This window comes from Hippocampus bargibanti, linkage group LG20, assembly GCF_051943395.1.
Source record: "Hippocampus bargibanti isolate YZ-2025 linkage group LG20, ASM5194339v1, whole genome shotgun sequence".
Taxonomy (NCBI): Eukaryota; Metazoa; Chordata; class Actinopteri; order Syngnathiformes; family Syngnathidae; genus Hippocampus; species Hippocampus bargibanti.
Window position 1 is genome coordinate 3021952 of NC_142753.1, and position 70935 is coordinate 3092886.

Genomic DNA, 70935 nt, shown 5'->3' on the forward strand with positions numbered 1-70935 from the left:
GTACCCAGAGCAAGGCTATTCTAAGCACATTTTGTTTTTTGCTAACAAGACCGCCATTTGTGCCACTCGCTGCTAATGTGCTTTTGTGGCACAGTAGTCCATTGGGGAGACATCATCGGGTGTGCTGTGGGAAATCATCCAATTTCTCTTCATTGCTCTGAAAATGACTTTTTGGACTTCACTATTGCTTTTTGAGCAGGACGGTCCAAAATTCAAAAAAATAAAATATATAGCCTTAGCCTTTTGACTAAAGCCAAGTTTCAAATGGAACAAACAGAAATTGAGATGAGATCATGACTTGAGTACTTTTTTTAGACATGTTTATTTGTGTGTGATGCCAACGGTAGGATCAAAAGCCAACTCGCATCCAAGCAATTATTTTTCTTCCCACCACACCTCACTTTTGGAATAATAATAATAATAATAATAATAATAATAATAATAATAATAATAATAACAAAACAGCTGTCATTACTTGCATTTGCATCGTTTGAAATGTATATGCAGGAGTCGTCCACTTCTCACAGAACCCAACCACCAATTTAAAACTGTTCGCCTGTGTATCACTTCATGTATTTGGCATTCTTCTTCTTCTTCTTCTTCTTCTTCTTGTTATTATTATTATTATTATTATTATTATTATTATTATTATTATTATTATTATTATTATTATTATTATATTTCACGGTAAGATCAGAGCATTGTCATCAAATGGTGAGTATAGTTCTTGCTTTTTTTGAATGTTGCTGTGCCAATGACCATTATGTGTTTGGGAGCATTTTACTGAGCGAGTTTCTTGTTCTGTAGCCACAAAGGGACATAAGTCTTCTTGTCCCGGATAAATACAGAGGGTTGTGTCAGGAAGGGCATCCGACGTAAAAGCTTGGCCAATACAAACATGCAGATCAAACCTCTAAAGATGGAGGACACTGATTTGCGACCCCTTGAAGGGAAAAGCCCAAAGGAAAATAATAATAATAATAATAATAATAATAATAATAATAATAATAATAATAATAATAATAATAATACTAACAATAATAATAATAATACAGTGATATCTCAGCTCACGAACTTAATTGGTTCCCAGAAAGTGTGTGTAAGGCGAAAAGTTCTTCTGCCAAACATTTATTTCCCATAAGAAACCATTAAAATGAGAATATTCCGTTCCCAGGTCCCCATAAAACATAATTTTCTACTAAATAAGCCTTAAACTACTCAAAATATACCTTATTTTTGTCACGGTTTGCAAGGTGGTGAAGGCAGGTGCGGATCCCAAAAAGAAGGCAGGAGTGAGTAGGAGGTTGTTTGACAAATTGTATAAAAATAAAGGTCAGCAGGAACAAAATGTAAAACATCAAAATCATCTGAATGGAAAAAATACAAAATATCAAAAGAAAATCAAGTGTAAAAGTCCGCCAAGGTTAAACAAACACATGCACAGCATACAATGCATGCAATTGAAGATAAAGCATGCAACAAACATGCAGCAAACAATGAACCGACACCGGATGGTCGTGCCGGGTGTCCTTTTAAGTGTCAGTGATTAAAACGACCAGCACAAGAATAAGAATAAGAATAAGAATAAGAATAAGAATAAGAATAAGAATAAGAATAAGAATAAGAATAAGAATAAGAATAAGAATAACAATAAGAATAAGAATAAGAATAAGAATAAGAATAAGAATAAAAGTAAAAATAAAAAAAAAATAAAAAAAAAAAAAAAAAAAAAAAAAAATAAGAATAAGAATAAGAATAAGAATAAGAATAAGAATAAGAATAAGAATAAGAATAAGAATAAGAATAAGAATAAGAATAAGAATATTAATTTAATTTGTAAGCTCCTTTCAAAACTCTCAAGGACACTTGGCGGTGAAGAAAGGAGCATCAACGCAGAACGCAAAAAAAAAAAAACAAATGTGGGGCTGTAACCACTATTTGACCATTTATTGTCACAGTTCTCCTCATCTAGATGTGGATAATGTGGAAAATATTTATGTATTTCAGGGAAATACATCAAACAAGAAAAAATTTGCCATGCAAACAACAAAAATCGGGACAGCGACACCAAAGTCAAAGCGCCTTAGTATCATCACGCTCTCTCGTGACACTGTCAACATGCCACCGCCGTCGTCATAATGATCAAGCAGACGTCCGGCGAGACGATACAGTGACGGGACACTGAATTAAACATGAACGCAAACGCCAGAAGGAAAAACGGGGGTATGTACCGCTTGGAGAATTTATAAGCACAGTTGTGGCCTCAGCTTCATTTCAGGCCTCATCTGTCACAAAATGGTGACACAGGTGACACATTTTCAAACAGGTCCATTTTGCTTGCTTTGTCAAGATTAAATCAAATAACATCTTCTGTGATCTTCATCATCTCATGAAGAAAGAAGAAGTGGATGTGAACAAGTTGTTGCAGGACTCCAACAATAGGTACGAAATAATTCCATGCATAGAACGGTAAAACACCGATACCTTCAATCAGTGGTTATTAGTTACTGTGGCCTATCCCACCCATACAATAATAATAATAATAATAATAATAATAATAATAATAATAATAATAATAATAATAATAATAATTTCATTCCTTTCATAACTTTGCTGCTGTGAAATGTACATTTCTCCACTGCGAGACTAATAAAGGCAAATCCAATCCAATCCAATAAAATAATAATAATAATAATAATAATAATAATAATAATAATAATAATAATAATAATAAGCGCCTTTCAAAACTCTCAAGGTCACTTTACAGTCACAGGATGAGTTTTTCTGTGGGTGAGCAGCAGCAGCCACACGCGCCAGCGTTCACTCAACCCGAAAGTAACTCAAACAGATAGAAAGCTATCTTGCTAGCTAATTGATAGCTAATAGCTGGCTGGATAGACAGCTAGTCAGCTAGATTGCAATATAGAAAACTAGCTAGATAGCTGGCTAGCTATTTATTAGCTATCTGGCCAGCTATCTATTAGCTATCTAGCAAACTACCTATTAGCTATCTGGCTAGCTATTTACCTAGTTAGCTATCTAGCTAGCTACATATTAGCTATCTAGCTAGCAATCAATTAGCTATCTAGCTATCTAGCTATCTATCTATTAGCTATCTAACTAACTAGCTATTAGCTATCTAGCTAACTAACTAACTAGCTATCTAGCTATCTATTTAGCAAGCTAGCTAGCTATCTATTTAGACTTTTTTTAGTATTATTATATAACATAGATAAATTCATTTTTTTAATTAAAACAGTATCAAATTTAGTCATGCGATGTGCCTTTTGTGGGACTCGTCGCCATCTTTTTTGTTCTAGTTGAAATGGGCTGATTTGTCCGTTGGGAATTTGTGTAAACTTACACCTTCTTATGCATGTTACCGCAATTGGCTGCGACATACAACAATTCACCATTGCGTTATTTATGTAGTTTTCCTTCTAATTTTGCTATCAACACGGTGTTTTCAGATGAAAAAAAGTACTCAAAATAGATGTTCCCGCTAAGCTGCGCACTGGTTGCACAAAATAAAATAAAACAGAAACGCACTACTTAACATGTAATTTTAGAACTGATATAATCTAGTTAATTAGACCAATTCTTTTTATATATATATATATATATAGCTATGATCAGTCACCTCCTCTACATGGATGACACAAAGCTGTATGCTAAGAGCGAAAGGGACATAGACTCCTTGATCCACAGAACCAGGATCTACAGCAGTGATATCGGAATGTCATTCGGGCTGGAGAAATGTAGTCAGATGGTGACTAAGAGAGGCAAGGTCGTCCACACTGAAGGGGTCTCACTCCCTGAAGGAACAATACTAGACATTGAAAACAGCTACAAGTACCTCGGTATACCACAGGCCAATGGCAACCTCGAATTAGCAACAAGGAAAGCGGCTACGACCAAATACCTCCAGCGAGTGAGGCAAGTCCTCAGAAGCCAGCTCAATGGCAAGAACAAGACCCGGGCAATAAACAGCTCTGCCCTGCCAGTGATCAGATACCCTGCAGGAATAATAAGGTGGCCAAAGGAAGAGATTCAGACCACGGATGTTAAGACCTGAAAACTCCTCACCATGCATGGAGGGTTCCATCCCAAGTCCAGCACCCTCAGACTGTACACAAGCCGTAAGGAATGAGGCCGGGGACTAGTGAGTGTGAGAGCCACTGTCCAGGATGAAACATCCGAGCTCCATGAATACATCAAAGAGAAGGCTCCAACGGATGATGTACTCAGAGAATTTCTCAGACAATGGGGAACAGAGGATGAGGTGCTGGAAGAGAGACAATCATGGGAGGAAAAGCCCCTACACGGGATGTACCACCGAACCATAACAGAAGTGGCTGATCTCAAGAAATCCTATCAGTGGCTAGAGAGGGCTGGCCTAAAGGACAGCACAGAGGCACTCATCCTGGCTGTTCAAGAGCAGGCCCTGAACACCAGAGCTCTCTCTCTCTTGGCAGTCCATCGAAGTCGAAGATGACGTCGCTTCCATTGCTTTGTGGGGTATTGGACAGTGGTTATCGGCGCTGGCGTCGATGCCACTGTAGGTGACTATGAAGCCCGATTCTGGAGCAACAAATCCTGCCAATTTCAGGACATGTGAGGCCAGGACCAGGCTGGCGAGGCGGTACTGAAGCAGCACAGAGGTGTCTTTGCTCGCGCCGCACGATCCTCCTCTGGGTGCGTTTGTTTTCAAGTTGTGTCACCCCTTCGTGGCATAAGGAACGCCACAGTGGCCTGTTAGCTGCAACAGACTCCAGATCGCTGGGCTTGATGTTGCATTTCTTTAGAGTCTGTTTAAGCTGGTCTTTGTATCGCAGCTTAGGACCACCAGGCTTCCTATTCGCTGACAGGAGTTGTCCATAAAGCACCTGCCGAGGCAAGCGGCAGCTAGGCATCCGGATGACATGTCCAACCCACCGGAGTTGCCTCTTTGCCAGTATAGCCTCGATACTGGTGGAGGCGGTGCGTGGAAGGATGTCGGTGTGTGGGACACGATCCTGCCAGGTGATGCAAAGGATTCGTTGGAGGCACCTGATGTGGAATGCATCGAGGCGTCTCACATGGCGTCGATAGATGGTCCAGGCTTCTGCGCCATATAGCAGCGTGGACACACACACCGCTTGGTAGACTGCGACTTTTGTTGGAGTTCTTACGTGGTTGTTTTCGAACACACGAGTACGCAATCTGCCAAAAGCTTTGGAGGCTTGATGGATGCGGGCCTGGACGTCGTCGTCAATTAGACAGGAGGGTGTTAGAATGCTGCCGAGGTAGCTGAATTGTTGGACAACCTTGAGGGGTGTGCCACTGAGGGTGAACGCTGGGGTAGGAGAACTCTCTTTTGCCATGACCTCCGTTTTGGTTACATTGATCACGAGACCGAGTGATCGGTAGACGGAGGACATGGTATCAAGGGCACGTTGCATAGCAGCTGGGCTGTGGGCCAACAGAGCACAATCATCTGCAGCTCGTGGATGTCGCTGATCAGGGTCTTGGTCTTGGCCTGTAGGCGTCTGATGTTGAACAGGCTACCATCCAGGCGGAATTGGATTTGTACGCCGCCACCTTCCTGGATGGACTTATGGAAGAGGAGCGTAGCTGCCATCAGGAACAGGTTGAATATAGCAGGGGCCAGTACACAGCCCTGCTTCACCCCGACTTCCACAGGGAACGGGGAAGATTGCTGGCCACCAACAAGTACAGTTGCTTGCATGCCGCTGTGGAACTGTTTTAGGATGCCGAGAAATTTGGAGGGGACGCCAAATTTCTGCAGTATGGTCCAGAGAATGTCACGGTTAACTGTGTCAAATGCCTTTGTAAGGTCGATAAAGGTGATATAGAGGTCCTTGTTTTGTTCCTTGCATTTCTCCTGAACTTGGCGCGCAGCGAAGATCATGTCCAGAGTGTTTCGATCCTTCCTGAAACCGCATTGTGTCTCTGGGAGGATGTCTTCGGTAATGTGCGATGTAAGACGGAACAGCATTACTTTTGCAAGAATCTTGCCAGCAACAGAAAGTAGGGAGATGCCACGGCTGTTGCCACAGACTGACTTGTCCCCCTTCCTTTTATAAATGGTAACAATGTTGCTGTCTTTCCATTCCTGAGGAAGTGTCCCGTTTTGCCAGATGTTGCAGATGAGGTGGTAAAGCTTCCGTGTCAGGAGGTAACCGCCGCACTTGAAGACCTCAGCTGGAAGTCCATCAGGGCCAGGGCTTTTGTTGTTTTTAAGGCTCCGGATTGCAGAGAGGACCTCTGTGAACTGAGGAGGTTCATCAAGGGAGGGAACTGATGGAAGCTCTGGGAGGGAGTCAAGGACAGATGTGTCTGAAGGGTTTACTTGGTTGAGCAGGGAGTCAAAGTGCTCTGCCCAGCGCTCAAGTATTAGCTGTTTGTCCTTCAGTAGTACAGAACCGTCTGCAGATTTAACCGGGACAATGTGTTGTCTTCGTGGGCCGTGCAGGGATTTTACAGCATCATAGAAGGCGTCGGTGTTGTTGTTGTCTGCATGCCTCTGGATTTCTTGGGCCTTGCTGAGCCACCACTTGTTCTCCATCATCCTCAGCTGTTTCTGTGTTTCACCACGGATGGCCTTGTAGTGAGAGAGGAGAAGTGGAGAATGAGGGTTGGAGAGAAGTGTGGTATGGGCTTTGCGCTTGGCTTCCAGAAGGTCCTGTATGGCAGCTGAGCTGTTATCGAACCAGTCTTGATGACGTTTCTGAGTGAAGCCGATGGTCTCAGAGGCAGCTTGATGAATTGTTGTCCTCAATTTTTTCCACCTGCTTTCAATATCAAGGTCACCGTGACTGGTGTCCTTGTCCAGGCTGGCAAGTCCCTCTGCCAGCTTGTTGCGGTAGCTGGCCGCACACTCGAGGGACTCCAGGGCCCTGGTGTTAAGACGCCTTTGGGGTTGCTGTTTCTTGTGAGGAGGTCGAATTCTCAGCTTGAGCCTGGACTTGATCAGTCGATGATCAGTCCAGCATTCAGCCCCACGCATGGCCCGTGTGATGCAGACGTCATTTTGGTCTCGTTGCCTTGTGATGATGTAGTCCAGTAAGTGCCAATGTTTGGACCTGGGGTGCATCCATGATGTGATATAATTCTTTTTCAGTTGAAAGATGGTGTTAGTTACAATCAACTGATGCTCAGAGCACAGAGTGAGGAGTCGGAGGCCATTGCTGTTTATTTTCCCCGTCCCGTGTCTTCCGATTACTTGTTTCCAGAGCCTGGCATCAGTACCTACTCGGGCATTGAAGTCACCCATCAGAACAAGTTTATCAGAGGCAGGGATTTTGGATATGGTAGCATCCAGGGACTCGTAGAAGGCATCTTTGGTGTTATCGTCAGCATCCAAGGTGGGAGCATAGGCGCTGATTAAAGTTGCGAAGCGACCTTTTACCAGGGGAATACGCCAGGTCATAAGCCGTTCACTGATGCCTTGGGGGGACTCAGGGATGTTACTGAGTAAGCTGCTTTTCACAGCAAAGCCAACTCCATGGAGTCTTCGCTCATTCTCTGGGAGACCCTTCCAGAAGAAGGTGTAGCCCTCACCAACTTCTGTGAGTGAATCCTCGCCTGAGAACCGAGTCTCACTGAGTGCGCCAATATCGATGTTGTACCTTCTGAGCTCATGTGCGATGAGGGCAGTTCATCTTCGAGGTCTCTCCATCCCATCTCAAGCATCGAGGAGGGTGCGAACATTCCAGGAAGCCAGGTTCATAGTAATTAATTTATTTATATTTCGTTTTCGACCGCAGAGGGGGGATGCCTTGGTGGCTGCGGTGAGCCACCCAGGTGTGGTGGAACAAGCAATGTTTAGGTCACCTTTTCTAGACCCTTCCCCTATAAGGGGTGAGCAGTGCGGACCCTGAATAGGGCTGCTCAGACGCACAGGATGCTGCCGAAGGATAACGTTGCTCCATCCCATCTTCGCAACGACCATCAATCCTGTACCGCCCCTGTGTAGGAATCAAGCTAGAAGCTTCCAGTCACATCCATGACCTGCCCCCGTCACTTTATCCTATCGCCAGTGGACTTATATGGTGGAAGCTGGAACCTGCGCTACTAGTGGATTTAGTGTGAGGGACGGGGCGCGCAATTCCTTCCCCCACATACTTGGCCGCACCCGCTGTATTCCAGTGGCAAGAGTGAGGACTCAAGACGACCTTCAGGTCAGTGCGGTTGCAAGGGGCTGCCGGTGGTCCGATCTGTTGGACTCCGCCTACGCCTACCCCCGGGTGCGGATTTGGGATCACTCTTTGTCTGGCCTCTACCCTCCGACCTGTTCGGCTTGGGTGACCCTGCCAGGAGTACAAGACTCCAGCCGACATAGCTCTCGGGGTCATGGAGACGCGCAAAGTGCCTCACCACGATAAGGTGGTGATCCCAGTCGAGGCACACACCAGAGCTATAGAGGCAGGGATATACCACACCAGGCAAGACCCAAGGTGTAGGTTGTGCAAAGAGGCACCCGAGACAATCCAACACATAACTGCAGGGCGTAAGATGCTGGCAGGGAAAGCCTACATGGAGCGCCATAACCAGGTGGCTGGCATAGTCTACCGAAACATCTGTGCGGAGTATGGACTGGAAACCCCAAGGTCAAAATGGGAAACACCTCCCAAGGTGGTAGAGAATGACCGAGCAAAGATCCTGTGGGACTTCCAGATACAGACTGACAAGATGGTAATGGCCAACCAACCAGATATCGTGGTCATAGATAGAGGGGAAAGGAAAGCCGTTGTCATGGATGTAGCGGTCCCGAGTGATGGAAAAATCAGAAAGAAGGAACATGAGAAAATCGAGAAATACCAAGGGCTCAGAGAGGAGCTGGAGAGAGCCTGGAAGGTAAAGGTGACAGTCGTGCCTGTGGTGGTCGGAGCACTCGGGGCAGTGACCCCCAAACTCGACGAGTGGTTGTAACAGATCCTGGGAACAACATCGGATATCTCGGTCCAGAAAAGCGCAGTGCTGGGAACAGCACGGATACTGCGCAGAACCCTCAAGCTTCCTGGCCTCTGGTAGAGGACCCGAGCTAAAAAATGGGGGACAGACACGAGCCATGAGGGGTGAGGCGAGGATTTTTACATATATAAATATATATATATATATATATATATATATATATATACAGTAAAGTCTCGTTATATCGATATCGGTTATATCGATAGTACCGCTTATTACGATACTATTTTCATTTCCCTTGCACATTTCTAGTCTTTTTATGTATAATTAGTACCGTTTAGTACGATACCCGGTTATTACGATAATCCGGTTATTACGGTGCTCCTTTTCATCCCCCGCCGGCCATTTTTGTTGTTTATATCGATATATCGGTCACGCCATTGGTCGACTTGGTCACCTGTCTTGGTTACGTGAGCAGCTCTCCCGAGCAGACGCCATTTTCAGACGGCAGCTCGTGTGTATCAGACGGCTGCTCGTGTGTCTTCAACAATGGACTGTTTTGGATGCCATCAGAGCAATTTCCAAAGCGTGGAGCACGGTGTCCGAAAACACCATCAAGAACTGCTTCCGTCACTGCAAATTTGAAAATCCAGGGTGCAGTGAGGAAACATCTGCAGCTAACGAAGAGGATGACGACAACATTCCTCTTGCAGTGTTAGCTGAAAAGCTAAAAGTCGCCGACATTGCATCGTATGTCGCAGTCGACAAAGACATTGCGACATTCCCAAGCTCATCAGATGCGGATATCGCAGCGGAGGTCAAAGCCAAGTTTGCCACAGGAGATTCCCGTGATGATGATGCTGATGACGATGAACAAGAAGCGACTGAATGCACACCTTTTGCAACTTCGACAAAAGCGTTGCAAGGGGTTGCGGACACGCGATCTTTCTTTGAATCCGTAGAAAATGCATCCGGTTTTTTAGAAACGTTAAACAAGATGGAAGTGTTCATATTAAAATATAAAAATGGGAAGCAGAAGAAGATTGATGACTTTTTTAAATAGCTTACATACATACTAATTGCAGTGTTATGTACATGTACTGTTACATGAATGCAAGCGTTTTTTGCAACAATGTTTGTTGTGTTGTCTGCTGAAGCGTCATGATTTTGAAAATGACTGTACATTCCATACTGTGCATTAAAGGGCAACCAACATCACTTTTTGTGTTTCTTGAGTCAGTCAAGAAGCTGTTGTAACGTCACAGCTGCGCACCGGCATTCTATTCAGGCACTCTCGAACGTCACGTAAGTTATGTAAACGTTGCAGTTTTGGTTTTTCATCCATGTACAGTATTTAATTGTGTTGCATCCAGATATCTTTATTGTTTGCAACAATCACTGTTTTTCATATGATTGTACATGCTGGCGTTCGTGGCTTCGTGTGAATAGAACTTGACGATTTAGCATTGGTTGGTTGCATTTTTGAAAGGAAATAGTCATTAAAAAGTGTAAAGACGTTTTTATTTTATGCACAACTTTATTTTTCACTTCACTACTGTAAAAAAACATGTTAGATACGCAATCCATGAACCCAATGATGAAATTACATGCCATAACAAAGATGCCGCATTTACGCACCCCCCCCCCACAGGATCAGATATATCGATAGTCCCGGTTATATCGATATTTTTTCGGATTCCCTTGCGTATCGATATAACGAGACTTTACTGTATATATATATATATCCATCCATTTTCCGTACCGCTTATTCCTCAGTTTGGGTCGCGGGGCTGCTGGAGCTTATCTCAGCTGTCTTCGGGCACGAGGCGGGGGACACCCTGAAATGGTTGCCAGCCAATCACAGGGCACACAAACACGTACAACAGTCACTCTCACACCGAGGGACAATTTAGAGTGTTGAATCTGCCTGCCATGCATGTGTTTGGAATGTGGGAGGAAACCGGAGGACGCGGAGAAAACCCACATGGGCCCGGGGAGAACATGCAAACTCCACACAGGGATATATATATATATATATATATATAGTACCATTTTGAAATGGAACTCAATCAGTGACAGGGGTGTCCAGCCAATAATGCCGTACAGTGAACGTAAGCTACGCACCCAATCGGAGCAGAACGGTGCGAATGTGCCCTGTCCATACGCGCCATCTGGTTGGCGACCAACGGGGGGCGCTGTCGGCCCCGCCTGCACCTGCACAGGTGCTGGTCGTCCCGATCAGATTGGTGACCAACGGGTAGCGACGTCAGCCCTGCCTGCAGCCTCGCAGGTGCTGGTCATTATAATCACTGACACTTAAAAGGACACCCGGCACGACCATCCGGTGTCGGTTCATTGTTTGCTGCTTGTTTGCTGCATGCATTGTGTATGTGTTTGTTTAACCTTGGCGGGCTTTTACTTTTGGTCTTCTTTTGCTACTTTTTATTTTTTCCATTCAGATGATTTTGATGTTTCATGTTTTGTTCCTGCTGACTTTATTTTAATACAATTTGTCAAACAACCTCCTGATCCCTCCTGCCTGCTTTTTGGGATCCGCACCCGCCATCACCACCTCGCAAACCGTGACAGCTAGCTAACAACAGTGCAGTGGAGTTAAGAGATGTAGATGCTAACCCCTTATCATGGTGAAACAAACGGGCAGCGACACATCCACTCATCAAGCCAAAGTAAAAAACAAATGTGGTTGTTTGTAGATGAATGGCTGTCGCAGTATGTGAAAATAGAAGAACAGGCGGTGAAACAGAGTGAGATTTTTTTCCTTTTCGAGTGAGAAAGCTTTACTCTGCAAAACATGTTGCTCCAACACATCTGATGTTGCTCACAGTGGTGAACATGAACATGAACTCATTCATGAACTTCATGAATATTTCATTTATATGAAGTTTTCAACAAAATGGCGCCCGAGTAGGCAGCCTCAGCAGGTGATCTCATGAGCCTTGCTTTTTTTGGTTGTTTTTGTCTTGTTTTGTGTTTTCTTTTGTCACTTTGTGTTGTTGTGCATCGTGTGGAACGGATACAGTTTGATTTTCAGCATTTTTGACCACGACATTCATCAAGGAGGAGACTGTGCTGAGCGGCTGCGCCTTTTCGGCAGCATGAATATGCCAGTACTGTTTTTGAATGGGAGGAATGTCGGAGCCATTCGACTGCCATCACTGGACACCAAAGGGGCCATTCTGCTTTTTGCGCCTGTAATGGGCAGCATCTTCACAGCCCCGCTTTGTTTAGCGGAAAGGTCAGTGCTGTTGGACAGTCTACGGCTGGATGGATGCATGGCTTGAGGAACCCGCGATAAGAAGAAAGGAGCGTCAGCGCAGAGCGCCGATGCGTATGTGGAACTGTTGCGGCTTGGAATTGAAGCAGATTTATGTGGAACAGGAGATGTGAGACAATCTCTTTTCGTCAATGGATGCTACAGCTGCGTGTTTGCTTTCAACATTTAGCTTGTAGTCGACGTGCACATTCCACCATGATGTCCCTGATCCACTGGTGGAAAGACGCTTTGATCCTCTCCTCTTTCATCTAGAACTGCTTCATGTCATCACAAAGAGGGTACAGCAAATCCTGAAGAACGAATGTCTCTCTGTGTCTTTGTTTTGTCATATTGTCTCTATGCTGTCATATTATTTGTTATTTCGTTTTTTTTTTTTGTTCTTTTGATTTCAAGACGGCGCCGCGAGAGTGGCTGCCTTTCCAGCAGCTCATGTATTTCGTTTTTCTACTTTCATTCCTTTCATCACTTTGCTGCTGTGAAATGTAAATTTCTCCACTGTGAGACTAATAAAGGCATATCCAATCCAATCCAATTCAGTGCGAGTCTTGAAACGTAAAATATAGCTATATGCCGTGGAATCTTTGTAAAATATGCTCAATAGAAGTCATTTGAAAAAATTATGGACGCAACTTGTCCGGAGCGGTCGGTTGTCCTTTAATAGTCCCACAATGGTGAAATTTTCAATCAACAACAGCAGCAAAATTGAAATTGAAAAGATTAAAAAAAACGTATTCTGTGCACAAAAGAAAATGTCAGGAGATGAAATGTACAGCAATGTATGCAAATACACATGCCCCTCATAGACCATAAAGAACAGTTTATATTTGAAGGTTCACGGTCCGTTCTGCCATCTAGTGGAAGAGCCTTTCATTGAAGTGGCTGTCGCAATATGTCACACTGGCTCGGAGAGATGAAAAAAAGATACATTTTCATGTCGTCAATGATAATGATGAGACCACTTTTACCTGATGATTTTTCTCAACACAGTAATGTGGCTTGGTATCACTTGACTATAATGATTTTATGTATAGATATATTTTTTTTTCGATGACGAATCTATTGTATTTATACAATGTGTCATTGTTATTATGGTAATGATGAAGGTTGGTGGTCATCTAATGTTTTTACATTTATTTTTATTTATCTTTTATTTACTGAAAAAACTTTAGCGCCGAAGAGATTGGAATTTTTAAGGAAAGACCACAAAGGTCTTATTTGATGGCAAAATAATATCTTGTTTTTCTGTTTCAAAAACAGAACATTTCACATATGCTAATGTGCCCTACTACATTTATACTGAGTCGTGCTATAGCTGTTACCAGATTCTTGCCGTGGTGGTGTTCTACTTTTATTCAGGCTGCTTTTGATAATGACTTTTAAGAAGACGTTACAAATATTTATGAGGAAAAAAATGATATATCTCATTCCATAAAATGTAACAAGCTACCATTGACGTATTTGTGTGGTGAATGTATTTGTTGAATAGATTCACTTTGCCTCCATTTATGAAGGTGCCATTTTTAGGCCCTTTTTTGACAAATGATTGTTTTTAAAGAATACGGTACTACTATATGCAAAAATAAAATCTTTATTAATCTTATACAGTGGGTATTGGTGATTTAATGAATTAATTACTGTCACTTCTTCTTTTCCTGACGGCTTTTCCCTTCAAGGGTTCACCACAGCGAATCAGTGTCCTCCATCTTCAGAGGTTTGATGCGCATGTTTGTTTTGGCCAAGCTTTTACGTCGGATGCCCTTCCTGACACAACCCTCTGTATTTATCCGGGCTGTACTGCTACTACTTAATGTAAAATTTCACAGGAAGATTAAGGTTCGAAGGTGTGACTCCAGTTTAACGTTTGGTCAATTGAACATCCTGTGAGGAAAAGGAATTCTAATCGTTTTTCTTTCTAGTAATGACAGTTGCGCTAATTGTAGTGCAGGACTTAAGCAAGCAAACGATAAGCACACACATAATTATTGTTTTTATGTTGGACAGCCCTTCAAGAAAAATCAGTGACAGTAGTTGCACGCACTGCAGCAAAAATTATAATACAGTACAATGCATGACAACTGCTGTGACTTGCGGAGAGTATTGGGTACAAAGGAAACTATGCATAATTATCTAGGGCTAGAATGTAAACAGAAATACTGTAGTATAATTATAATAATAAATTGAAATATTTTGAATGTAGAAGTTCGTTTATTCGCCGATCATAATCTCAAAACATGTATATGCAGTACATGTGAACGCGGTTTTGGTTTGGACCAATTACATGGTGAATGATAACTTCCGTATTTCTGGAACTGTGTTCTTGATGACCAATCACGACCCCTCTAGTTTGTGACGAACTTTGCATGCGCCTTTTCGCGTTGCGATCAAATAATAATAATAATAATAATAATAATAATAATAATAATAATAATAATAATAATAATAATAATAATAATAATAATAATAATAATAATTGTAATAATAATTATTGTATTTATAAGCGGCTTTCAAAACTCTAGAAGCTGAACAGCTAAATTCGCTGAAAACACTGAGATTTAGATCGTTTCAGAATCAGAATCAGAAAACCTTTATTTGTCCCACAATGGGGAAATATTGCCAATGATTAAATGATTTGAAAATATGTTTATTCGGCAATTATCATTTTGAAACAAGTCTATACATGTAAATTATGTTTTGTTTTTGACCATATACATGGTGAACGCTCAGTTCCGTATTTCCGGAACTGTGCGGACCAATCACTACCACCTTAGTTTGTGACGACTTCCGCATGCGCCTTGACGCTGGGCTATCGAATAGAAGCTGAACAGCTAAACTCGCTGGTAAACACTGTGAGATTTAGATTATTTCAATTATTATTCGATGCATAGTGTACTTTAACATGTTCTTAACTCACATGTAACTACCAATTTCGCTGTAGTACATGGCCCATCGCGCTAAATCGTGTTAAACGCGTTATGGTGTTGTCTTTGTCGCGTGCGAGCATGTTCTGGGAACTGTGCTAACGTATGTCTTTTCTATTTTAAAGGCACAAAATGGAGCCCCAACAGGACGTGCAACCACCAAGACAGCAGCCTATGTTTTATATCTGTGGCGGTAACTGTTACTTTTGCTCCATAAAAGTCTGACTTAATTGTGTAAAGTGACGTTACAGATTTTGAGATAAGAAGAGATAACCTTTATTTGCCTCTCACATTGGAGAAATGTATCTCATATTTGTAGATATAAATTTTTCAACAATACAATGATTGTTATTTCGTCAATTCAATTTGTGTTGTCCGTGTTTGCAGAGTGCCACACTGAAAACGAAATCAAGGCCCGCGATCCAATCCGGTGCAGAGACTGTGGCTACAGGATCATGTACAAAAAGAGGACAAATCGATGTATCCTTTTGATGTCAGCATAAAAAGTGAGCGTAGGCATGTTTGTTTGTATGTATGAATCAGATCAGTGCCGTGCCTTTCCTTAACTGGTGATTCATAGTGGTTGTGTTTGATGCCCGATGAAGTGGATCATTTTTTCCCCATTTGACTGAACGTGAATAAAAATGGCAAATTAAAAAGGGACTCAGATTAAAGCGTTTTTGTTCTCATTTTTCTCTTCTGGAAAACCGGTGGTACATTTTCCTCTTGTCCTACAATACTATGTTTATGAATGATATTTAATATATACAGTAAAGTCTCGTTATATCGATAGTACTGCTTATTATGATACTATTTCTATGAACGCAAGGAGAAAATTTACATGCCGCAGGATCAGATATATCGATAGTCCGGTTATATCGATATTTTTTCAGAGTCCCGAGAATATCGATATAACGAGACTTTACTGTATATATAGATATACAGTGATACCTTGGCTTACGAACTTAATTGGTTACCAGACGGAGTGTTTAAGTATGGATCCCAAAAATTAATTTCCAATAGGAAACCATTAAAATGAGAATAATCCGTTCCCAGGTCCCCATAAAACAATTTTCTACTTTCTAATTTTCTGAACCTTAAAACGACATAAAATACCATATTTTATGTATAATAAATATGCTATGGTATTATAATAAAATAATTAACTGCTGTATAATAAAGTGGTTTTATTTACCTTTGTGATGGTCCATGGCTTGATGGAAGCATTAAACACTTGACGAGGAACCTCACCTTCTTTCAACATCTCGAGGAATGATCCCTTGTAGGTGCTTTCTCTGATAATTTTATCTAGTTCCTCATTAATTGTGTTCTGTTCAGCTGGGTTGATAGCTTTTTGCATCAAGTGTGCAGATGGCTTGTGCGGGTTGTTTGTGGAGCCTGATTGATGGGATATTTTAACCTTGCAGTCTACACTCTGCACTGTCGTCTGCCTGTCTCTTTAATGTTTAAACCACCTCCCCTCACTGCTGCGTTCTTGACCAATCCCACTCGCTTGTTCGTGACCTCACGCCAGGACACTCCTTTACAAACTGCCTTGCTCCAGAATCAAAACAATGGTTTCAGAGAGTTCAGATTCGGAGAAGATGCTTTCTTGTTTCTCATCCAGTTATGAGTATGATTCAAATAGTTCTGAAGAGGAAAGCATAAATGTTTGCAATGGATTAAAGAAGTCCTTCTGGATCAATTCGAGCCGTCTTGACCCTAGTGTAGCGCACAGAAAATGCACAAGCTCTGTTGCAAATGGGCTGATATGTCTGCTGGGAATCTGTCAACTTTCACCTTCTTTATGTGTGTTACAGCAATTGGCTGCGACACAATGATTCACGTTCGAGTTTTTTTATGTAGTTTTCCTTCTAATCTTTCCTTTTGATCAACACGGTGTTTTCAGATGAAAAAAAATACCCAAAATGCATTGGGTGTCACTTTCTCGGTCAAGGGCGTTCCCTCCGTGACGTCACGTAGAGCAGTGGTCCCCAAACATTTTTGCGTCACGGACCGGTTTAATGTCAGACAATATTTTCACGGACCGGTGGATAAATACAACAAAATAAAATGATACAACAGGCATGTAAACTTATTTTCTTTCTTCTAAATATTATACTCACGTGACATAGACAAGCGTTTTGACATGCGTCAAGAGTAAATCATAGACGGATGTAATCTGGTAATTTTTCAAAATACAACATAGTTCGGACTCAGATAATGAATAAAACAGAAACTATGTAAATTATTCATTCTTTCTGCGCGGTCCTGTATCAAAATGACCCACGGACTGGTCTGCGGTCCGGGGGTTGGGGACCTCTGACTTGGGGCATCGTCATCAACTTGAAAACAAGACTTCCTCAATATTTAGCGCGGGTCTTAAAACGTAAAATATCTTTGAAAAATACGCTCAGTAGAAGTCATTTGAAGTGATTTTACAAATTATGGACACAACTCGTCCGGAGGCGTCGGTTGTCCTTTAAGAGATGTTAACCACCACCAAAAACTGTTCTGTCTTGCAGGTATCGGCGACCCTTATCCAAATGTATGCATTCTTTACTCCAACCGTGCCGCTTGCTATCTAAAGGATGGCAACTGCACTGATTGCATTGAGGACTGTAAAACAGTCCTGCAGATGGATACCGCCGTGCAGGTGGTGCACGAGAGCGTCCACAGGTCAGGTATCTACAGTGAAATAAAAAAATTATAATACAATATAAAAAAAGACACTTCATTTGAGAATTTTTATTTTTAAAGGATATGCATTTGAATGCACATTACAAAGCCGATAATTAGTAAATATATGCTTTCCCCCCAGAATGAAAAATAATACACTGTGAATAAACATAGCACTCTTCTGTTAGCATACAGAGAGTTAATTAAGGTATTTTGATGACAGTAAAGAGGAAAATCCTTTGACGTTTTTCCCAAAAGGCACTGGGGGACAAAGAAACGCTGTATTCATTAATTGTGAAAGGGCCTGGAATAGAAGTACAAAATGTGATTCATTCAAGGGAGAATTCAACTTAAAATACTTTAAAAGATTTTGTTGTACAACTGCTACACAACTAAAATAAGAACTTTGGTGAATTGAGAAGCAACCAAATGCTTTTTAGAGATTTTTTTGCATAGTTACCATGTGGTTTGTCAACAAATATGTTCATTTGAATTCGTGTAAAAAAAAAAGAAACCCGACACAGGGCTGCAATATTACAAAAAAAAACTTTCCAAAAATGGAAAATAAGCAAAAGTAAAGACACATTTGCACAAACAGTAATAAATGCCCCCCCCCCCAAAAAAAAAAAAAAAAAAAAAAAAAAGATTGACTTATAACTGTGCTACTAAATGGTCCCTCTCAGTAAGAATGGGTGGCACAGTGGTGGACATATTTGTTTTTCTTTATTTTTGTTGGTTTCGTCTCCACCTTTGCCTTTTACAGAGCGAGCACCTGACTTGCACACATACATTCAAATTGATTTTCGGCTTACCAATTTTAAAGGACAACCGACACCTCCAGACAACTTGCGTCCATAATTTGTAAAATGACTTCAAATGACTTCTACTGAGCGCATTTTACAGAGATTCCACCGCATATAGCTATATTTTTTGTTTTAAGACACGCGCTGAATATTCATGAAGTCTTGTTTTCGAGTTGATGACGATGCCCTAAGTGACGTCTCATTCGGAACGCCCCTGACCGAGAAAGCGACACAATGCATTTTGGGTACTTTTTTTCACCTGAAAACACACGTGAAATTAAGAAGAAAACTACATAAATAACGCAATGGTGGATCGTTGTGTGTCGCAGCCAATTGCGGTAACACGCATAAAGAAGGTGTAAATTGACATATTCCCAGCGGACAAATCAGCCCATTTTCAACAGAGCTTGTGCGCCATCTTTTGCATTTTCTGGGCGCTACATTGGAGTCCAGATGGCTGGAATTGATACGGAAGGACTTCTTTAATCGATTGCAAACATTTATGCTTTCCTCTTCAGAACTATTTGAGTCATATTCATAACTGGATGAGTAACAAGAATGCATCTTCTCTGAATCTGAACTCTCTGAAGCCATTGTTTTGATTCTGGAGCAAGGCAGTTTGTGAAGGAGTATCCTGGTGTGACGTCATGAACAAGGGGGCGGGACTTTCTGAATCTCACCAGTTCCGAGCTCATTTTGTGGCATTTTTTGGGTGTTTTGCATTTGACTAACAATATCAGCCTGCGTTTTTTTGAGTATTTTTGATGCTATAAAACATTTTTCTAATGTCAATTAGGAAAAAAAAAATGATGTCGGTTGTCCTTTAAATCCTCCCAAACTTCGCAATCAACGCTGACATTCCGCTTCCTGCTTTACATAACGCGACTTAGGACAGACAGTTTGTGAGTTTTTGTCATTTTTAGATGTCTGTTGTGGTGCAGTCACGAGTGTCTTCTGCAATATACAGAACCTCGTTTAGCGAAGACGCGGTGGCGCTGTAGCTGCGCTGAGGCGGCAGTTGCTCCAGGCGGTCGTGCTCCACCTCGGGCAGCGGCGTGACGAGCGGGCCGTGGCTCAGCTCTGCCGTTTTGAGCGCTTCCGTCTCGCTGAGCTCGGCGGACAGGCGGCTGCAGTGCGAGTCGGCCACGGATGGCAGGCTGCCGCTTAGCGACGGCGAATCCAACTCTGACGAGATGGTGCTGCGGCGCTCGGCGTCCGCGTGCGTGTGGTTGACTTTGGACTCCGCCTTGCCTCCGCTGCGTTTCCACATTTTCCCTTTGTTAGTTTTGCTTGCTGCCAAAGACGTGGACAACTCCCTGGGGTGGCTCCCGCCTGCGCTTTTACTGCTGCAGCTGGCTTCATCCAGGCTGCTGCTGGCACTGCAGTGTCGCAACTTCTCCTCTTTGGACTCCACCTCCACACTGTTGTCTCTGCGTGGTATACATGCACATCAACTCCTTTCAATCAGGTATCAAGGCAGTTTGTGCTCCCAAATGATGTGAATCTGGTTTGTTCATCCCGAGTAGCGTATTTTCCGGTGTATATGGCGCACCCAAAAGCCTTTATTTTCTTCAAAAGATGACCCCGCACCTTATATGCGGGTGCACCTTACATGTGAAGTCATATTGAACCACAACAGGTCTCGCAACTCCAACCACTGATTCCTTTTCCTCCCCGTACAACTAGTGCGTACCCCCAGACTTTACTGTAGCGCCTTATAATGTGGTGTGACTTATATTTAAAAAAATGATATGCAGTGATACCTTGGCTTACGAACTTAATTGGTTCCCAGACAGAGTGTGTAAGGTGAAAAGTGTGTATCCCAAAACTTAATTTCCCACAGGAAACCATTAAAATGAGAATGATCCATTTCCAGGTACCCATAAAACATAATTAATTTTCTACTTTCAAATTAGCCTTAAAACTACACAAAATACATCTTATTTTATGTATAATAAATGTGCCATGGTATTATAATTAAAGAAATAAACTGTACTGTATAATAAAGTGGTTTTATTGAACTTTGTGATGGTCGATGGCTTGATGGAATGGAGTGGCGGGTTTCATCAGCATTAAACACTTGATGAGGAACGTGGTCTTCTTTCACCATCTTGAGGAATGATCCCTTGTCGGTGCTTTTTCTGCGATAATTTTACCTTGTTCCTCATCAATTGTGTTCTGTTTAGCTGGGCTGATAGATTTTTGCATCAAGTGTAGAGATGGCATGTACGGGTTATTTGTGGAGCCTGATTGATGGGATATTTTAACCTTGCAGGCTACATCGTCTGTGTAAGCTCTCAGTCGTACAGGAGTGGTCCATCGATGAGAAGGTTTCTTCAGCCGTCATCTGTACATCTGTACTTGCAGGCTACACTCTGCCTTTGAACTATAAAAAGTTGAAACGAGTCCAAATGTCACTGTTTTCTATCCATGTTCTCACTCTCTGTCGTCTGCCTGTCTCTTTAATGTTTAAACCCCCCCCCCCCCCCCCCACTGCTGCGTTCTTGACCAATCACGTGGCTTTAACCGAAGACTGGCTGCGGGGAATGGAGGCCCCCCCAAAAAAGTCAGCTGCCATTTCCTTGTTTGGAGAACGGGCTCATTCACGAACGACACATCACTCATTGTGGCGCTCCGTGTGTATCCTAAAAAAATAGTTCGTATGCCAAGGTAAAACTTTCATAAATTTGATGTTCGTAAACCGAAAAGTTCGTAAGCCAAGGGGTTCGTAAACCGAGGTATCACTGTATATGATATCCATCTCCCTATTTTCTTGTACTGTTCAATATATTCTTTGTATCAGATCTTAAAAAAGCGAGTGCTATAAGTGGGACAAAAAAACAACATTTAGCTGTGCTGACCTTTCTAGAGGCATGTAGGCACTGAGGATGGAGCCCGCCATGGCCTTGGTGCTGGCGTTGTCGCTGATGGTCCCGAGGCTGACGGTGGCCGACTCTCCACTCAGACTGCAGCGCTCCTTTTGGACGTCTGCCTGCACTTCCATCCTAGAACACACACACAAATTAGACTGCATTGGGATCACAATTTCAATTAGTAACAGCCTCACTTTACATCAACTTTGTTCGACCTATATTTGAATGTTTTGTGTGGCTTTTTACATACAGGTAAAAATGACCCACAGCATAATCAACATCAGCTAGCAATAATAGATAGCTAAAGCTAGCTAGCTTGGCAGATGACTAAAAGCCAGCCAGCTGGATAGCTGCAAATGGCACCTATTATTTGACTGTTTTGTGTGGATTTTTAAATCCAGGTAAAAATGCTGGCTGTCTATCTAGCTATTAGCTATCAAACTAGCTCTCTATTTGCTATCTAGCTGGCTAGATATCTAGCTAGCTGGCTATCTATCTTTCTATTAGCTATCAAGCTATCTAGCTAGCTCTCTATTTGCTATCTAGCTATTAGCTATCGAGCTAGCTAGCTAGATCTCCATTTTAGCTAGCTTTTAGCTATTTGAGTTACTTCCGGATTGAGTGATTATTAGCTACCTCTTAGCTAGCTAGCTTTCTATCTATTTGACTTTTGAAAGGCGCTTAGAAATGAAATGTATTATTATTATACCTGCCTTTTGAAAAATGTCTCTATGGATCACATTAGGACATTACATTTTAGACCATTGAGTGAAATAATGGGTTTTAGAATATTATTGTTTTCAAATATTAGACAAAATTCGTAAAGGATCAGTGGCCATTTTGGGATGTCTTGAGTTTATTTAATTAGTGACATTCAGTGTATTAGCTAACTAGCTATCTATCTATTAGCTATATAGCTATCTATCTATTAACTGGCTATTAGCAATCTATTTGCTATTCATTTGCTATCTTAGATAGCTGGCTAGCTATGTAGCTGGCTATTTATTAGCTGTATGGCTATTTATCTATTTAGCTGACTGTCTAGCTGTCTATTTATCTGTTGGCTAGCTAGCTTTCTATCTATTTGAGTTACTTCTGGGTTGAGTGAGCGCTGGCGCATATGGCTACCGCTGCTCACCCGCAGAAAAACTGATCCTGTGGTTGTAAAGTGCCATTGAGAGTTTTCAAAGGCACTTATAAGTGAAATATATTATTATTTAATAATAATAATAGCTAGCTAGCTTTTCTGCCTATTTGAGTTATTTGTTGTTGGCTATCTATTAGCTATCTACTAGCTGGCTAACTAGCTTTCTGTCAATTGACTTTGAGCTAACGCTGGCGCGTGTGGCTGCTCACCCACAGAAAAACTTCATCCTGTGACTGTAAAGTGACCTTGAGAGTTTTGAAAGGCGCTTAGAAAGGAAATGGAATATTATGATTACTATTATTATTTTAGGTTCATTCTAAAATTTCAGCAAATACCCCCGATTTGTTGTCACTTTCTACTCTCTCCCTACCTGTTGTAGCAACTCCCAGACAGGCTGCCGGTGATGCTGGTGCCGGCGAGGGCGGTTGTGCTGGCGTTGTCGCTCATGTTGTCACGTTGGGTCGAGCCGACGCCGCAGCGCTCCATGTGGCTGCCGCTCACGCTGAGGCTCAAGCCCGTCAGGCCGCCCACGCTGGCACCATCTCCCAGGCTGCCGTTGTTTAGTCTCGTTTCCGCCACCGACGTCGTGTCTGGACAAGGCCCAATGGATTTAGCAGGTTTTTTTTCAAAGTGTCATAATAGCTAGCCACTTTCTATCTATTTGAGTCACTTGCGGGTTGAGTGAATGCTGCCGCGTGTGGCTAGACAGCTATCTATTAGCTATATAGCTATCGAGCTATCTATCTATTAGCTAGCTTTCTATCTATTTGAGTTACTTCCGGGTTGAGTGAACGCTGGCACGTGTGGTTGCCGCTGCTGATTTATTTGCCATCTATTAGCGATATATTTGCAACCTATTATATATTTGGTATATAATAGTATTCAATAGAGAACATTGCATAAAAACAACAGATTTGTATCAATAGACATTGTATACTAGGTATTAGCTAGCTATTAGCTATCTATTCGCTAGGTATAAGCTATGTATTTGCAAGGTATTAGCTAGCTATTCGCTATCGATTCGCTGGGTATTTGCTAGCTATTAGCGATCTATTCGCTAGCTAATGGCTAGCTATTCGCTAGCTAATAGCTATCTATTTGCTAGCTAGCTTTATATCTATTTGAGTTACTTCCAGGTTGACTGAATGCTGGGGCGTGTGGCTGCCGCTGCTCACCCACAGAAATAAACTTATCCTGTGACTGTAAAGTGACCTTGAGAGTTTTGAAAGGCGCTTAGAAATCAAATGTATTATTATTCTTACTATCCGGTAGTGCAGGGGTGGGCAAACTTGACGTTCTAAGGTCGTGCATTTGCATATCATTTTCCAAAATAGATGCACGGAACCGCAGCCCAGAAGAAAGATTCAAAAGAAGCTAACAACATATGTGACGCTACAAAACAAATTTACATAAAACCATGACTGTAAACTGTACGTGAGACTTATGAAACGGGCTTAGTGGCTTGTAGCAAGCAATGTAAACGTTGCATTGTGCACCATGATGACAAATGACTACTGCAGAAAAATCTACACTGTAGATTTGTCGTACATTATACTCTTTCATAACTGCCCAGTTTCAGTGCAGATCAAACAGACACACTTCCCCTTGAATTCTTTGAAGAAATATTCTTTGGTTCTGCCATGTTTAGTAATGGGTAAATTTTTCTGGGATTGGCCTTTTTGGTGGTGCAACTGCATTGATGCCTGGTGTTAAAACTTAGAAGTGCAGGCAAAATTTGAAGTGCGGGCCATATTCCATTCTGTTTATAAAATTTCTTGCGGGCCAATTAAAAATGGACTGCGGGCCGCAGTTGGCCCGCGGGCCGTAGTTTGGACACACCTGTGGTAGTGTAAACGTCACACCTGCATTTTGAATGGATCTCGATTTACGACCGTTTGACTTACGACCATTTTGTCGGAACGGAACCCGGTCGTGACTCGGATGTTACCTGTATATATACGGTATGTATTATTATTGTTGTTGTTTTTATGTTACTTCCAGGTTGAGTGAACGCTGGCGCGTGTGGCTGCCGCTGCTCACCCGCAAAAAAAAAAAAAAATATCATGTGCCTGTCAAGTGTCCATGAGAATTTTGAAAGTGGCTTATAAATGAAATTTATGATTATTATTATTATTAAAAAACTTTTATTGTACATATTTCTTTTTAGAAAATGCTGGAAGTCACCTGTAGCTGCTGCGCCGCCACCCATGTTTTCATTCTCGTCGTCAAACTCGATTCGCACACCTTTGCCGCTGCCCGCGGACACACCGCAGCCGCCACTCCGGCAAAGCGAGATGGGCACCACACCGTAGACGTACGCCAGCATAATGGGCACGCCGATGCCTGAAAAAAGTGCATTAATGTGATCAGAGACGAATTCACTTGACGAATTCATTGTCATGGTGACGAGTGATGAAAAGTCTTGGCCAATTCCGGTTTGATCATTTAGCTGTATTAAAAACAAACATGAACAACAGATGAGCTCACGGTTGTGCCATAGTAATCAATAAGACATGTCACTTATCCAAGTGTTTGGCATGCTCAATGTAAAACAGTGTCACAACAAAAAAGAGGACATGTTATTGAAATTTAGAGTAGAAGTGATAAAGTAGGTGCGCTACAGTGACCTATATTCCACCGCGATTGTTTCTGTCCAGTGAACCGGGCACACTCTGTACTCGCAGTCGTATATCATTGCATTTTGGTGAAGTTTATTCATGGTTTTTGGTGGGATTTTCCAAGCTATGCAGCTTATGATAACGTATTACACACGTTTCCCTCCATGCTGGTTGTTGAAATTTCCCGAATACGATAACGAGAAACCGGGGAAAAAATGGATTGAAGTTTCCGCTCTTTTTGCTAACACTACAGCTTATAAAGGTTGTATTTTTATAACTCATAGAAGTGGTAGAATATATTTTTTTCTCCATAACTGCCACGTTTCAAGCAAAAAGAAGCACTGGCATATATATTTCCAGAGCTCGCAATATTCTTTCCTAGTATTCAGTGACAGCCATTTTTGATTTCTGACGAAAATCTGCCTGCATTCGATCGTTGATATTTGCACATTTATATTTTTAATCTTTTCTTGTTTTTTTCTGTTCTTGTTTAGAATTTCTCCACTGCGAGAATAATAAAGGCAAATCCAATCCAATTTCAAAAGCTTTCCAATGGTACCTTACTCGTTAAGATCTGCAAAAAATTAAGACATTGATGATAGTTTAAACTGTAATAAAGAACTCGCTCACAGATTTTCTTGTTTTAATTGTGGAAATAATCTGTCTCAAATATATTTAACATTCGAAAAAAAAATTAAACTCGATTCATAAATTGCTAAATAATGGGAAAACACATTCTAGTCAAGAAAAGATCGTGTTCCCAGAAATTCTTGGTAATCCCCTAAAGAAGAAGGCCAGAAAGACCGTCCCCGTAGCTAGCTAGCTATGTAGCTGGCTATTTATTCATTTGCTATCTGTCTAGCTAGCTAGCTATGTAGCTGGCTATTTATCTATTTGCTATCCATTTGCTATCTCTCTGGTTAGCTAGCTATGTAGCTGGCTATTTATCCATTTGATATCTGTCTAGCTAGCTAACTATGTAGATGGCTATTTATCATTTGCCATCTATTTGCTCTCTGTCTAGTTAGCTTGCTATGTAGCTGGCTATTTATAAGCTATATGGCTATCTAGCTAGTTATCTAACTGTCTATCTATTAGCTATATGTTAGCTAGCGTTCTATCTATTTGAGTTACTTCCCGGTTAAGTGAACGCTGGCACATGTGGCTGCCGCAGCTCACCCGCAGAAAAAAAAGATTCTTGTGACTGTAAAGTGGCCTTAAGAGTTTTGAAAGGCGCTTAGAAATGAAATGGATTATTGTAATTACAGGCAGAAAATCCCCTCATATTTCAAAGATTAAAAATTCCATTATTTCCTTATTTGTCATAGAACAATCATCTATACATCATTTAAAAGCTATTTAAATGCACTTTAATATGGTATTAGAAAATGTGTGATGAATTATTATTGAAACATTTTGTCACATCCCTACTTAATGCGTTTTCACAGTCACACGGTTTAAAATTATTGTTTTTTGACTGGCAAAATTCCTGAGTATAAGACAACTAAAAGAATCATTTGTTGAGGAGCGGTAAGTCAAAGGAAGAACTTTCTTACCAACAGTCACAGCTGCCACTGCGGGTGACACGATGACAGACAGCGTTACACCGCCCGCAATCACCAAGTTCCTCTTGTGCTTTGAGACGTCTTTGCCCTCATAGCGATTATGGATCTGATGGAAGGGGGCCCAAAAATTCACAGCGTTGCTTATACACATCCCCACCCAAAAAAAAATTGTTATTTTTGACCCGAGGCCTCACCTTTCTGCCCACGTAAACTGGAATGCCAATTATCATAGCAGGAAATGCGATGCCCGCTATGAGGGCGATGCCCACGGGTGCACCCACTAAGGTACCCAGCTGCCAGAGGATTTTCTTCTTTCTGCTCCATGGCTTTTTCCCCCAGAAGGTACAACCGGATGGACTGGGAGGGGTGGTGTGAAATGCAGAGTGTTATGGATCAGTCAGCGATATTTAAAGGACAACCGACACCTCCGGACAAGTTGCGTCCATAATATGTAAAATCACTTCGAATGACTTCTACTGAGCGCATTTGACAAAGATTCCACCGCATATAGCTATATTTTACACTTTAAGACTCGCGCTGAATATTCATGAAATCTTGTTTTCGAGTTGATGACAATGCCCTAAGTGACGTCACGGAGGGAACTCCCGTGACCGAGAAAGCGACACACAATGCATTTTGGGTACTTTTTTTCATCTGAAAACACAGTGTTGATCGCGAAATCAGAAGGAAAACTACATAAATAGCACGATGGTGAATCATTGTGTGTTGCAGCCAATTGCGGTAACACGCATAAAGAAGGTGTAAATTGACACATATTCCGAGCGGACAAATAAGCCCATTTCCAACGGAGCTTGTGCGCCATCTTGTGCATTTTCTTTGCGCTACATCGGGTCCAGATCTTCACCGGTTTCATCGCCTGCAGACGGCTCGAATTGATACGGAAGAATTTCTTTAACCGATTGCAAACATTTATGCCTTCGTCTTCAGAACTATTTGAATCATATTCATAACTGGCTGAGTAACAAGAAAGTATCTTTTCCGAATCTGAACTCCCTGAAGCCATTGTTTTGATTATGGAGCAGGGCAGTTTGTGAAGGAGTATCCTGCCGTGATGCCACGAACAAGGGGGACTTTCTGAATCTCCCCAGTTTCGAGGTCATTTTGTGGCAGTTTTGGGACACTAAGTCATTTTTATTGGTGTTTTGCGTTTGACTAAAATATCAGCCTCTGTGTTTTGGGTATTTTAGATGCTATAAAACGGTTTTCTGATGTCAGTTAGGAAACAAAAAAATGTGTGTTGTTGTCCTTTAAAGTTAAGGGAAAAAACTGACCCCTCCGGACAGTTGTGTCCATAATTTGTAAAATCACTTCAAATGACTTTTACAAAGATTCCACGGCATATCGCAATATTTTATGTTTTAAGACTCGCGCTGAATATTCAGGAAGTCTTGTTTTCGAGTTGATGATGATGCCTGACATGACGTCACGTCTGGAACGCCCCTGACCGAGAAAGCGACACACAATGCATTTTGTGTACTTTGTTTGGTCTGAAAACTTCGTGTTGATGGCGAAATTAGAAGGAAAACTACATAAATAAGGCGATGGTGAGACGTTGTGTGTCGCAGCCAATTGTAGTAACATGCATAAAGAAGGTGTAAGTTGACACAAATTCCCAGTGGACAAATCAGCCCATTTCCAACGGAGCTTGGGCACCATCTTGTGCATTTTCTGGGACGCTACATTGGAGTCCAGGCGGCTCAAATTGATAGGCAAGTACTTCTTTAATCAATTGCAAATATTTATGCTTCCCTCTTCAGAACTATTTGAAGCATATTCAGAACTGGATGAGTAACAAGAAAGCATCTACTCTGAATCTGAAGCCATTGTTTTGATTCTAGAGCAAGGCAAAGACGTCCTGGCGTGACATCATGAACAAGGGGGCGGGAACTTCTGAAACTCGCAATTTCCGGGGTCATTTTGAAGTAGTTTTGGGACACTTTAACTCATTTTTATTGGTGTTTTGCATTTGACTAAAAATATCAGCCTGCGTGTTTTGGGTATTTTAGATGCTATAAAACGTTTTTCTGATGTCCGTTAGGAAAAAAAAAAATGGTGTCGGTTGTCCTTTAAAGCTATTAATATATGCCAAGCTCAGTTCGAGCATCTGTCGCAGGACGCAGCCTGTGTTACTACATTTCATTCATGTGCCTGCGAGGAAGTTTAAGCAGCTTACCTGAGATAGTGCAGGTCAGAGATCTCCTTCATGCAGAGCCAGCAGAACTCGCAGCCACAGACGACGCAGGTCATATGATTGCAGCTGCCGTCGTTCATCTTGGAGATGCAGGCGGCACAGCGAGGGCACGGCTTGATGTCATCACCTAAGGAGATGCCAAAGGACATCGTTGGCACACAAATACAAGTTTTACTGTGTGCAGTGGCAATTTACATTGGATTCATTTTTCTGGGCCCCAAGTCACGAGTTTTACCACCTAATACTTAACAAACTAGGCAGGGAAAACTGGGCGTGTAAAGTGGAAGTCCCCGGGGCATTTGAACATGGGGCATCTGAAATAACATCTGCCTGGACAACTTTTTTGAGACAATATATATATATATATATATATATATATATATATATATATATATATATATATATATATATATATATATATATATATATATATATATATATATATATAGTAATAATTGTTTTTTTCAAATCAAACGTTTGCTTTTTTCAATCAAGCAAACGTTTTGAACTTTTTTCAATAAAGCAAACGTTTGAACGTTTGGTTTGGAAATTTCGGTTCGTTTGGCTATTTGCATCCTCGGCACGGCAGCCAATCAGAACCCTGATTCCTGCTTCCGGACTTTCCCAAGCGTTATAAGGTCGTGCGTTTGCATATAATTTTCCAAAGTGGATGCATAGAACATCAGCCCCAGAATAAAGATTCAAAAGAAGCTAACACAATTTATGACGCTACAAAACATAAACGTACATTATCCCGTGACTGCAATGTGTCCTTGAGAGTTTTCAAAGGCGCTTAGAAACTAAATGTTTTATTATTATTATTATTATTATTATTATTATTATTATTATTATTATTATTATTATTATTATTATTAAAAGCATCATGGAAAGAGGAGTTCACATGGCTTGTAGCAGATGATGCAATGCAAACATTGCATTGTGCAACATGCCGAACAGTGTATGGACAAACGACAACTGGAGCAAAATCATTAGCAAAGGATATTTACAATAAATTAAGCAACGGAGGATGTACCTACCATAAGTAGGTACATCCTTAATAAAAAAAAATCCTTAATACTTTGTAACAATGTTTTTTTTGCGATTAGTCGTCTTATTGTGCTTCAAGTTGTGAAAAACGGGGCAGGAAACTTTATGGCCGGCAACTTTTCAAAGTTGTCTGCCTTGGTGTCCTAACTTTTTGTCATGAGTTTCAGACACAGCTAAAAGAAATTGTTAAAAATGACAAAATGTCTCCGAATATGCCTTTCATTTTTCATTACCGGTTGCGCCACTCTCCTGACTGTAACTGAGTGACGAAGAGCGAAAACCGCGCAGACGAAAATGCTGTGCCCGCTGCTGCCGCGCCGTGTCGCACGTCTGGTTGGGATGCCACAGCTGCTTGCAGTGGTAGCAGAACTCCGTACCGCAGCCCTCGCGGCCACATGTGATCTTCGGGCAGCTGGCGCAGCCAAATGCAATGACGGCATAACTGTGAGTAAAGAAGTGGAGGGGGGTGTTAAAAATCACTGACTGGGATTAAAACAGGGATGCAGTTTGTATGAATTGAAACACGGGACACTATTCAGAAGTTTTTTTTTTTTTTTATCAACAACCAATAAGTTAAGAAATAGTTTTAACAAAAGGTAGCTTTTTGTAACAGCTTTTTAATCGGTGAAAAGGTTTATTCAGCCGTCATCTATACTTCTTTGAACGTGTCGGACGTTTCGCTTCTTATACAAGAGGCTTCATCAGCGAACTAAAAATTTTTGCTGGTAGCTTTGGCCCTATATATCCCTACTGTCCAGAGGTGGCGGTACCAGACCTCTGCTATGATAGGTCCCTGCTCTCAAAACGACAAACACTTTAAAGGACAACCGACGTCTCCGGACAAGTTGTGTCAAATGACTTCTACTGAGCGTATTTTAAAAAGATTCCACCGCATATAGGTATATTTTACATTTTAAGACTCGCACTGAATATTCAGGAAGTCTTGTTTTTGAGATGGTGACGAGTCCGTACGTGACGTCACTAAAGGAACGCCCCCTGACCGAAAAAAAGATATTGTAGCAGTCCATCACGACAATCTATTTTGCTGTATTGTTTGGTCTGAAAACTTTGTGTTGCACCCAAAAGCCGCCAGAAGAGGGTGTCCAAGCTCCATATAAGGAATTTATCAGCCTGTGGAAATGGAGGTGGCCACAGGAGGACGCCATTTTGTGCCTCTTTTCTGGTGATCGTTTCTCCCCAATGTTGCATCAAAATGGCATGGAACAAATTCTTTAATCGATTGCAAACATGTATGCTTTCCTCTTCAGAACTATTTGAATCATTTTCATACCTGGAGGTGTAACAAGAAAGCATATTCTCCGAATCTGAAACCATTATTTTGATTCTCAAGCAATGCAAGATGTCTTGGCGTGACGTCACAAACCGGGGGCGGGACTTTCTGAAAATGGCCAATTCGCAGCTCATTTTTTTGCAGATTTTGGACACTTTAAGTCATTTTTATTGGTGTTTTACATTTGAATAAAAATATCATACTGCGTGTTTTGGGTATTTTAGATGGTATAAAACGTTTTTCTGATGTCAGTTAAGAAACAAAAAAGTGACGTCGGTTGTCCTTTAAGGCAGAAATTAGTGCATCCAAAAGATAGGCTCCCAAATGAAAAACAAAGTCATGTAGTTTATTCAATACATTGTAAAAATTAAGATTGTCAAGAGCAATACAATGGGGAGACTGAACAAATTCTCAAAAAAAGACTATCAACATCGCGGAAATAATACTAGTGGGCCTCCATCTGCAGTACATCTTCTTTTCCTTTCGGCTTTTCCCTTCAAGAGGTCGCCACAGCAAATCAGTGGCCTCCATCTATAGAGGTTTGATCCGCATGTTTGTTTTGGCCAAGCTTTTACGTCGGATGCCCTTCCTGACACAACCCTCTGTATTTATCCAGGCTTGGGACCGGCACAAGAAGACTTATGTCCCTTTGTGGCTACAGAACAAGCAACTCGCTCAGTGAAAGGCTCCCAAACACAAAACGGTAATCGGCACAGCAACATTCAAATAAGCAAAAACTATACTCACCATTTGATGACAATGCTCTGATCTTACCTAAAAGCTAGTTAGGCTTAGTTATGCTGATGAGGTGATACCAGAGCAAATGGGGCAATCAGGCCAGTCATAGACCCCATCAGGCAGGACAGTAGAAGTAATCAGTGTAGCCTCAGAGAATAGTCCTCTGCTACCCCCAACCTGAGATCACGGAGCTACCATAGCAGATGTCTGGCACCGCCACGTCTGGACAGTAGGGATATATAGAGCCAAAGCTACCAGCAAAATACTTTCGCTAAGAAGCGAAACGTCCGACACCTTCAAAGAAGTACAGATGACGGCTGAAGAAACCTTTTCATCGATGGACAACTCCTGTCCAACTGAGAGCGTAGACGGAAGCTTTTTAACTCGTTAAAATTGCGCTTAAAATTAGTTTTAACAAAAGACAGTTTTTTAAACAGATTTTTAACTTGTTAAAATTGCGCTAAATTGATGAACGCACTCAAAACGAGTGCTCTCATAACCGCGCAGCATGAGTAGCCACCACGGGGTCAATCGGAAGCTGGGCTAAATTCCAAATCTAACAGGTACGTCTCAGCCTGGGAGCAATTTTTGGACTCTGTGCCCGATACAAACAAACCAGACCCATGGCTAACATCAATGTACGAGACACAAAAAGGACAAACATCAGCCATTTGAGTTCACATTTGGTTGTGATTAACTCATTCACTGCCATTCACAAATTGATTCGGGAATGGAAAATACAACATAGAGCGCCAATCCCGACTTTGTGCGGCTTTTGTTTTTTCATGCTTGGGTGCCGATAAAGCGCTGGCCAGACTTTTTTCTTTTCCACAAGGGGCCAGCATTTCCCTTTTTTCCATGTTAGTGCATTGTTACAGCTTAAGCTGTTGTTAAAGCGCTATCTAAACCAACATGAATATATTGCATTGTATTTTGGACAGCCACCTTCATTTCAAGCTCATACAACTGCAGACCCATATAATTTAGGAATTAACTTTCTTTCTGATGAAAGAAGAGAGTCCAAGTTTCTAACGCTGGATTGAATGATTATGTCGTCCTAAAACTCAATCATCTCATGGGTCCTGGTATTCGAGTGACAATGACAAAAACCCTGGCCCTGGAATGGACAAATTTTTTGAACGTCTGGCAGTGAATGAACATGCACTGTCCAGTTTGATATTGTAATAAATGTGTTGAATTTGTTCCGTGACTTGAACATCATGTGGCTTGTTGCTCATTTATTAGAGAGTACATATTTGTTGGATAGACTATTGTGGTCTTTATGATCCAAAAATAGACAATAGTGCTATTTATATTTCAAAGATATCACAGTGGAAACGGCAAGGGATAGATGTTGTGTCTTAGATGCCAACAATGGAACAATAAGATCCAAATAAATTGAGAAAAAAAATACAACCTAATAAATTAAAAGGTTTCTTCAGCAGTCATCTGTACGTATTTGAAGGTGTCGGACATTTCGCTTCTCATCCAAGAGGCTTCGTCAGCGGACTAAAATTTTTGCTGGTAGTTTTGGCCCAATATATATCCCTACTGTTTGGATGTGGCGGTGCCAGACTCTGCTATGATTGGTCCCTGCTCTCAGGTTGGGGGGAGCAGGGACTATTCCCTGAGGCTACACCGATTGCCTCTATTGTCCTGAATGATTACCTCTATTGCCCTGCCTGATGGGGTCTACGACCGGCCTGATTGCCCCATTTGCTATGGTATCACCTCATCAGCAGAACTAAGCTGATGTGGTCTAAGGAGTCTGTTGTAATAACGATCCAAATTAAACTTCACCCCACCATGGCAATTTCGTGAAGGGTTTTGCTGTTTTATGAAAATAGCTTATTTTACTCCATAGAAATAGATAGGTTTAGAAGTGGCGTAGAGACGAGGTTGATTGCAAACCCGGAAGTGACGGCACGAGTTGTAGCGTCCATAGTAACGTGGCTTGGTTTGGCATAGAAATAGGATAGTTTTGAGCGTATTTAGGTCTATTTAACGTATGGATGCTGTAAAAAGGAACAACAGTTGGGGGCCGCAATGTTTCGCTTACGGATGCTTCAACTACAAGCTGAAAAACAAAGGAATTTCGTTCTTCAAGTGAGTGAAAATGAAATTTCTATAAAAAGAAAACAAAATAATTCGTTTTGCGATGTTTTAGCGACTAATTTTCGTCCTGTTTTCGATCTTCGACCGTGTATAAGTACGTTCTGGTTGTTTTTCATTAGTATGAAATTGAATTGGCTCTGCCTCCTCAAGCATGTAACTAATTCGACACTAAATTTGAACTGCAGGGGTGTGCGTTTCACTAAACATTGCTAATTTAGCAATATTGCTAATATATTGCTAAGTTCATTGTTAACGCTAAAAACGTGTCTCACTAAACATCATTTAGCAATATTGTTAACGCTTAGCAATATTGCTAAATAGCAAAGTTTAGTGAAACGCGCCCCAGGTTAGCCGACTCTGCTCATACAACATACTAATAATTACTTCTTGATCTTTTTGATCCGTTGTAGATTTCACACATATATACACTATACACAGTGTTACCTAATCCTCTACAATTTCTGATTTAGTCCAATTCTGATCACCAATTAAGTATGATCATTCTTTATGAATGTTATTTTTTTCACGTTTGAAGATTGGATTGGATTGGATATGCCTTTATTAGTCTCACAGTGGAGAAATTTACATTTCACAGCAGCAAAGTGATGAAAGGAATGGAAGTACAGTATGGAAGATTGGTTACAATCACACTCAAAAGATAATTATACTATGTACAGTAAAGTCTCGTTATATCGATATCGGATATATCGATAGTCCCGGTTATATCGATACTATTTCTATGCACGCACGGAGAAAATTACATGCAAACAGGGTCGGATATATCGATAGTCCCGGTTATATCGATATTTTTTCGGACTCCCTTGAATATCGATATAACGAGACTTTACTGTATTTGAATTTTCAATCTTAAAGAGCTGTCGTTTCTATTATTCATAACATTTTTAGACTCTGAATAAATATACATCAATAGTGGTGTATTTAATTGCAATTGTATGTTTTGGATTATAAAAAAATTATAATCCAAAGCATATCTGATCTTGAAAGTTGAGGTTTTTGGACTTGTCCGACTTCACATCGCGCCGAAAGAAGACGTGAGAGTGAAGTAGTTGTCTTCTAAAACATATTTGGCCACAAAGTATTAGAATTTCGTCGAATACCGGAAGAAAATCGACGAAAAACTAGCAAAAATTATTCATATGGTACGGAACTGTGTCAGAGGCTACAACCCGTGACGTCATCAGTGACGTCACGACCTGGTGACCGCTGGCGCAATGCTATTGCCTCCTTTGGGCACTTCTATCTATTCTATCTATCTATTTCTATGTTTTACTCCCCTTTCAAACTATTTTCTTTCGCTAAGATTTTAACCTCACTGTCGTCAAATGAGCGGTTGCTAGCTTTTAGGTGCATATGTACTGCAGATTGAGGCCCAGTAGTATTATCCCTGCGATTTTGATGTTTTTTTTGTCTGTTTTTGAGAATTTCTTTAGTCTCCCCAATGTATTGCTCTTTACAATTTTGATTTTTACAATGTATTGAATACACTACATTACTTTGTTTTTCATTTGGCAGCCTATCTTTTGGATGCACTAATTTTTGCCTTAAAGTGCTTATCGGTTTGAAATAAGTAGGAATTTTGTGCTGCCAAAGGACACTGTAGTTTTTCAGAAACCCCTGCAATGTAAGGTACTGCTACTCCTCTCCTTTTAGTATCTTCATCATTCCCTATTCTTTCCTATTGACATTTGTTAAAAGACCACTGAGGGTAACCACAATTTGACGTACAACTCAATAAAAGTAACACAAAATGCATGAAGGGTTTGAAGGGGATGTCGGTCCAGATCTTACCCGCAGTCGGGAGCGGGGCACCAGCGGCAGTCAGGCTCGGCCACCAGCCACCTGCGCAGCATAAACTCCTCATATTTCTCCATGAGGGCACGGTCGGCCAGGATCATGGCAATGTCATGAGGATTGAAGCGCTCCGAACACTCGGGGCAGCAAATGTTGACTCGGGACTCTGAGATCTCAATGCGCAGGTACTGGCGCAGGCAGTCGGCGCACGAGCGGTGGTGGCACGTCATGATGTCGGGGAAACGCTCGCGCGTGTGCCGCAGCAGGCACAGCGGGCACTCCAACAGCTCAGAGGACCCCGCCGCCGAGGAAGTCGACGCCGCACCTTGTACAGAGTGCGCCGACGTCCCGTCGGCCAAAGCCTCCAGCGGAGGGACGCCGTCCCCGCTCACAGGGCCGGGAGGATCCGGCGCCGCTCTTGACTTGCGCTTGGCGTCGCGCTCGGATCGCCGCCGCCGCCCGAAAAGTGCCTGTAGGGAAAGGCGACGCTTCTTCGGGGTCTTCCTGACGGAGGGCAGGCTTATGGAGGAGGCGGCCGAGTTGAGGTCGCGTTCCGAGCCGGTGCTCCCGTGGTGTTGCTGGTGCATGATGCTCATCATGACCAGAGATCACCAGGTGCGGCGTGGGGGGGGGGGGAGTAGGGATGTCAGGGAATCTTGAGGCTCATGTAAACAACGACATGATGGTTGGGAATAGATTTGTGTTGGAATAATCTGAAAGTGGGGAAAGAAAGAAAAACATGAGAGTTGGTCAACTTCAAAAACAATACCTTTTAATACCAAATACAGTGATACTTCGGTTTACGAAGCCCTTGGCTTACGAACTTTTCGGTTTCCGAACGTTAAATTTATGAAAATTTTACCTCGGCATACAAACTATTTTTTAGGATACACACGGAGCGCCACAATGAGTGATGTGTCGTTCGCGAACGAGCCCGTTCTCCTAATAAGAAAATGGCAGCAGACTCATTTTTGTCCTCTATTCCCCACCCTCAGTCTTCGGTTAAAGCCACGTGATTGGTCAAGAACGCAGCAGTGAGAGGAGGTAGTTTAAACATTAAAGAGATAGGCAGACGACAGAAAGAGAGAGTGAGAAAATGGATAAAAAACTGTAAAATTTTGATTTGTTTCAAATTTAATAGTTCAAAGGCAGAGTGTAGACTGCAAGGTTAAAATATCCCATCAATCAGGCTCCACAAATAACCCGCACGAGCCATCTGTACACTTGATGCAAAAAGGTATCAAACCAGCTAAACAGATCACAATTGATGAACTAGCTACAATTATCACAGAGAAAGCACCTACTAGGGACCATTCCTCAAGATGGTGAAAGAAGCCTTTGTTCCTCATCGTGTTTAATGCTGATGAAACCGGCCACTCCATTCCATCAAGCCATCAACGACCATCGCAAAGGTAAATAAAACGTCTTTATTATACAGTACAGTTTACTTCTTTAATTATAATACCATAGCACATTTATTATACGTAAAATAGGGTATATTTTGTGTAGTTTTAAGGCTTAGAAAATTAGAAAGTAGAAAATTGTTTTATGGGGACCTGGCAACGGATTATTCTCATTTTAATGTTTTCCTATGGGAAATTAATTTTGGGGATACACACTTTTCATCTTACACACTCTGTCTGGGAACCAATTAAGTTTGTAAGGCCAAGGTATCACTGTAATACCAAATAATACAATTAAGTGGATTTTATACTCCCAAATTACTCTTGTGGCAGATGAGTAGTTTTACTTTATTTGACATTCATTCTTTTTATACCAGACAGTTAACTCATTCACTCTCAGACAATGTGCAAAAAAGTGTCCACTCCAGTGCCAGGGTTTTTGTCATTGTCACTCAAATTCTTTAACAAGAGTTGAAGCTTGAACAAAGTGACAACATGGAAAAAAAGAAATGCTACCAGATGTCCAGCCAGTGCTTTATCGGCACCCAATCAAAACAAAAACAAAACAACGAACTAAAACCCGGCCGGGAATGGCGCTCTACATCATATTTTCAATTCCCGAATCAATTCAGAAATGAGTTAAATGTTAATATTGTGGGGGGGGGGGGGTGCAAAATGGACGACTTCTTGGTAAAACAGACAAAAAGAAACAATTTGCCAGGATCACCTGGTCAGGACAAGAATATTGTAATGATCGCAAAGGCCTCACGTCTCCCCGTTGACGTAGTCTGATCGGCGAAACTGCTGCCTCATTTCACTTCATTAGACATTTTATGGGATGGGGGATGACGTGCGCGGACGGCATAATCACACTTGAAGGAAAACATAAAGCTTCGCGACAGAGCCCCTTATGTGTGTTTAGTGTTCAAGTCCAGCACGGCTGCTATTTGGGTTACCGCACCTCTGTTTGCTTTGGGCGCAGACAACAGGAAGCAGTGAGAATATTCAGATCATAGACATAATTACAATAGAGTGATACCTTGGCTTACGAACTTAATTGGTTCCCTGACAGAGTGTGTCAGGCGAAAAGTGTGTATCCCCAAAATTAATTTCCCATAGGAAACCGTCAAAATGAGAATAATCTGTTCCCAGGTCACCATAAAATAATTTCGTTTTATTGACTTTTGTGATGGTCGTTGATGGCTTGATGGAATGGAGTGGCCGGTTTCATCAGCATTGAAAACTTGATGAGGAACGTAGCCTTCTTCTTTCACCATTTTAAGGAATGATCCCTTGTAGGTGCTTTCTCTGCGATAATTTTACCTTGTTCCTCATCAATTCTCTTTTGTTTAGCTGGGTTGATAGACTTTTGCATCAAGTGTACAGATGGCTTGTGCGGGTTAATTTGTGGAGCCTGATTGATGGGATATTTTAACCTTGCAGTCTACCCTCCGCTTTTGAACTATCGAAGTTGAAACCAGTCCAAATTTTACTGTTTTCTCTCCATTTTCTTACTCTCTCTGTCATCTGCCTGTATCTTTAATGATTAACCCCCAACTCCCTCACTGCTGCGTTCTTGACCAATCACGTGGCTTTAACCGAAGACTGGGGTTGGGGAATAGAGGATAAAAACAAGTCGGCTGCCATTTTCTTGTTAGAACGGGCTCGTTCGCAAACGACACATCACTCATTGTGGCGCTCCGTGTGTATCCTGAAAAATAGTTTGTATGCCAAGGTAAAATTTTCATAAATTTAACATTTGTAAACCGAAACGTTCGTTAGCCAAGGGGTCCGTAAACCGAGGTATCACTGTATACGGTCATGCGGTCACGGTAAATAGAGTGCAATATTCGAAAGAATAAAATCAGTGCACAACTGTTATGTTGCTTGTTTTATTTCCACATTGTTTGGCCAAAATGTTCCATACCCCTGACTTTTGGCCAAATCACCCATTGGAGACTCGACCAATCGTCAGCTGATGCAAAGTGCAGTGATTGGTTGGGAGCCGTTTGTGGCTCAGCAGTGGGCTTCCTGCCCCCAAGGACCAGTTTTCAGGAACTGGGACATCAGCCCATTGTGTGTGTGTGTGTACTGATAATGCATGAGCCACAAACCTTGACTGTATGCATGTGGAAACACACTTTTTTTTTCTCAAACGCTTAAATGGAAAGTCCCTCTCAGTCTCTCTGTATTTCTCAGCAGGCTTTTCCAGCTTACACCATCTGATTGTCAAAGCAAAGCCGATACATTGTTTGTGCTGTTTGTTTCCTGAACAATGACCGTTTCCATGTAGATGACTTAACAAAACACAATTTCCGTTCGTTAATGACTCATGCCTAGTAACTTTTTTAACCCTGGCAAGTTCATCGATATGACAGTACCGTCATTTATATTTGTTCTGTCTTCTGTTTGGTTTTTATGATTCAACAAAGTGATGCATGCTAACATATAAATGCTAAAACTAAGCTCAACAAACCGTTCATTAATATGCAAGTTTTTTTTAAAGGACAACCAACACCATTTTTTTTGTTTCCTAACTGACATCAGAAAAACGTTTTATAGCATCTAAAATACCCACAACACACAGGCTGATATTTTTTGTCAAATGCAAAACATCAATAAAAATTAGTTAAAGTAGTAAAGCAGATTCAGAAAGTCCCGCCCCCTTGTTCGTGATGTCACTATTGGTCACAAACTGCCTTGCTCCAGAATCAAAACAATGGCTTCAGAGAGTTCAGATTCGTAGAAGATGCTTTCTTGTTACTCATCCAGTTATAAATATGATTCAAATAGTTCTGAAGAGGGAAGCATACATGTTTGCAATCAATTAAAGAAGTCCTTCCGTATCAATTCGAGCCGTCTGGACTCTCATGTAGCGCCCAGAAAACGCACAAGATGGCGCACAGCTTCGTTGGAAATGGGCTGATTTGTCCACTGGGAATTTGTGTCAACTTACACCTTCTTTATGCATGTTACCGCAATTGGCTGCGACACACAATTCGCCATCGCCTTATTTTTGTAGTTTTCCTTCTAATTTCGCGATCAACACGAGTTTTCAGACGAAAAAGAAATTACATAAAAAGGCATTGTGTGTCGCTTTGTCGGTCAAGGGCGTTCCCTCCGTGACATCACTTTGGGCATCGTCATTAACTCGAAAACAAGACTTCATGACTATTCAACGCAAGTCTTAAAACGTCAAATATAGCTATATGCGCTGGAATCTTTGTAAAATACGATCAGAAGTCATTTGAAGTGATTTTACAAATTATGGACGCAACTTGTCCGGTGGTGTTAGTTGTCCTTTAATGGCATTTTTTCCCTGCTAAGCCCAAGAAATCTGCGCCTGATCTTATGAGTGTATTCCAACTTCGTTATACGTGAGATTTACATGACCAGTTGAGTCGCTTTTTGACAGTCATAGATGACTCCATTTCCCGATAATCGTGTGATGCATTCAATAGAAAATGAAAGTGACATTGTTTTAACATGAAAAATAACTTATTTCTGTCGTTTCTTTCTTTGCTTGCCAATGTTGACAATAAAAATTAGGACTGACTACTTATAATCTCTCCAATGATTGGTTGATTGTGAAAATAACGCAGTTGCAACGAAACTATCGCGCAAGAAATTCTATGTTACGACTTTTGACGAGCATCGACGCACAAATAACACTTTCGAGCAGTACATGACGGCGCAAAGGTGACGCGGGCTGACATTATCAAAACGTGCCCGTGGAAGGGTCTACACAGTATATTTTCTAGGAGCAAGCAACAGAAAACGTGTTGATGTTTAGCGTCGACTAATCGCGGTTAGCTTGCTAGCCTGTTAGCCCTTAGCATATCCGCTAGCGCCCAACTTTAATAACCTTCCAGAGGAGTTGCCGCCGATTGGGTTTGACCTCATTTTCCACACTCTCGCTTGAATACTAAGCGTTTTAACCAAACGCAAATTGAGGGAAACTTTAAAAAGAAACGAACGACCAGTCTTAACCGTAAAAGCGAGAATTGTTTACATGCTAACAGACTAGCTGCGCCGTCGCCCCATAACATGGAGGAAGTTGCAGCTTTTGAAGCGAGCAAAAAATATCTCGAGGTTTCGCATCTCTTTTGATCAACTTACCGTCAAAGTTGTTGTTGGGATTCTAACTGGGTGCTGACAACACGCCAATGTGTGTAGATCGCTTGTGAAACAAGGAAAAAAGTTGCTGTGGGCGACGAGGTTTAATGTACGTCCCCTGGGTGTGTGAATACGTCGTCAAGTTGCATTGTTGGGAAATTGTTAAGAATAGGCATCCGGTTACGATGTTTTTCATAATATATTCTTTTGTTTGTTTTGGGAAGCGCGAAAGAACTGTCTATTTAGCAACGTTACCTCGCGTGCATTCTGGGTTTGAACAGAGCATTTAACGTTAAACCTTGTTTTGAAGTGGGAGCATTCTTAAATGTAAATACGTTTAACTAATCTGTTAAAAACAAATTGCAAAACAGTTTTTCTTCTGAAACATTTCCTACCGTTGTACAGTTCAGTCTTCTGATATTATTTGTACATGCAATACAAAAGTTTATTTCTTTTGGACCCCAGCCCTTTCAATTTAGCTACTGCAAATTGCAAATTTCCCCATTGTGAGACTATTAAAGGCTTTCTGATTCTGTAAAGTAGAACTCATGCTTGAAAGTGAATTAACATTTTTGAAATCACAATATTTTTATGTGTGAAAGTAAGACAATATCAAGTGATGTAATATCAAATTTAAACATACACATAAACTCATCGAAAGAAAGAACCAAACAAAACAAAAAGCTATTAACAATTTATACTGTACGTTAAAATAAATGCCAGCGTCAATCACTTATTTTGTCATAAAACCGGATGTGGACTATTTTCAAAATCCCGATTTAACAGTTTTAGTTTCAACTTTAAAAAGAATGAATAATGACGTAATCCCTAAAAAGGACACAAAACGACGAGGTAGTGCATTCAGTGAGCATTTAAAGAACACAAGTCCTTATAAGGTCATGTTGTTTTCATCAAATAAGACACTGTCACGCAGCCATTATAAAAAAAAATCTTATTTTTACTTCTGATTAAAAACAAAACATTCCATTGACAATTATGCACATTAATAACAAGTTTTAAAAGGCAGTATCACCAAGCTACATCTTGTGCATGTCCCATGAAATGCACGTTACAATGGTAATTTTCACCTATTTTAAACAAGCAGGCACTTAATTTCCCTTTAAACACGAATGAATGCCAACCTTGATGACGTTTTTCCACTGACTGTCCCTGAAATGCTTGTGATGAAAGGAGTGGTGCCTCCATCTCAACCTGACAAAACAACTCCAAACCATTTTAATTCAGCGAAACCCAACCACTGCCAAAATTATTAAGTTACCCTTCAAAATACTACACTGCCACTGGCCCCGAAATAAGTCAAATATGCAACTAGCAGGTTTGGCAGTGAATTGTTTTCTTCAAAAATAGTTATTTAAAGGAAAACCGACACCATTTTTTTGTTTCCTAACTGACATCAGAAAAAAACGTTTTATAGCATCTAAAATACCCAAAACACACAGTTTGATATTTTTAGTCACATGCAAAACACCAATAAAAATGCCTTCGAAAGTGTCCCAAAACTGCCACAAAATGAGCTTGGAACTGAGCAGATTCAGAAAGTCCCACCCTTTGTTCGTGACGTCACTATTGGTCACACACTGCCCTGCTCCAGAATCAAAACTGACTTCAGAGAGTTCAGATTCGGAGAGTATGCTTTCTTGTTACTCATCCAGTTATGAATATGATTCAAATAGTTCTGAAGAGGAAAGCATAAATTTTTGCAATTGATTAAAGAAGTCCTTCCGTATCAATTCGACTGGACACCAATGTAGCGCCCAGAAAATGCACAAGATGGCGCACACGCTCCCGTGGAAATGGGCTGAATAAGGTATATTTTATGTAGTTTTAAGGGTTAGAAATTTAGAAAGTAGAAAATTTTGTTTAATGGGGACCTGGGAACAGATTATTCTTATTTTAATGGTTTCCTATGGGAAATTAATTTTTGGGATACACACTTTTCACCTTACACACTGTCTGGGAACCAATTAAAGTTGGTAAGCCAAGGTATCCCTGTATATGTGGTGTAATCTTTGTAAAATGCACTCAGTAGTAGTCATTTGAAGTGATTTTACAAATTATGGACACAACTTGTCTGAAGGTGTCGGTTGTCCTTTAATTGCAAAAACTTTCATTATCTCTACCAGTACACTGGAATTTGATTTTAATCGTAAATTAATTGTCCATGAGAGTTGCGAAACAGTGCTTTATTGGGTAGAATGGATGACAAAAACAAAAACATTCTTAGAAATATGTTTCAACTTGAGAGCATGCATCTCTGTAAAGTGCAAAAGCATTTGCCGGCTAATCAACCTCTGCAGCAAATCACTAAACCTGAAAAACATTTGATTCAAACAGTGGAATATTATTGCAGAAGTAATGGACAAAACTTGGAAGGCAAAACAACAGACACAAGTCATCGATGATTACACATAGTTTACTTTGAAGCTTGCATTATTGAGAACATGTGACTTTCTCTTGTTAGATCCCCACCCTCGACTTCATGTTCTCTATCTTTGGCCATTGATTGACTACAGGACCTGCGAGTTGTTTTGGTCCAGGTTACGTGCCGCAGTGTGTGACGTAGTAGTCGTGCACGTACATTAGCACGGCGACTGGTTGGCCGATGATGAGTGACATCCAAACGGCTGCGTTGCCGTAGATGCCGTTCAGGAAGCGACCCACAAACCAAGCCAGGGGAACCTGATGAGAATGGGGAGAACGCAGATGCCACATTGTTTTGTTGCAAACCAAACAAACCATTGCAAGTCTGGATCGATGAGAAGGTTTCTGCCAATAAAGCGTTGGCCATGGCCCCTGACAATGTTCTTTTCCACAAGTGGGAATCATTTCCCTTTATTCCATGTTCGCGCTTTGTCCCAGCTTCAGCTGTTGTTAAAGCGCCATATAATTATGTATGTATTGCATTGTATTTTGGACAGCCGTACTCATTTCAAGCTCATATAACTCCAGACACATAATTTAGGAAATAACTTGAGAAGAGAGTAAGGTTTTTTTACGCTGCATTGGATGTTAATAATAATAATACATTTCATTTCTTTCAAAACTACTTTCAAAACGCTCAAGGTCACTTTACAGTCACAGGATAAAGTTTTCTGTGGGTGAGCAGCGGCAGCCACATGCGCCAGCGTTCACTCAACCCCAAAGTAACTCAAAGATAGAAAGCTAGCTCGCTAGCGAATAAATAATAATAATAATACATTTAATTTATAAGCGCCTTTCAAAACGCTCAAGGTCACTTTTCAGTCAGAGGATAATTTAGCCATATGCGCCAGCGTTCACTCAACCGCAAAGTAACTCAAATAGATTGAAAGCTAGCTAGCTAGCTAATGGATAGCTAATAAATAATAATACATTTAATTTTTAAGAACCGTTCAAAACTCTCAAGGTCACTTTACAATCACAGAATAAGTTTCTTCTGTGGGTGAGCAGCGGCAGCCACTATGCACCAGCGTTCACTCAACCTGGAAGTAACTCAGACGGATAGAAAGCTAGCTAGCTAAGAGATAGCTAATAATAATAATACATTTCATTTACAAGCGCTCTTCAAGACTCACAAAATGATCATAACTAAAAAAAGTGTATTTCAAATTCAAGTTTCTGATATTAGCTATCCTCTAGCAGGGTTAGCGCATCTTTACATTTGTTCACATAAATCTGGTGGCTAACATGAGGGATATATCATTTGTATTTGCTTTAAAAAAGGAGTATATACTTCCAAAAAGGGTTTTGGATGATTCTGATTCTGAGACTTTCAATAAAGGTAAAATAATCCCCCCACATTTCAGCATTTGAGCAAATAAATGTAATTGGTGCAACTTTATCTCACCTGAGCCATCATGCCCATAAAGGCCCATAACCGGAACATCTTCAAAGGGACGCTCACCAAATACTGAGGAGCACAATCCAATCCAAAAGAGTAAAAATACGAACAGGAAGAGAAAAAAAAAAAATCAAACCTTGAAGGTTTTTGGATGATTACCTCGTGGAAGAACGCGGATAGCAGAAAGACGGCGCTTTGGGCCACTAGTTTGTTGACGCCTTTCCTCAGCATTGGCTTGTAGAAATGTCTACAAAATGGGAGACTGAGATGAGTGGGCAGGTACAGTGACACCTTGGCTTACGAACTTAATTGGTCCAGACAGAGTGTGTAAGGTGAAAAGTGTATATCCCCAAAATTAATTTCCCATAGGAAACCATTAAAATGAGAATAATCCGTTCCCAGGCGCTCATAACACATAATTTTCTACTTTCTAATTTTTTAAGCCTTAAAACTACACAAAATATACTATATTTTATGTACAATAAATGTGGTATGGTATTATAATTAAAGAAATAAATTGTACTATATAATAAAATGGTTTAATTACCCTTTGTGATGGTCATTGATGGCTTGATGGAATGGAGTGGCTTCATTGGTTTCATGTGGCTTCAGTGGTTTCATTAGCATTAAACACTTGATGAGGAATCTAGCCTTCTTCTTTCACCATCTTGAGGAATGATCCCTTGGAGGTGCTTTCGCTGCGATAATTTTACCTCGTTCCTCATCAATTGTGTTCTGTTTAGCTGGGTTGATAGCTTTTTGCATCAAGTGTACAGATGGCTTGTGCGGGTTATTTGTGTAGCCTGATTGATGGGATATTTTAACCTTGCAGTCTACACTCTGCTTTTGAACTCAAAGTTGAAACAAGTCCAAATTTCACTGTTTTCTGTCCTTTTTCTCAGTCTCTCTCTGTCGTCTGCATGTCTCTTTAATGTTTAACTCCCTCCCCACTGCTGCGTTCTTGACCAATCACGTGGCTTTAACCAAAGACTAGAGGCAGGGAATAGAGGACAAAAACAAGCCGGATGCCATTTTCTTTTTAGGAGAACGGCCTCACCCTCTCTCTGTCTGTAAGCCCCCTTGCCCCTCACTGCAGCGTTCTTGACCAATCATGTGGCTTTAACCGAAGACTGGGGGTGGGGAATAGAGGACAAAAACAAGCCGGATGCCATTTTCTTGTTAGGAGAACGGGCTCGTTCGCGACCGACACATCACTCATTGTGGCACTCCGTGTGTATCCCGAAAAATAGTTCGTATGCCAAGGTAAAATTTTCATAAATTTAACGTTCGTAAACCGAAAAGTTCATAAGCCAAGATGTTCGAAAACCGAGGTATCACTGTAATTCCTAATCATGTCTTCTCACCTCAAACACCATTTATGAACCGGGATGTTCCAGTTGGCCCAGAAGTAAGTGACGCTTTCAGAGTTCCTGCATAAATTACATTCTCGTGCACTTGAATGTCCAGTACATGTGATGGGAAAAAAATTCTGTTTTGAATACTGACCACCAATCTCTGTAGAACTCTCTGTCCCCAAACTGTAACAGCTCGGCCACAAAGTTCATGGACGAGTGGAAGAACCAATAGAAAAAGATTAACCAGATCAGATGATTCGGGACCTGAGGACGAAAGAAGAGAACAAGATCAGTAAATGAGAATTGAGACAAATGCTGCCCCCTATTGGCCAGGAAAAACATTGACAGAGGTCTAACCAGCGCTTTATCAGCACCCTCCCTTCAAGAAAAAAAACAAATTGTGAACAAATTTGGGAATGACGCTCCACGTCATATTTTAGATTCCCGAATAAATTTGGGAAATGGCAGCGAATGAGTTAATTCTTGTCCTACCTAGCTAGATAGCTAGCCAGCCAACTAGAAAGATATACATCTTGCCATCTACATAGCTAGATTGCCACACAGCTAGCCAGCTAGATAGATATGTAGCTAATAGATATAGCTAGCGAAGTGCGCTCACGAGCCTTGCTTGTTTTTATTTTGGTTGTATTTGTGTTTTCTTTTGTCATTTTGAGTTGTTGTTGCGTTGTGTAAAATGGAGGCAGATTGTTTTTAGCATTTTTGGCTACATCATTCACCAAGGAGGAGAAAGTGCTGAGCGTTAGCACCTTTTCAGCAGCACGAAGATCCCAGCACTGTTTTTGATTGAGAGGAATGTCGCAGCCATTTGACTGTCATGGCTGTACAGCTCGGTGACCATTTTGCTTTTTTTTGCGACTGTCATGGGTGGCATTTTCACAGCCCCGCTTTGTTCAGCCGAAAGGTCGGAACGGTCGCGGCTTGGAATTGAAGCGGATCAACGTGGGACAGGATATGTGAGATGAGCTATCTAGTTAGCTTTCTATTTGAGTTACTTTTGGGTTGAGTGAACGCTGGCGTGTATGGCTGCTGCTGCTTTCCCACAGAAAAAAACTTATCCTGTGACTGTAAAGTGACCTTGAGAGTTTTGAAAGGCGCTTAGAAATCAATGTATTATTATTATTATTATTATTATTACCTCAGATGCACGTCATCGACTGCGCATCCCACAATGCACGGTGACACTCACCGCCAACTTGAGAAGGCGCTCCACCATTCTGGAAAAATCCATTTCCTGTGAACGATTCCATTGTCACTTGAGTAAAACAACATAACATACTTGACATGTAACTTCACTCATCCTTCATCTCACCTGAAAGGGCTTCATGGAGTTCTGTATGGTTGGAACCATCCACTGGGAGAGGATCATGCTAGTTAGCTTATTGAAATTCACTTTTGTGTATGACCGCAGAAACTTTACCTGCTGTATTAACCCCACCAGCAGTTGCATAAAGAACAGCTGTAAGGAGAAACAAGCCACTCATTGAGAACACACTTGAAAAAAACAACCCTTTGCGTCATTCCAAGGATTTCAAACATCACCATTTCAAACAGCCTCCTCAGGAGAAAACGTTTGCGTATCCGCGGTGAGCGCGGGAAGTTGAGTTGGTAGCAGAGCGTCGGCGCAAACACAAAGTAGTACATGTCTGTGGATGAACCGGGACGAGGTGAGTAATCCAATATTTCAAAATAACCCTCCCCCCCCAAAAAAAATGTCACCTCTATGGGTCAGATTCCCAGGGTAGGAGACATTGCTTTGCACTGCCAAGCCATTGGACTGAGCCACAGATGGACCTGTAAATCACATACAAAGGACACAAGTGAGCTCACAAAATTAGCTAACTTACAAACTTAAAGGACAATCGACACCTGCGGACAAGTTGCGTCCATAATTTGTAAAATCACTTCAACTAACTTCTACTGAGCGCATTTTACAAAGATTCCACCGCATATTGCTATATTTTACGTTTTAAGACTTGCGCTGAATATTCAGGAAGTCTTGTTTTCGAGTTGATGACGATGCCCTAAGTGACGTCACGTAGGGAACGCCCCTGACCAAGAATGCGACACAATGCATTTTGGGTCCTTTTTTTCATCTGAAAACACCGTGTTGATAGTGAAATTAGAAGGAAAACTACATAAATAATGCAATGGTGAATCGTTGTGTGTCGCAGCCAATTGCGGTAACACGCATAAAGAAGGTGTAAGTTTACACAAATTCCTAGCGGACAAATCAGCCCATTTTCAACGGAGCTTATGCGCCATCTTGTGCATTTTCTGGGCGCTACATTGGAGTCCAGACGGCTCGAATTGATACGGAAGGACTTCTTTAATCAATTGCAAACATTTATGCGTTCCTCTTCAGAACTACAGTAAAGTCTCGTTATATCGATTATATCGATAATACTTATTACGATACTATTTCTATGAACGCAAGGAGAAAATTTACATGCCGCAGGATCGGATATATCGATAGTCCGGTTATATCGATATTTTTTCCGACTCCTCAGAATATCGATATAACGAGACTTTACATAGTGATAACTGGATGAGTAACAAGAAAGCACCTTCTCTGAAGCCATTGTTTTGATTCTGGAGCAAGGCAGATTGTGAAGGCGTATCCTGGCGTGACGCCACGAACAAGGGGGCGGGACTTTCTAAATCTCCCCAGTTCCACGCTCATTCTGTGGCAGTTTTGGGATACTTTAAGTCATTTTTATTGGTGTTTTGCATTATGACAAAAATCATCATATCAGCCTGCGTGTTTTGAGTATTTTAGATGCTATAAAACGTTTTTCTGATGTCAGTTAGGAATAAAAAAAATGGTGTCGGTTGTCCTTTAAACAAGACTCACATGAATAAGAGCGAGTCAGTCGCCTGGCTTTGGCTTGTCTGATCTCTCTGCACCACCTGTTGGTGTCTTGGTAGGAATACATCTTGAGGAACAACACAGTGTAGATGCCCAAGGAAAGGATACCGCCAACTGACGAAAAAAAGTACAAATAAAAACGACATATATTGTATTAGAAGAAAAAAAAAAACATGGATTGTTGACCTACCAGGGGTAATAGAGGTAACGGTGAGGACTGTCACAGAGGGAAAAATTAGCAGTGACATCAAGTTGAAGATATGAAGAATCAAGCCAGTTGTCTCTGACACTGTTCCCTAGAATCCCCCCCCCAAAAAAAAAAAAAAAAAAAAAAACAAAAACAATTAGAATGCAAATTATCGATGTTCGTGTTGTGTTTATTATTTTGCTGGGTTGACTATTATGTGAAGAGCTTTGTTACTGCTGCAGCTGTTGGGAAAGCGCTAAATAAATTAGGGCGTATTGTATTGTATTTGTAACATTTCATAATTACCATTGGCGGACCATCAAAGCCTGCAAAGCCTTCTCTGCTGGTCTAAAACTATCGTAATCAAATCCAAGGCCCGCCACAGATAATTACAATATATGTGTTGTAATTATAAAACTGCTCATTAAATAAAATACACGTGGAGAAAAAAAACAGCGGAATCTTACCACAGCTAAACGTCTCTCTGTATACAAAGCTGCCAAAATGAACACGTTGGATGCTGTGGGGAAAAAAACAGTAGAGCAAAAGGAAAGTCAGAAAGAAATGCGTGTGTGAACTTTGGCAGGAATACTTGACTTTATGACTGACTGGAACGGCTCTTGTTCAAAAACAACTGCATGGACTTGACCCTAGAATCACTTGTGCAAAAACAACTTGTTGTATGGTTGAAATGAAAGTCATTCCAAAAAGAATAAAATAGCCTAAAAATAAACGCCACAAAGTACCACTGTACAATGTTGTGCGCGTGTAGCTGCCGCTGCTCACCAAAAAAAAAAATTATCCTGTGACTGTGAAGTGAGCTTGAGAGTTTTGAAAGGCGCTTATAAATGAAATGTATTATTACAGTAAAGTCTCGTTATATCGATATCGGATATATCGATAGTCCCGGTTATATCGATACTATTTCTATGCACGCACGGAGAAAATTACATGTAAAGAGGGTCGGATATATCGATAGTCCCGGTTATATCGATATTTTTTCGTACTCCCTTGAATATCGATATAACGAGACTTTACTGTATTTATTATTATTATTATTATTGTAAATGAAATGTATTATTAATATTACTGTATTTATTAGCTAGCTAGCCACCTAACTTTTTATTTGCTATCTATTAGCTGGCTAGCTATCGTTTAGCTATCTAGCTGGCTAGGTAGCTATCTATTAGTGACTGTATCCTGTGACTTTAAAGTGACCTTGAGAGTTTTGAAAGGTGATTATAAATGAAGTGTATTATGATTATTACTGTATCTATTAGCTAGCTACCGAACTATTTATTTGCTATCTATTAGCTATCTATTAGCTATCTAGCTAGCTATCGTTTACCTATGTAACTGGCTAAGTAGCTATCCATTAGCGACTCTATCCTGTGACTGTAAAGTGACCTTGAGAGTTTTGAAAGGCGCTTAGAAATGAAATTATTATTATTATTACTGTATCTATTAGCTAGCTTTCTATCTATTTGAGTTACTTCCGGGTTGAGTGAACACTGGCACGTGTGGCTGCTGCTGCTCACACACAGAAAATCTTATCCTGTGACTGTAAAGTTACCTTGAGAGTTTTGAAAGGCGCTTATAAATGAAAGGTATTATTATTATTATTATTATCTATCCATTTTCCGTACCGCTTATTCCTCATTAGGGTCACGGGGGTGCTGGAGCCAATCCCAGCTGTCTTCGGGCACGAGGCAGGGGACACCCTGAATTGGTTGCCAGCCAATCGCAGGGCACACAAGGACAAACAACAGTCACTCTCACAACTAGGGACAATTTGGAATGGTCAATCTGCCTGCCATGCATGTTTTTGGAGTGTGGGAGGAAAGCGGAGGACCCGGAGAAAACCCACACGGGGCCGGGGAGAACATGCAAACTCCATACAGGGAGGCCGGACCGGGACGCGAACCGGCGACCTCTGCACTGTGAAGCCGGAGTGCTAACCACTTGATTACCGGGTCGCCCATTTTTATTATTATTTTTATTAATTATTTTTAATAATTATTATAATTATTATGATTATTATTATTATGACATGTACATTAAAAATCCACCGTGCACGCTTTGGCCACAAGAGGGCAGTAAAATGTAGACGTGCCTCAACAACTGCTTCATTAACTCATTCACTGCCAGTCCAGAATTTATTCGGCAATTGAAAAGTGTGACGAATTTGCAAAATTAAACATTTAACATTAAAAGTCACACAGAAATCCAAAACAAAATGCAATAAAAATGCGAATTAAATGACTATAAAAAAGGGAATTCAATGACGGACTGTCATACCAATGATGAGGCAAGCAGCAGGCCAGCTGTAGGGGTCTTTCAAGAATAGTGATACCACTTGTATTGGGTCGACCAGGATGCCATATCTGTGGGGGACAGAAACAGCTTGGGTTGAGACTAATTAGAGACAACAAATATGGGGAAAATATATCGGCGTAAACTCACTTTATTATATTCTCCAGGAAGAGGCGCGCATTACTCAAGACCTGAGAGAGTCAAAAATGATTAGTTCACAGTTTTATTGTGGTGTCCTTTGCAGAGTAATCACCATCGGCCACAATGAAGAGGCAAGTACTTATTGAGGTCTAGTTCAATAAAAAGGTCGGGGTGCGGCCATGGGCGCACTCACGACAACATAACTGATACATGTTTATGGCAGCGCTTGTTTCTTAAAGGACAACTGACACCATTTTTTGTTTCCTAACTGATATCAGAAAAACGTATTATAGCATCTAAAATACCCAAAATACACAGGCTGATATTTTTAGTCCAATATAAAACACCAATAAAAATGACTTAAAGTGTCCCAAAACTGCCACAAAATGAGCTCGGAACTGGGCAGATTCAGAAAGTCCGGTCCTCTTGTTCGTGACGTCACACCAGGATAGTCCTTGACAAACTGCCTTGCTCCAGAATCAAAACAATGGCTTCAGATTCGGAGAAGATGCTTTGTTGTTACTCAGTTATGAATATGATTCAAATAGTTCTGAAGACGAAAGCATAAATGTTTGCAATCAATTAAAGAAGTCCTTCCGTATTAATTCAAGCCGCATGTCGATGATCGTGCCGGCATTTTTATTGCGTGCCACTTGCCATCTTATTCGGGCGTTACACCACAATGGCCCACTTGCAGTCATTGTGAAAGGTTACTAAAACATAAGTCAGACAGTATGTTTGGAAAGAGCAATGGTTGCATGAGATCTTGATGAAGTAGGCAACAGGCGGCATGTGCAAAGTACTAAACAGATTTACTGTGACTTGTTTTCCTTTTTCCAGAGATGTTTTTGTTACGTCATACAAGGGTTTCATCAAATTATACTGTATATCATCATAGAACAGGAAGTTAAAAATTATTTTTCAATGATGGGAAACTGACATTTGTGAAACTTTTATCTTTTTCAATGATGACAACCCTACAAAATTAAATTGAACTTTTTAACTCATTCACTACTATGATGTGCACCTCATCCTTAAAGGACAACCGACACCAGCGGACAAGTTGCGTCAATAATTTGTAAAATCACTTCAAATGACTTCTACTGAGCGCATTTTACAAAGATTCCACTGCATGCATATAGCTTTATTTTACCTTTTAAGACTCGCGCTGAATATTCAGAAAGTCTTGTTTTCGAGTTGATGACGATGCCCAAAGTGACGTCACGGAGGGAACGCCCCTGACCGAGAAAGCGACACACAATGCATTTTGGGTACTTTTTTTCACCTGAAAACAGTGTTGATCGCGAAATTAAGAGGAAAACTACATAAATAACGCGATGGTGAATCGTTGTGTGTCACAGCCAAAAGAAGGTGTAAGTTTACACAAATTCCCAGTGAACATTCCAATTCCAATTCCAACGGAGCTCGTGCGCAATCTTGTGCATTTTCTAGGCGCTACATTGGAGTGCAGACGGCTCGAATTGATACCAAAGGGCTTCTTTAATCGATTGCAAACATTTATGCTTTCCTCTTCAGAACTTTTTAAATCATAATCATAACTGCAGGAGTAACAAGAAATGATCTTTTGCAGAATCTGAACTCTCTGAAGCCATTGTTTTGATTCTGGAGCAAGGCAGTTTGTGAAGGCGTATCCTGGCGTGACGTCATGAACTGGGGGTGGGACTTTCTGAATCTCTCCAGTTTTGACGTCATTAGTGGCAGTTTTGGGCAACTTTAAAGTACAACCGACGTCTCCGGACAAGTTGTGTCCATAATTTGTAAAATGGCTTCAAATGACTTCTACTGAGCGTATTTTACAAAGAGTCCGCCGCATATAGCTATATTTTACGTTTTAAGACTCGCTCTGAATATTCCGGAAGTCTTGTTTTTGAGTTGGTGACGAGTCCGTATGTGACGTCACTGAAGGAACGCCCCTGACCGAAAATAAAGGACACATTGTAGCAGTCCTTCCATCACATCAATGCATTTTGCTGTGCTTGTTTGGTCTGAAAATGTCAAGTTGCACCAAAAAGAGCCAGGAGAGGGCGATCAAGCTCCATATAAGGAATTTATCAACCTGTGAAAACGGGCTGATTAATTCCTCCCAGGAGCTCGGTCGCCATTTTCATGTGATACATTTCCCCCCAATGTTGCATCAAAATGGCATGGAATAAATTCTTCAATCGATTGCAATGATGTATGCTTTCCTCTTCAGAAATATTTGAATCATATTCATAACTGGATGTGTAACAAGCATCTTCTCCGAATCTGAAGCCATTGTTTTGATTCTCCAGCAATGCAAGACGTCTTGGCGTGACGTCACAAACTGGGGGCGGGACTTTCTGAAAATGCCCAATTCGCAGCTCAATTTTTTGCAGATTTTGGACACTTTAAGTCATTTTTATTGGTGTTTTGCATTTGAATAAAAATATCATACTGTGTGTTTTGGGTATTTTAGATGCTATAAAACGTTTTTCTGATGTCAGTTAGGAAACAAAAAAGTGATATCGGTTGTCCTTTAAGTCATTTTTATTGGTGTTTTGCGTTTGACTAAAAATATCAGCCTGTGTATTTTGGGTATTTTAGATGCTATAAAACGTTTTTCTGATGTCAGTTAGGAAACAAAAAAATTATGTTGGTTGTCCTTTAAGGTGAGGAAAATAAATGGATAACTCGTCTGTCTTGGGCGACATGTTACTTGGATCATTTTTTATGATGTGATGCAACTGTTTACTCACCAACATGACAACACACCAGTTGAGGATTCCTCTGTAGTTACTGAAGCCGCTGGCAGAGCTTAGAAGAGACTCCTGTTGTACATGGCAGCTGTGTGTGTGTGTGTGTGTGTGTGTGTGTGTGTGTGTGTGTGTGTGTGTGTGTGTGTGTGTGTGTGTGTGTGTGTGTGTGTGTGTGTGTTCACACATATTAAAAAAAATCATTATAACAAGATATTACATGTAGGGCATGCGAAAAGTAAAGAGAGGGAAATTGTTAAGCAAATTTTTGAGCTACAGGGCTACAATCGAGTTGTAAAAATAAAGGATTTGCTAGGTCATTCGAGATGAAGTAAACTTAAAACCTTTTCGATACTGAGTACCGCCATAAATTATTACAATGTACAAAATAAGGGAGTAAGTTTCTACCCAAAATTTGCTGTCCGTACAAGTTAATACCCCATTCTTACTAAATATCCATTAAAATGGTTTCCTAAATTCGTATTTTGATGTATAAACTCTTCAGGTATTGTTTTATCTATCAAACTAATAGAAATGCGGGAAGAGATTTTCTTTAGGATATTGTAAACAAAATATGTATTTCTGCATTTCTTGATTCAAATGCCATCCTTAGAAACCAATGAAATGATTCAGCATAAATATCTTATCTCATCTCATTTTCCGTACCGCTTATTCCTCATTAGGGTCGCGGGGGTTGCTGGAGCCTATCTCAGCTGTCTTCGGGCACGAGGCGGGGGACACCCTGAATTGGTTGCCAGCCAATCGCAGGGCACACTAAGACATACAAGAGTCACTCTCACACTCACAACTAGGGACAATTTGGAATGGTCAATCTGCCTGCCATGCATGTTTTTGGAGTGTGGGAGGAAAGCGGAGGACCCGGAGAAAACCCACACGGGTCCGGGGAGAACATGCAAACTCCACACAGGGAGGCCGGACCGGGACGCGAACCGGCGACCTCTGCACTGTGAAGCCGGTGTGCTAACCACTCGACTACCGGGCCGCCCCAGCATAAATATTTCTTCCAAAAATCAAAATTTTGGATTATGGTATCTAAACGGTTTAAAAAAATAAAATGTGACTGTGTGCCTGGAACAATTAGCAATTGAAATACTTAATAATTGTTTTGACAATGAATATATGATGCTATTGTCAAATGAAAAAAATAGAATAAAATGTAAGAAAAAAAACATTTTAAATCACCCCCATTTTATGAAGAAAAAAAACCCAAAGAAACAGGGAAAGCAGGATATTTAAAATCTAAATTGTGAGTCACAGAGAGAATTAAATATGTGGCCCCTGGGCAAAATGTTGTAATTTAGTATGACAAATAATGAACCCCGAAAAAAAACTATGACATTGCCATTTTGTAACAACTCTGCATGTTTGTAATTTGCCCGTCGGGAATTGCAGATCATTTTTTTAGTGTTGATGTTTCATAATACATGTACAAGACATCTTGATATGCTTGTCGCAAAACATGGACACTTGCCATAAGTATGCAACAATTGCATCATTATATCAAGGTCATTTGGGGATTATTTTGAGACATTGCAAATGTTTACCTAAAATTTTGTTTTGAGCAATCAATGCACTCTTACATTCAAGTAATCCTGCATTTTCCTCAACTCCAGTTTATTTGAGACTGACAAATGTGTATTGAGTATAAGTGCAGATATGTGCAGTACAGATAGCAAATGGAAGGAGCGGTCAGTCCAATTGAAAGTTGTAGCAGCTTCCTAGTTGAGTGCAAATCTAATCGAGGATTGCACGATTGGAAAGTGGTGTCAAGTAAAGCATACCTGAGTCTCTCGCTGATTTCGTCCACCGGACTCTTCGACTTTTTCTGTTTATCGGCTCGCTCTTCCCCCGGTTCTTGATCAACCTTTCCGTTGCTCTTAAGGCGCCTAGCCGACTCGTCTGTCTTCTTCCCGGGACACTGCGGTGGATTGCTCCCGTTGGCTTGCTGTTTCACACCGCCAGAAATTGTCGTCCTCCTTTCACGGGCTCCAGGCCCTCTCATCTCGGCTCGATCATTCATCATACTTCACGCTGTGGTCACCTGCCACGACATGTCGGCCAGTCGATGTCCTTCGCTTGTCAGTGGCCCCTGTCGAAAACGCGTGACACGATAACCAGCGCAGAAGTTGGTGTGTCCGTGCGTAAGCTTGTTGGGGGGTGTTTCATACTTACGCTATCAAGATCATGGGGCAATTAGCGGATGGGTTGCCAGATCTCACTTATCCTCCCTCCCCGCTTCACAGAGCCCAATATCTCCGGGATGGCGTCATTTTTCCCCACATTTTAGTCACCAGAATACTAGTCAATATATTATTATTTCACACTGAAATCGCTGACGAAAAAGGAATTCGACTTTCCTTCCTGTTGACTTGCAGGTCAGTTTAAATATCACCACTAGATGTCAGTAGATCCTAAAAATAATTGTGGCATAACAAAACATTTATTTTTTAACATACCGACCCAAATACCAACTTACCTTTGCGGGTGTTCTCAAAGTTCTCTATTTTTAATTACAACTAAAAGGATATGTTCCTTCAAACAAAGGGGAATTCCTCCAAACTAAAAAAAAAACTCAAATTGAATTTAATTCCCACAAAGAACTACAAGCGAGTTTGTATGAGGCGTCACTAGGGGTAATCAGCCAATCGCCTTTGATATTTTAGTCACGCGGTCATTTTAACCAATGGCAAGCGTAACCGTTTCATTTCGCCACATTGTCTCACAAGGAGACTCAAATGTTAAAACTTTTTTTGGTCGACGACGTTTGGCAAACCGTTTATTTAGCTTTTAAATAAGCTTGTCTGTGCCCCATATCCATTAGTAGACAAGGCAGCTTCGTTTTGTAGTAATAGGTTTTGAAAGGGGATGAAAACGGTCAAGAGAAAGAAACTAAAAGGGGCGAATGTACCTGTCACCAGAGGTAAGTCGAATAAAGCTTACCAAGGAAAAGTGATAACGATACAATGTGGACACATTCAGATTCTTTTCTCCAATGACTCATGTTACAACGTTCATTCGTTGTTACAATTATACCCTTCTGTAAATTTACCCACACAAGGGTTGCCTGCGTGGCAGTATGGCATTATCTCACAGATGGCAAAGAAATAAAAAAAATGTATTGGAATTTTTAGTTCTGTAGCCCCTGCACAGTCCCAATAAACACATTTTGTATGTGGCTGTTACTGTTTCAGAAGTAGAGTGCGGGAAGAAGCAGAAAATGACTGAGATCCACCAGGCATTATACAGGTAGAAAATGCATTATTTTTTTAGCTTGCCCGAAAACACACACAGATACACCTGTGAAGGTCTTTTAATCAAATACATATACAAATAATAGAGCACGATGCCAAAGCCATGAATCTGTGCCGTCACACGTGTGTATGATTTTGAAGTGCGCCTTTCAACCCTTTCATGTCTTTCAATTCCTTGGTCTCCTTGATGTGCGTCTAATCATCATGCCTCACCAAACACTGGTCCGATGGAAAAAAAGTGCAGAGCACACACTTCCTCTTAAATAGGTTGAAAACATACTATTTTACGCTTGATGGGTAGACAAGCACCCATCCAATTGTTTCCAGATAAGTCATTTAAAAAATAATTCATATGTTTACCCTTCATTGCACAGCGATCCGGTGGACATTGAGACTCTCAGGAGAGCAGCGGCCAGTCAGGGAGGACTGCTTTCAAATGAAATCCGCAGGAAAGTTTGGCCCAAGCTGCTCAACATCAACGTATACGATCTTCCTTATAAGCCCGGTTAGCATCAAACTTGAGTATCATTCTTTTTAAAGGGATAAAATGTATAATCCAGGCTATGTTGCAGGAAAAGATAGACGGGAGAACCACAAGGACTACAACCAGGTGGTCCTGGATGTCAATAGATCCATGAAGCGCTTCCCAAAAGGTCCTTCTCCTGCCCACGTTTTGAGCAGATGTAGTTTCGAAGCGCTTACGTCACTTGTCTTCTTTGACAGATATGCCGTCTGCGGAGCGAACCATATTCCAGGAGAAACTGGTGGATATCATTTTGGAGGTTTTGAGGGGCAACCCACAGCTCAACTATTATCAGGGATACCACGATGTGGCTGTCACGCTGCTGCTGGTTGTCGGCCAGCGTATGGCCATCGCCATGCTGCACACGTTATCCAAATATCATCTCAGGTGGCAAAAAGTATTATTTTGTATCATTACTTCACTTGTTACTTTTAATATTATGATAGCTAATATTGCATTTGCGCTTGTGGGACTTTTTACATTTACTTTTTTTCTATGATAGCATTTTTGGTGGAAATTATTGGGCTTTAAAAAAAATATCAGCAATGTGCTGTCAAGACGTCTAGATGGCAGCAAAACCAAAGCGGTGAAGTTCCTGTGGCAGGTGTTTGGAGTGGAACAGGACATTTAAAAAAAACGATCTACAGTGTGATACATTTTCATCAATACACTTGTCGCTGTCATGGCAGTGTCTGCTCAGGACTAATTTAAAAATACAGATGTAAAATTCAGGATACACGGAGTACGGCGATTGAAAGCTATGTGGAGAAAACAAAGTATAGTGCCTAAAACCAGTGTCTGAAATAACGTCTGCCCGGACGCCCGGCGTGTGCAACTTTTACGTCAGGCGTTCAACTTAAAAAAAACGTCTCTGCCTGGGTGGCCGACAACTTCTTCCAGAAAAAAAGGAAGATGTTTTTTTCAAATCAAATGTTTGCTTTATTGAATAAAGCAAACGTTTGAACGAAGATTTTGAAATCTGAATACATTATTCCTATTTCAAAATCTTTGTTCGGTTTGGAAATTTTGGAATTTCGATTCGTTTGGCAATTTGCATACCCGGAACGGCAGCCAATCAGAAGCCTGCTTCGTGCTTCTGGACTTTCCCGAGAGTTACAAGTTTGTGCATTTGCATATCATTTTCTAAAGTAGATACACAGACCCACAGCCCCAGAAGAAAGATTCAACAGAAGCTAACAAAGTTTATGACGCTACAAAACGTAAACGTACATTATCCCGTGACTGTAAAGTATCCTTGAGAGTTTTGAAAGGCGCTTAGAAATTAATGTATCATTATTATTATTAAAATCATCGTGGAGAGAGGAGTTCACGTGGCTTATAGCAGACGACGCAACTCAAACATTGCATTGTGCAACATGACGAACAGTGTATGGATAAACGACAATTGGAGCAAAATCATCAGCAAGGGATATCTACCATAAATTAAGCAAGGAAGCATTTGTGGTAGGTACATCCTTAATTAAAAAAAAACAATCCATAATAATTTGCAACAATGCTTTTTTGTGATTAGTTGTCTTATTGTGTTTCAAGTTGTAAAAAAATGGGGCAGGCCACTTTTCAGAGTTATCTGCCCTGGTGTCCGGTAATTTTTTGTCATGAATTTCAGACGCTGCTAAAACAATGAAATATTTCTATAGAAAATATTTTTTTGCAGATTCATAAATTGTGGCTCCACTGTCTTACATTCCCCAAGTGTACATTGCCTATATTTCTGTTTGCAGGGACTTCATGGATCCAACAATGGATAGCACAAAGCACATTTTAAATTACTTGATGCCTATCTTGGAAGCAGTTGACAAAGAGCTGCATGACTTCATGATCAGGTACAAGTCCTTCCATTATTTGTCTTATATTCCATAATATTGTGAACACTTTCAAGACTCCCTGTCAAGTGTTTAAAGGACAACCGACACCTCCGGACAAGTTGTGTCCATAATTTGTAAAATCACTTCAAATGACTTCTACTGAGCGCATTTTACAAAGATTCCACGGCATATAGCTATATTTTACGTTTTAAGACTCACGCTGAATATTCAGGAAGTCTTGTTTTTGAGTTGATGACGATCCCCTAAGTGACGTCACGGAGGGAACGCCCCACCGACAAAGCGACACACAATGCATTTTGGGTACTTTTTTCATCTGAAAACACTGCATTGATCGCAAAATTAGAAGGAAAACTACATAAATAAAGCAATGGTGAATCGTTGTGCGTCGCAGCCAATTGCGGTAACACGCATAAAGAAGGCGTAAGTTTACACAAATTCCCAGCGGACAAATCGGCCCATTTCCAACGAAACTTGTGCGCCATCTTGTGCATTTTCTGGACGCTACATTGGAGTCCAGACGGCTCGAATTGATACGGAAGTACTTCTTTAATCGACTGCAAACATTTATACCTTTCTCTTCAGAACTATTTGAATCAAACTCATAACTGGATGAGTAACAAGAAAGCATCTTCTCCTAATCTGAACTCTCTGAAGCACATTGTTTTGTTTCAAGGCAGTTTGTGGAGGAGTATCCTGCGTGATGTCACAAACAAGGGGGCGGGACTTTCTGAATATCACCAGTTCCAAGCTCATTTTGTGGCAGTTTTGGGACACTAAGTCATTTTTATTGGTGTTTTGCATTTGACAAGAAATATCAGCCCGCGTGTTTTAGGTATTTTAGATGCTATAAAACGTTTTTCTAATGTCAGTTAGGAAACTAAAAAATGGTATCGGTTGTCCTTTAAATCAGGGACATATTGAATGGGGAAAGCATTTTCAAAATTGTTCAGCTCTTTGAGAGTGACAGAGTTACCATGCCGTTCTTTGGTGTTTTGACGTTGTCTATTAGATCAGAGGTGGGAACTATTTTTGCCCTCTCCTGGCTCATCACGTGGTACGGCCACGTCCTGTCAGAGTTCAAACACACACTGAGACTCTATGACTTGTTCTTGGCCTCCCATCCCATGATGCCCATCTATCTCGCTGCGACAGTAAGCAACCAACGCACCCGGTCTTCCTGCAAAGAGAAGATAATAAATAATTTCATCCTTGCATCAATGCTATTTAAACGCGTTCTGTCCTTCTACCAGATTGTGTTGCACAGAGAGCAGGAAGTGAAGCAGACGGAATGTGACATGGCCATGCTGCACCACCTCCTCTCACGCATCCCTCAGGACCTCCCGTACGAACTCCTGATCAGCCAGTCCCAAGACTTGTTCCACTGCTACCCTCCTGCATTGCTGGCTAAGCGGCCTGCGCTACAATCTCGTAAAAGGTTTGCAGCACCCACCTAAAAACTAAACTTTTGCATTAAGATCCCCCACAAAGTGACCAAGGAATTTTCCATCTTCAGAGATAGTATCATAGCTGTTACAAACTGACCAAGGGCCAAGGAGCAATATCAATCATCTGGTGGCAGGTTGCTTCTAGGCAACAGACAGTGAAAGGACAACCGAAACCTTTGGACAAGTTGCGTCCATAATTTGTAAAATCACTTCAAATGACTTCTACTGAGCGCATTTGACAACGATTCCACCACAGGCAGTTTGTGAAGGAGTATCCTGGCATGACGTCACGAACAAGGGGGTTGGACTTTCTCAATAACCCCAGTTCTGGGCCTGCGTGTTTTGGGTTTTTTAGATGCTAGAAAACGTTTTTCTGATGTCAGTTAGGAAACAAGAAAATGGTATCGTTGTCCTTTAATGGACCACAACTCCTCTGGGATTTTTCAACTTTTTTTCTTCTGTCTAGTTCAAGGACAACCGACGTCTCCGGACAAGTTGTGTCCATAATTTGTAAAATGGATTCAAATGACTTCTACTGAGCATATTTTTTAAAAGATTCCACCGCATATACCTATATTTTACGTTTTAAGACTGGCGCTGAATATTCAGGAAGTCTTGTTTTTGAGTTGATGACGTCACTAAAGGAAAAATGACGCATTGTAACAGTCCTTCCATCACGTCAATGTATTTTGCTGTACTTGTTTGGTCTGGGGACCTCGTGTTGCACCCAAAAGCCGCCAGAAGAGGGCGTCCAAGCTCCATATAAGGAATTTATCAGCCTGTGGAAACGGAGGTGGCCACAGGAGATCGCCATTTTGTCGCTCTTTTTCGGTTAGACATTTCCCCTCAATGTTGCCTCAAAATGGCACGGAATAAATTATTTAATCGATTGCAAACATGTATTGTTTCCTCTTCAGAACTATTTGAATCATATTCATAACTGTATGTGTAACAAGAAAGCATATTCTCCGAATCTGACGTCAATGTTTTGATTCTCCAGCAATGCAAGACGTCTTGGCGTGACGTCACGAACTGGGGGCGGGACTTTCTGAAAATGCTAATTTTTTTGCAGATTTTGGACACTTTAAGTAATTTTTATTGGTGTTTTGCATTTGAATAAACATATACTGCGTGTTTTGGGTATTTTAGATGCTATAAAACGTTTTTCTGATGTCAGTTAAGAAACAAAAAAGTGATGTCGGTTGTCCTCTAAAGGCCATTATGTCATACCTAATGAATACATTCCAAATCATCCCAAAGGCTCATATTTAATTACTTGCCTGGTAGATTTATGTAGCTTCAAAGGTTTTCAGTTTTTTATTTTATCTTCACAAAATAGTTTTTTTGAGTTTTCTAAAATAACCTCGATCAGAACAGGAAGTCCAATTCCCTGGATGACAAATTTCCGAGACTCATACAATTCTTGTTTGCTCTCCAGCTTGTCGATAAGCACCTTCAAGGACTTTCACCTTTCAACACTTTACCAAAGACCGGACTCTGTTCTCCACCGTCTCACCAAGGCTCAGACCTCTGCCACCTCAAGAAAAGGTACTGATAAAGATGTTCTGAGTGGCCATTGTCTCATTTAGTCAAATAAAAGGCCAATTAAAAAAGTCAATAAATGTTGTAGAATGCTACAGCCAAATGGTGTAATGCCATCACTGAATGTTATTCAGACCTTTGGAATAACCTTAAACATCCCAAAAATCGGGTTAAATATAATCATTTTCATAAATCAGCAAACCCCAATATTTGATAGTCTTTAACTCATTCACTGCCAATGTGCAAAATGTGTCCACTCCAGTGCCAGGGTTTTTTGTCAATGTCACTCAAATTCCAGGACCCACGGAATATTGAGTTTTAAGACTGCATACAATGCAGTGTAAGAAACTTTAGACTTTCTTCTTTCATTGGAAAAAATAGTTATTTCCTGAGTTATATGAGCTTGAAATGAGGGCAGTTGTCCAAAATTCAATGCAATACAGACATATCGGTTTATATTGCGCTTTAACAACAGCTGAATCTGGAACAAAGCGCTAACATGGAAAAAAGGGTAATGTAGAAAAGAAAAAAAATCTTGCCAGAGGCCATGGCCAGCACTTTTTTGGAACCCAAGCATGAAAAAACAAAACCTGAACAAATTCGGGAAGGGCGCTCTGTCATATTTTCAAATCCCGAATAAATTCGTTAATTGGATTGGATTTGCCTTTATTAGTCTCACAGTGGAGAAATTTATATTTCACAGCAGTAAAGTGATGAAAGGAATGAAAGTAGAAAAAAGAAATACATGAGCAATGAATGAATTAATTAATGGCAGTGAATGAGTTAAAACATCTGCTTTGACAATGGTCATGTTCAACAATCCTAAATGCTAAATTCCTTGTATTTATCATCGCAAATCTTGAAACGGAATTACGCCGATCTGCAGTCTGTGACCCCCGCAATCAGGAAGCTCTTTTTTGGTTTCCTAACTGACATCAGAAAACGTGTTATAACATCTAAAATACCCAAAACTGCTGGCTGATATTTTTAGTGAAATGCAAAACACCAATAAAATGACTTAGTGTCCCAAAACTGCCACAAAATCGGCTCGAAACTGGGGAGATTCAGAAAGTCCCACCCCCTTTTTCGTGACCTCACGCCAGGATACTCCTTCGCAAACTGCCTTGCTCCAGAATCAAAACAATGACTTCAGAGAGTTCAGATTCGGAGCAGTTATGAATATGATTCAAATAGTTCTGAAGAGGAAAGCATAAATGTTTGCAATCAATTAAAGAAGTCCTTCCGTATCAATTAGAGCCGTCTGGACTTCAAAATAGCGCCAAGAAAATGCAAAATGCACAAGCTCTGTTGGAAATGGGCTGATTTGTCCGTTGGGAATTTGTGTAAACTTACACCTTCTTTATGTGTGTTACCGCAATTGGCTGCGACACACAACGATTCACCATTGCGTTATTTATGTAGTTTTCCTTCTAATTTCGTGATCAATATGGTGTTTTCAGATGAAAAAAAGTACCCAAAAGGCATTGTGTGTCGCTTTCTCGGTCAGGTGACGTCACTTAGGGCATCGTCATCTACTCAAAACGACTTCATGGATATTCAGCGCGAGTCTTAAAACGTAAAATATAGCTATATGCGGTGGAATTTTTGTAAAATGTGCTCAGTAGAAGTCATTTGAAGTGATTTTCCAAATTATGGACACCACTTGTCCGGAGGTGTCGGTTGTCCTTTACATATTGTATTCACGTATTGGGTAAGGTATTAAAAATCTGTGCATGTCTGCCTTGCTTAGGCAGTTTGTGTTCCATTTCACATGACAGTCACAGACATAGTACTTGGCTCATCCTCACCTGATGGATGAAACATGGACATGTCTGGTGTAATATTCCTCAAACACTTCTTGAAAAAAAAAAAAAAAACTAAAATCTGCATAAAACTACTTCCCCGTCGTCGTCATCCTCTTCTTCAGCCGTGTTCTGTGCTTGCAGCAGCTCGCCATTTGGGCTTGGACGTGGCTTTACCCTACAACGGGGTCCAGCGAATGGGTAAAGGGAGCAGGATGGTCAAGATGGCAGTCTGGGGGCTGTCGGCTACACTTGGGGCGGCCATTTTTGCCGTGGCCCAGACGGCCATGGAGTGGGAGCCTGATGTGTTGCTGAAGCTCTTCTGATGGACTTCTTCTGAGCCTCGCTGCTCGGACAAGGACTCGTACTTTGTATCTGAGGAGGACATACGGTAGCTCATTGGGACAATTATATATATATATATATATATACAGTAAAGTCTCGTTATATCGATATTCAAGGGAGTCTGAAAAATATGGATATATCCGACCCTGTTTGCATGTAATTTTCTCCGTGCGTGCATAGAAATAGTATCGATATAACCGGGACTATCGATATATCCGATATCGATATAACGAGACTTTACTGTATATATATATATATATACAGTTTTTTGTTGTATTTTTTATTTATTTTGTTGTAATTGTTTTTGTTGTGTGCTTGTGAGAATTTCTCAGAACCAAAGGTGCTCCCGGCCTAATACCAGAAAATATTTAACTCATTCACTGCCATTCAAAAATGTATTTGGGAATTGAAAATATGACGCAGAGCACCATTCCCGAATTTGTTCAGGTTTTGTTTTTTCAGAATCATCTTTATTGCCAAGTATGTAGAACACACAAGGAATTTGTTTCCGGTAGAACACGCTGCACTAGTATCGTTGTCAAAAAAAACTGCTAAGTGGCACTATACAGTTCCATTTTGGCTACTGTTGAAAGAGTTCAAAGAGTTAATGGCTTGGGGGAAGAAGCTGTTTAAATGTCTGCTGGATTTGGTGCGCATGGATCGGTAGCGCCTGCCTGAGGGGAGTAGCTGGAAAAGGTGGTGGGCAGGGTGCGGAGGGTCCAGTAGGATTTTCCGCGCCCTAGTTTGGATTCTTGCAGTGTGCAAGTCCTCGAGAGTGGATAGGGCGGTGCCAATGATTTTTTCCGCCGTCCTAACTGTCCGTTGAAGTCGGATTTTGTCCATTTTTGTGGCGGCCCCGTACCAAACGGTGATGGAAGAACACAGGATGGATTCGATGACAGCCGTGTAGAAATGTTGCAGCACCTCCTGTGGCAGGCCATGCTTCTTTAGCAGCCTCAGGAAGTACATTCTCTGTTGGGCCTTTTTCATGCTTGGGTGGCGATAAAGCGCTAGCCATGGCCTCTGGCAATGTATTTTTGTTCCACAAGGGGGCAGCATTTCCTTTTTTTCCACGTTAGCGTTTTGTTCCAGCTTCAGCTGTTGTTAAAGCGCTATATTAACGAACTAGCTGGCTACTAGCTAGCTAGTTTCTGTCTATTAGCTATCTATCTAGCTGGGTATCTATTAAGTAGTTATTAGCTAGCTAGCTTTCTATCTATTTGAGTTATTCCGGGTTGAGTGAACGCTCGCGCCTGTGGCTTCCATTGCTCACCCACAGAAAAAAAACTTAAGCTGTGACTGTAAAATGACCTTGAGAGTTTTAAAAGGTGCTTATAAATGAAATTTATTATTATTATTATATACCTATTTCAAGCTCAGATAACTCCAGACCCATATAACTTGGGAATTAACTATTTTTGATGAATGAAAGAAGAGAGTCCAAGGTTTCTTACACTGTATTGAATATTTATGTAGTTCAAAAACGTAATATTCTGTGGGTTCCGGAATTCAAGTGACAATGACAAAAACCCTGGCACTGGAATGGACACATTTGTGCACGTCTGGCAGTGAATGAGTTAAGAGCGGAAAGCTTCTCAATATAGATGAAGAGAGCGAATTAGAGAAGGGGCCTGCACATGTAGTCTTTAGAGTGTACGTGAGAAGTTGATCTATTTGTTGATTTTTACATTTTCACAATTTTGAGGCGCACCCCACCCCATCTGCTGAATAAATACAGGAAGCTCTTTACGTTCTAGAAATATTCTGCAGGGTTGTGCCCAAACTATAATACATTTTATTTTAAGCCCCTTTCAAACCTCTCAAGGACACTTTACTGTCACAGACAAGCATGGGTACTATAATAAATAAAATACAATCACAAATAGAATACAATAAATAAAATACAGTTATAAATAGAAACAAGTGAAAGAGCTACATAGAAAATTGAATTTTAAGTAGGTGGGTTTTGAGATGGGATTTGAAGGTGGGAAAAGAATTGATGTTATGAATGTTAGGAGGAAGTGAGTTCCTGAGTTTGGGGGCAGAGCACCTGAAAGCTCTGTCCCCCATCGTGCTGAGACGGGCAGGGGGGCACACAGAGGTGGAGGGAGGAAGAGGATCTGAGGGAACGAGACGGAATAGAAATTTGATGAAGGTCAGATAGGTATGGGGGGGGCAAGGTTATGGATAGCTTTAAATGTATAAAGAAGAATTTTAAAGTTAATTCTATATTTGCCCGGGAGCCAGTGGAGCTCTTGGAGGACGGGGGTGATGTGGTGAAAGGATGAGGTTCTGGTGATGATCCGGGGTGAAGAATTCTGGACGAGTTGAAGTTTGTGGAGAAGTTTCTGAGGGACACCAAGGAGAAGTGAATGCAATAGTCAATCCGGGAGGTGACAAGACTATGAACGAGGATAGCAGTGGTGTGAGGGGTGAGAGACGGGCGAAGACGATTGACATTGCAACTTGAAACTAGAGCATTTACTTACTCAATATCCTAGTCTATCAGAAACAGCATTTATTTTATGTAATGGTCACAAAAAGAACTTGAAAAATTTAGGTATTCATCATAAACAAAGTAGCCTGTCGGAGGACCTTTGGCGTCTACAATTGTTTTATATCCAAAAGGGGAATATCAATAATACAAGTGTGCGCGTGTGTGTTAGCGCTGTAGCAATTTTCCCCTGGTAATGTCTAGTCCGTTAACGGACGTCTTTGGCTCTGAAATATTCATCAGCTTTTATGAGCACGTGCCCGCTGAATTTGTTTGCTGAGCATAGCCTCACTTGGTTTTGCCCTTTTGGTTAGACTAAATGTTTCTCAATAATGTGGACGACAGTTTTACATTGCCATTTTTTTGCCAATTACCACACATTAAAAGAAAACAAAACAGCGGTCCAAACAAAATCATTTTGAGACCTGCAGAAAGCGAAATTGCCAACTGTCAAAACATTTCCAGACACTTCCGAACTCCAAACTCAGAATGGCAAACACCTCAAAAGAAAGTGAGACAGAAAGTGATTGTTAACCCCACGTAGTTACACTTCACTCCTGTTCATGTCGCTAGCACGCATTTCCACTGTAGCCTGTTGTCAAAACAAATCAAAACCTTGCTAGGCACTCCAGAGTGGGAAATGTGTTTTCGATACATACTGTTGCACAAAATTCCAGTACTTGTTACTCGTGTGCATTGCGCCGTCACGACAAATCAAGATGGCATTTATCCTGTGCTTCCCGAATGCCGGCGGTCAGGTAACGATCACAAACGGTATGCTTTGATGCGTGCCGACAACTCAAAGAAAGACCTCAGCGACTCATACAGTCCTGCCTCTCAAAATAGCATATCCGTTGTACTTGGAATGTGAATATAAAAAAAAAAGTGATTCAACGTCTAATGAGTGACTGACTTCATGAAGGAGTACTCACTACCACTGAAGATGGCAACATTTGAGTACCGTATTTCCCGGCGTATAAGGCGCACCCCTAAGGAATTGTCAAACTTTCCATATATAAGGCGCACCAGAGTATAAGGCTCACCTTCATTGTATTAAAAATGTATATATACACAAGTCATCTGTACACTTGATGCAAAAAGCTATCAACCCAGCTAAACAGATCACAATTGATGAACTAGATACAATTATCACAGAGAAAGCACATACAAGGGATCATTCCTCAAGATGGTGAAAGAAGCCTATGTTCCTTATGACAGTAATAGGACACTAATTTCATCTGTGCTGTATGTCATGCATATTAGCATATTTGACAATAAAGCTGACTTTGACTTTTGACTGACTATCAAGTGTTTAATGCTGAGGAAACCGGACACTCCATTCCATCAAGCCATTAACGACCATCACAAAGAAATAAAATGGCTTTATTGTACTGTACAGTTTATTTTTTTAATCATAATACTATAGCACATTTATTATAAATAAAATAAGGTATATTTTGTGTAGTTTTAAGGCTTAGAAAATTATGTTTTATGGGGACCTGGCAACGGATTATTCTCATTTTAATGGTTTCCTATGGGAAATAAATTTTTGGGATACACACTTTTCGCCTTACACACTCTGTCTGGGAACCAATTAAGTTCGTAAGCCAACGTCCTACTGTATATGTATTGTATTGTATATATCCTGCAAGAAAAAGCTAAAATCCACCCAAGTTCCAAAGTCTACATCAACTCCAGTCTTCTAAAAAAAAAACGGTGCTCCCTTAATTGGTGCTCAGGGCCGTCAAGGCACTCTCGCATGTCTTGGCCCAAATTAAGCTGAAACTATTCGGAACATCTATGCAGCAGGTGTGATCTTTGCAAGCAAAACTTCAATTTCAACCTTTTCAGCGTCAAGTGCAGCAAAAAGAAGTGTCGTATCGTGAATCTCCAATAACCCCCGGGCCTCATTAGGCTCAAAGTAGAGCCCGGCCGGCCGTACACTTTTGTGAATATCTTGGAAGAATTTTCGTGCATGTCTTTAATGCGTGTCAATGTGGGACTCCTCTTGGGCTTTCCAACATGTGACCTCTCGTCATCGTAGTCCGCCCGGGGTGTCCCGCTGGGTCCAACCTCAATCTGGACCTCATCGTCTTTCCATTCGACAGCACAGAAATTTGAAAGCGCTCCAATCAGAGGATTTTCCTCATTTAAACAAGTTGTCGAACGATCAAATTTTCAAAGTCTCATCAAAACGTGACAGATTTGCTCAGTTTTTCTTGAAATGTCCTAAAAATGTCTTTCAAAGTAAGAAAAAAATCACACAACTGTTTTTTTTTTTTACAAAGTGTGGGTTAATTCAGTAATTTCACTTAAAGTTGTACCTAATTTATCATGATTTCACTTTACTGTTGTAAAAAAAATCCCTCTAAATTATTGTTCAATTCTTTTGACATGTTATTCTTCGTACAAGTAATAATAATAATACATTTCATTTATATTCCCCCTAAATATTTTAATTAACGCCCATTTCATTGAATGTTTATGTAGCCCTAAAACGCAATATTTTGTGAGTGCTGGAATTCGAGTGAAAATGACAAAAACCCTGGCACTGGAGTAGACACATTTTTGCACATTGTCTGGCAGTGAACGAGTTAAATTCCCCCAAAAATCCCCCAAAATGATTTCTGAGTCATAATCCCGAATTATATAATAATA

The 70935-nt window shown here is 40.9% G+C and overlaps 4 protein-coding genes across 7 annotated transcripts; 2 read left to right on the forward strand and 2 right to left on the reverse strand.

Moving 5' to 3' along the window:
* The first annotated feature begins 14975 nt into the window (after window positions 1-14975).
* polr2k (RNA polymerase II, I and III subunit K) lies at window positions 14976-15792 on the forward strand. Of its 2 annotated transcripts, none has more exons than XM_089023377.1 (4): window positions 14976-15048; window positions 15255-15322; window positions 15517-15609; window positions 15710-15792. In XM_089023377.1, the coding sequence occupies exons 2-4, from the start codon at window positions 15262-15264 to the stop codon at window positions 15730-15732; spliced, it is 177 nt and encodes a 58-aa protein (XP_088879503.1). In that variant the 5' UTR covers window positions 14976-15048; window positions 15255-15261; the 3' UTR covers window positions 15733-15792. The 2 variants fall into 2 exon arrangements, with proteins under 2 accessions (XP_088879503.1, XP_088879504.1); XM_089023378.1 differs by having other exon boundaries at window positions 14990-15057.
* A 2630-nt stretch (window positions 15793-18422) lies between these two features.
* rnf19a (ring finger protein 19A, RBR E3 ubiquitin protein ligase) lies at window positions 18423-41689 on the reverse strand. The gene is made up of 10 exons (XM_089023376.1): window positions 41552-41689; window positions 36027-36742; window positions 30307-30515; window positions 29009-29153; window positions 27009-27171; window positions 26806-26920; window positions 24816-24974; window positions 23002-23221; window positions 21473-21616; window positions 18423-20041 (listed from the first exon to the last, which is right to left on the reverse strand). The coding sequence occupies exons 2-10, from the start codon at window positions 36626-36628 to the stop codon at window positions 19531-19533; spliced, it is 2268 nt and encodes a 755-aa protein (XP_088879502.1). The 5' UTR covers window positions 36629-36742; window positions 41552-41689; the 3' UTR covers window positions 18423-19530.
* A 2048-nt stretch (window positions 41690-43737) lies between these two features.
* On the reverse strand, window positions 43738-57390 carry dgat1a (diacylglycerol O-acyltransferase 1a). 2 transcript variants are annotated; one of them, XM_089023519.1, is made up of 18 exons: window positions 57201-57390; window positions 56810-57117; window positions 55011-55098; window positions 52282-52322; window positions 52117-52202; window positions 50286-50338; window positions 49822-49927; window positions 49617-49745; window positions 48482-48556; window positions 48305-48408; window positions 48183-48221; window positions 48075-48116; window positions 47952-47996; window positions 46896-47008; window positions 46754-46819; window positions 45549-45636; window positions 45396-45458; window positions 43738-44248 (listed from the first exon to the last, which is right to left on the reverse strand). In XM_089023519.1, the coding sequence occupies exons 2-18, from the start codon at window positions 57049-57051 to the stop codon at window positions 44108-44110; spliced, it is 1521 nt and encodes a 506-aa protein (XP_088879645.1). In that variant the 5' UTR covers window positions 57052-57117; window positions 57201-57390; the 3' UTR covers window positions 43738-44107. The 2 variants fall into 2 exon arrangements, with proteins under 2 accessions (XP_088879645.1, XP_088879644.1); XM_089023518.1 differs by lacking the exon at window positions 57201-57390 and having other exon boundaries at window positions 56810-57179.
* A 368-nt stretch (window positions 57391-57758) lies between these two features.
* Window positions 57759-69578, forward strand: LOC148882707 (TBC1 domain family member 20). 2 transcript variants are annotated; one of them, XM_089023685.1, is made up of 10 exons: window positions 57759-57948; window positions 58220-58274; window positions 58654-58784; window positions 58852-58932; window positions 59003-59189; window positions 60545-60646; window positions 61659-61800; window positions 61900-62084; window positions 63533-63642; window positions 65583-69578. In XM_089023685.1, exons 1-10 carry the CDS (start codon window positions 57894-57896, stop codon window positions 65762-65764), a joined length of 1230 nt encoding a protein of 409 aa, XP_088879811.1. In that variant the 5' UTR covers window positions 57759-57893; the 3' UTR covers window positions 65765-69578. The 2 variants fall into 2 exon arrangements, with proteins under 2 accessions (XP_088879811.1, XP_088879812.1); XM_089023686.1 differs by having other exon boundaries at window positions 65586-69578.
* Window positions 69579-70935: the final 1357 nt, after the last annotated feature.

What these genes read in the sequence shown, in the direction of transcription:
- LOC148882707 (XM_089023685.1), top strand. Translation starts at nt 57,894, where the DNA reads ATGAAAACGGTCAAGAGAAAGAAACTAAAAGGGGCGAATGTACCTGTC. An exon ending in TTATCCAAATATCATCTCAG is followed by an intron (nt 59,190 to 60,544) that starts GTGGCAAAAAGT and finishes TTCTGTTTGCAG; the next exon opens with GGACTTCATGGATCCAACAA. An exon ending in CCATCTATCTCGCTGCGACA is followed by an intron (nt 61,801 to 61,899) that starts GTAAGCAACCAA and finishes TCCTTCTACCAG; the next exon opens with ATTGTGTTGCACAGAGAGCA.
- dgat1a (XM_089023519.1), bottom strand. Translation starts at nt 57,051, where the DNA reads ATGATGAATGATCGAGCCGAGATGAGAGGGCCTGGAGCCCGTGAAAGG. An exon ending in AGCGCCTTCTCAAGTTGGCG is followed by an intron (nt 47,009 to 47,951) that starts GTGAGTGTCACC and finishes TTTCGTCCTCAG; the next exon opens with GTCCCGAATCATCTGATCTG. An exon ending in TTATGGGCATGATGGCTCAG is followed by an intron (nt 44,249 to 45,395) that starts GTGAGATAAAGT and finishes CATTCTCATCAG; the next exon opens with GTTCCCCTGGCTTGGTTTGT.
- polr2k (XM_089023377.1), top strand. Translation starts at nt 15,262, where the DNA reads ATGGAGCCCCAACAGGACGTGCAACCACCAAGACAGCAGCCTATGTTT. An exon ending in TATGTTTTATATCTGTGGCG is followed by an intron (nt 15,323 to 15,516) that starts GTAACTGTTACT and finishes CCGTGTTTGCAG; the next exon opens with AGTGCCACACTGAAAACGAA. An exon ending in CAAAAAGAGGACAAATCGAT is followed by an intron (nt 15,610 to 15,709) that starts GTATCCTTTTGA and finishes GGTGATTCATAG; the next exon opens with TGGTTGTGTTTGATGCCCGA.
- rnf19a (XM_089023376.1), bottom strand. Translation starts at nt 36,628, where the DNA reads ATGATGAGCATCATGCACCAGCAACACCACGGGAGCACCGGCTCGGAA. An exon ending in TCAGGAGAGTGGCGCAACCG is followed by an intron (nt 29,154 to 30,306) that starts GTAATGAAAAAT and finishes GCATCTCCTTAG; the next exon opens with GTGATGACATCAAGCCGTGC. An exon ending in TGGCGGCGCAGCAGCTACAG is followed by an intron (nt 23,222 to 24,815) that starts GTGACTTCCAGC and finishes GGCCTTGTCCAG; the next exon opens with ACACGACGTCGGTGGCGGAA.